This window comes from Chenopodium album, chromosome 4 (genome assembly GCF_948465745.1).
Source record: "Chenopodium album chromosome 4, dcCheAlbu1.1, whole genome shotgun sequence".
NCBI lineage: Eukaryota > Viridiplantae > Streptophyta > Magnoliopsida > Caryophyllales > Amaranthaceae > Chenopodium > Chenopodium album.
The window spans coordinates 21,182,202-21,248,909 of NC_137837.1; the positions used below are offsets into that span (position 1 = coordinate 21,182,202).

At 35.9% G+C, this 66,708-nt stretch overlaps 1 protein-coding gene and 1 pseudogene across 1 annotated transcript; one reads left to right on the plus strand and one right to left on the minus strand.

Annotated features, from left to right (window-relative positions):
- Positions 1-33,470: 33,470 nt before the first annotated feature.
- On the minus strand, positions 33,471-35,319 carry LOC145626819 (putative pentatricopeptide repeat-containing protein At5g40405 pseudogene; annotated as a pseudogene).
- A 1,749-nt stretch (positions 35,320-37,068) lies between these two features.
- Positions 37,069-38,774, plus strand: LOC145626820 (2-(3-amino-3-carboxypropyl)histidine synthase subunit 1-like). Its single transcript, XM_081679285.1, has one exon. The coding sequence runs from the start codon at positions 37,127-37,129 to the stop codon at positions 38,540-38,542; it is 1,416 nt and encodes a 471-aa protein (XP_081535411.1). The 5' UTR covers positions 37,069-37,126; the 3' UTR covers positions 38,543-38,774.
- Positions 38,775-66,708: the final 27,934 nt, after the last annotated feature.

Consider the following 66,708-nt stretch of genomic DNA (forward strand, 5'->3'; position numbering starts at 1 on the left):
ATTTGCTTGGTCATACCAAGATATGCTAGGAATTGACAGGGATATAGCTCAGCATACGATACCACTCATTCCAGGTATGAAGCCTGTCAAACAAAAGCTGCGCCGAATGAAACCAGATGTGGCTCTCAAAATCAAGGAAGAAATCAGGAAGCAATTGGCCGCAGGTTTCATCAGAGTATCCAAGTATCCAGAATGGATAGCAAATGTGGTCCCAGTTCCAAAGAAGGATGGAAGGGTCAGAATGTGTGTTGATTACAGGGATCTCAATAAAGTAAGCCCAAAAGATGGGTTCCCTCTACCTCACATTGACATTCTGGTCGATAATACAGCAAACCATGCACTCCTGTCATTCATGGATGGTTACGCCGAATATAATCAGGTATTGATGGCCGAAGAAGACATGGAGAAAACCACATTCATCACACAGTGGGGTACATATTGCTATACGGTAATGCCATTCGGGTTGAAAAACGCGGGTGCCACCTACCAAAGAGCAGCTACAACATTGTTACATGACATGATGCACAAAGAGGTGGAGGTCTATGTCGATGATATGATCGTCAAGTCTAAGGATCGCCCAGGCCATATTGTTGCACTTCGCAAGTTCTTTGAAAGACTCTGTAAGTACAATATGCGATTAAATCCAGCAAAATGTGCATTTGGAGTCACGTCAGGAAAATTACTTGGATATGTGATCAGTTCCCGAGGGATTGAAATAGATCCTTCAAAAGTAAAAGCGATCATGGCCATGCCACCACCCAAAAATGAGAAGGAGATTCGAGGCTTCATTGGAAGGTTGCAGTATATAAGTAGGTTCATATCAAAGCCCACAACGATATGTGAACCTATATTCAAGAAGCTTAAGAAGAATGTCCCAGTCACATGGGATGATGACTGCCAAAAGGCTTTCGACAAAATCAAAGAGTATTTGGCAAACCCACCTGTGCTAGCACCAGCAATACCTGACTTTCCTCTTCGACTCTACCTTACGGTCACAAGAGAAACGATGGGGGCAATGTTAGCACAAGAGATCGAAAGCAAGGAGAATGCAATCTATTACTTGAGCAAGAAACTCCAAGGATATGAGACGCGATACACGCCACTCGAGAAGTTGTGTCTCGCACTTGTATGGGCCGCACAGAAACTAAGACATTACATGCTCACTCATACGGTGCATGTCGTGTCTAAGATGGATCCTCTCAAATACCTGTTCGAGAAAGCAACACTCAACGGCAGATTATCAAGGTGGATAGTCAATCTGGCTCAATTTGACTTGAGATTTGTGCCACAAAAGGCCAACAAAGGTTCTGCAGTTTCTGACTTCTTAGCAGACTTTCCATTAGAAGAAGCTGAAAAAGAAGAAGATGAGTACGATTTCCCTGACGAAGATTTACTCATGACTAAAGACGATAGTTGGACGCTCTACTTCGATGGAGCTTCAAACCAAAAAGGATGTGGTGTGGGAGTCTTGCTCGTGTCGCCCAATGAAGAACACATCCCAATTTCCATGAAGCTCGACTTTGATGTCACCAACAATGCCGCAGAATATGAAGCATGCATTTTGGGATTAGAAACAGTTGTCGCCTTGGGAATCAAGAAACTCAGAATCTACGATGACTCTTCACTAATCATTAACCAAATCTCTAAGAGATGGAAAGTGAGAAGTGAAAGTCTCGCTACGTATCAAGCTCATTTAGAAACTCTCACGGAGCAACTAGATGAAGTGGAATATACGTACTTGCCAAGAGAAGAAAACCAGTTCGCCGACGCACTAGCTAAGTTAGCATCAATGGTGCGAATTCCAGCTGACACGATCAGAATGCCACTGACCATAGAGAGAAGATATGAACCAGCTTATGTTCATGCACTAGACGATGAACAAGAACCACAGGAAGAAGATGAAGAGCCATGGTATATGGACATCCTTAATTATGTAACAAGAGCAGAATACCCTCCTAATACTGATAAAAGGGCACGCCGCGCTTTGAGGCTCCTGGCCTCACAGTATGTGCTCATCAGGGGAGAACTCCACAAGAGAACCGCAACGGGAAGGAATCTCTTATGTATAGCCAAGAAAGAAGCACATAAAACCATGGAAAACCTTCATGCTGGTATATGTGGAACTCACATGAATGCAAAGATGCTAGTCCAAAAGATCCAACGACAAGGTTACTATTGGACTACTATGGAGAGAGATTGTCACGAGTACGTCAAGAAATGTATGAAGTGTCAAATCTATGCAAACTTACATCATGTTCCACCTTCGCTTCTCTACACGTATACTTCTCCATGGCCTTTCTCCACTTGGGGCATTGACATCATTGGAAAAATCACACCACCAGGACAAGGGGGGCATGAATTCATTCTCGTAGCAATCGACTACTTCACCAAATGGGTCGAGGCAGCCTCATATGCCAAGCTGACGGCAAAACACGTAGCTCAATTCATTGAGAAAAATATTATATGCCGCTATGGGGTACCACATGAGATGATCAGTGACAATGGAACGCATTTCCAAGCCGAATGCGCGGAGTTATTGCAGAAATATCATATCAAACATCACCGATCATCACCCTACAGACCACAAACGAACGGAGCAGTCGAATCGGCCAACAAAAATGTGAAAACCATCATCGAAAAAATGACGGAAAATTATAAGGATTGGCCAAGTAAGCTACATTTCGCCCTTTGGGGTTATCGAACCTCTGTTCGTACATCGACAGGGGCTACCCCTTTCTCTTTAGTCTATGGCGTCGAAGCTGTACAACCAATCGAGCTCGAGATACCTTCTCTCCGAATCGCATTGGAAAGCCAACTAGATGAAGTCGACTGGATTAAAGCAAGATACGACGAACTGGTCTTGCTTGATGAAAAACGCTTGGCAGCTTTGCATCATGTCCAAACCTACCAACAGCGTATGGCACGACATTTTAATAAAAAAGTCAAGACCAGGAATATCAAAGAGGGTGACCTAGTGCTTAAGGCACTTCGTAAAAATGTGTTAGATCCAAGAGGAAAATTCATACCGAACTGGTCAGGCCCGTACATTGTTAAAGCCATCCTGTCTGGCGGAGCGGCACAATTAGTAGACATGGACGGTAACGGCTTCCATAATTTAACCAACTTGGATCAACTCAAGAAATTCTACGCCTAGTCGCATTGGTTCATGACCCAATAGAGCTACGTCTGGCCTGATTCCTTTTTAGGATACGTAGGCAACCCCTCAAGGGGGCCCGGCCACTTTAAAATAAAAATTCTCCCCCTATTGATCTAATATGCGCGTCGGTTCAGCATTGCGTCACGGCAAAAAAAAAAAAAAAAAAAAAAGAAATATGCCGCGACACGGGATATATTCCCGTCTGACGGGAGAAACTCCCGTGTCACGACAACCTCTGAACGGTAAAAAGGACAGGGTGCCTCCCGTGACACGGGATTTGTTCCCGTCTGACGGGAGAATTGTTCCGTGCCACGTCACCCTCGTCCGTAAAAAAAAAAAAAAAAAAAAAAAATGCCGTGACGCGGGAATTTGAACCGTGTCACGGGACCCTTTGACCGTGACCAGGCAGATTTTCAGTTTCCCGTTTTATTTATTGGCGCATTCGTTGCGAATTTATTGTTCGAGTTTTTGTTTTCGTTCTTCCATTGCGTCCGACTCCTTGACTCGGATAATTAATAAAAGTCATTGTAATTTTTATTTTGAAGGCTGAAATAAATGTGCTATTATTAAAATGAATGCGACTACAAGTATTGGCATCATATGCCTTATTTTAAATAAAAATTATAAATAATAAAATGCAAAGCACTATTGATCTAATCCCTCTTCTCTTTAGGAACATCCTTTTCTTTCTCAATTAGGTCGGCCTTCACCATTAGTGTGTCTTTTGTAGCCCGAACCGTCACACCCCTAGTCGAACTTTCACCCCTTTCACCTTTATTGAACTTTTTCGGTTGTTTCTCCCTATACACCATTTTTTCTTTACCCTTTCCTTTCACATAGGTCTTCTTTCTTGGCATCTTAGGAGTCTTAAACTCAATTCCTTGTGTTCTTGGACCTAGGCGATCTTTAAGCGGAGCTTTCTTATCTCCAAGACGACTCTTTACATCAGACTTGCGTGATCCGAATCGTTCCCTCCTACTTCTAGGGTTCAACCATGCCTTGTATGCACTAGATAAGGGAGGAGGAGCTTGGTCACTTGCAGAAACGGTCCACAAAGGTCTTCCAATCCAATAAGCCTCGTACTTGTGAACGTTACTTTCATGCAACGATACTTCACGAGGACTATCGTTATAGCGTGGAATTACTTGTTCAAGTCCATACTGCCGCATCAGTCGAGAGGGACAGTAAAAGGTCAATTTGGAGATACTAGGAACGCGACAATATGGAGTTTCATTCGTGCCGACCATCCTAGTAAGCCTCCACCAAGGCACCACCCAACGAATGGAAAATTCCCTCTTTGCAAAGAAATTTTTCCAATCTTCATACGACATATTCGCAGAGTAATTCTTCTTCCTACGGACTAAGTCGTTGGGGCCATATTTTTCAATATCGTCGGGGGCTTCAAATAATTCCAAACGCTCCATCAACCAAATCTGCAAAAAAAAAAAGAAAAAAAAAAGAAAATTAGTCAAAATAAAAAATGCAGATTCCCGTGACACGGCAGTTTTTAACCGTGTCACGGCAGACCCCAACCGTGACACGGTGCCTGTTTTGTGTCACGGGGGCTATTCGGAGCGTATTTTTACCTGTAATAGTACCAGAGAGCCCTTCCTGATCTTCAAGGCCACGAAATGTTTCTCCAAGGCACGTTGGCATAGGAGATCTTCCGGATTCTACATGCTCAAGTACAGACGCCAGACACGCATGTCCTACCCTACCGTTTGCAAATAGTAGCTTGCTAAACATGCAAAAAATATACGCCCTTCTACGATATACATGATAAGACTCAGAGATAGGGCGATTAAAATATAAGTTAGCAAGTTTTTCTAAGTCTACTTCATTACCACAAACAATTCTATTTAAATCTGGATCTGTTAGATTCAGATGGCGTTCAAAGTCTTGGTAATAATATTCACGTAAGGTAGGCATGGCTATAAGATTCCTAGCAGGAAATCCAAAGATTGCACCAAATTCCTCCGGCAGAGGACATATTTCATCATAATCAAATTTGAAATAGTGCGTTTCTGGACTCCAATAATCTAATGCTGCTCTAAGAAAATCATGTTCAATAGCTACATGTCGCAGGGCTAGCAAACCCCTGACATGAAATAATTCTAACTCTCTTTTTTCAGCCTTAGTCAAAGAATAAGACCAGTCGCGCAATGTATTATCAAAATTCTGAGACATGATTATTGAAATATGAAATTCTAACTTATTTTGTGTTTCGTAATTATGCATATCGTGAATAATCTGGTCTTATTTTATAGCAAAAGCGCTCGAAAATGCCTAGAATTTATCTTTTCATACGCGTAAAATACACCGCGGAATAATACGCGTCCCGTGACACGGGAAATTCCACCGTGTCACGGGAATCTTTGTCGTGACACGGCAGGTTTTGCCGTGTCACGGCACTTTGCGCGCTATATTTTTTCATCTTTTCCGTATCTATCCGGATTTTTTTTTTATTTTCTTATCTTTAACGTTTATTTTTCAGTCTTTTCTGAGCGTTTTATTTCTAATAAAATTCTCACCTTTTTTATTTTTATCTTTATTTTATTTTAAGATTTTATTTCTTTTGTTTTTTATTTTATTTTTATTTTGGGGAAGATATTTTATATTTATTTATTCATCATTTTATTTTTATTTCTTTTCTTTTCTTTTCTTTTGGGGAAAGTAATTTTATTTTGAGTGTCTTTTTGTTTATATTTCTTTTCTTTTGGGGAAGGTCGGTACCCTCCATTACCCCACTTATGTTTTTTCGTCGTGTCATTAATAAGTACACAATCACACACAAAGAGTCTCAAACACACACTAACACACACAATAGTAGATATATAAACTGTAAATAATGTACAAAGAGTCATAATACATAAATGTGTCAAGTGTCATCATAATATGTACAAAAACCCTCGATCAAAAATCTCTAGAATCAGAATCAGTCTCATCTTGACCCTGTGCATGTGGTCCACCCTGTGTGTATGGGAACGGCGAACCGAAGAGTCCCTCGACCATCCAAGTACGGGGAGTAGCGTCCCTACTAGTCCCCGTAGGCCCAGTAGTAGCCACGCTCAAAGCAGGACCCGTCCAGCCAGAGAACGGAGTAGACTGGCCCAAAGATACTGGAATCGTCGGCGAAGGCATCGTCCCATACATCGGAACCGAGAAAAAGCCCGACAGCGGTGGAGGAATCCCGGATAATGGGGCCGAGAATGAACCAGGATCCAAAGGAGACCCAAACTCGGGAACTAGAGGTTGTGAAAATGACGGACGCTGAGAAGACTGACCCTGTTGCCACTGAGCCTCCTGGAATGGCTGAGTAGTCTGAGGCTCTCGCTGAGAACGCCGGTGAGCCTCAAGAGATCGTCTACTACGACCAAGCTCCTCCTCGTCCGAGCCTCTGGGCCTCGAACGCGAGCGGGACCTCCGTCGCTCCTGAAAAACACAAAATCAAAAGGTGTCAATGATGCAAAATAAAACAAATAGTAGAAATGAAAAAAAATAAGTGATACCTCAAGAACGTCGCTAGAGCTCCGACAACTCGCACCACGCCGAAGCTTGATGATGCAATACTTCAGCGCGTCTACCAGCTTCATGATTCCCATCACCTCCGGGCGGTTAGGCTGAGGATAAAACAAAGAAAAATCAGTAATAAACAGCATTAAAAGAGTGGATAATGCGTCGAAGAAAACTCACCGGCTCAAAAACCTCGGGCACTGACTCTTGCGCCTGTCTATAACCCTTCGGCGCGTCGGCAATATGGTCCTCCGTGATACCGATCGGCCCAGGGTAGCGGACAGACTGAGGAGGAATCTGAATCCTCCCCACAGGGTGGATGGTCGTCTGAAAATATGATCGAATAATCAAGTTATTCGACTATTTAAAACAGAGACTAGCAAAGAAGATTCTCGAAAGAAATCATACCTCGGGAAGACGGGGTGGAGGAGCTAGAGAGGGAAACAAATCCCCCGCGTAGTCGCTCTCCATGTGAACGAGCTCCTACCATGGAAGAGTGTAGCGCTCTCCCCTGTTGATCACCTCTCTTATCAAGCGGGAGTCCAGCATCGACTCTGGCGGGGATGAAGGTACCACAAAGCGATCGCCGCTATGCTGACGGACGACTCGCTCCCCCAGATACCAAACTAAGCGCCCAGTACCAACCAAAATGGTACGGTATACTGAAAGACGGAGGGCCTCGGGTAGATCAGTCATCCCGGCCCAAGGACGGTACTGGACATCGATGGGAACCTGGAAACAATAAAAAAATTAGGCGTGAAACAACAGAAACAACATCAGAAGGAAAAAACGCAACAAAGCTAATCCTTACGCCAACAGAAGAGGTGCCTCAGCGTAGTAACCCACGAAGCGCCGGAACAGACTCCACCCGTGACTCTCCTCGGTCACGCCAGCTGGCCCCGACGGGGAAGTCATGGACCACTCCCCGACGCCGGCGAGGAGCCAAGCCTGGGAAGTACTCGTAGAACCATAGCAGTAACAAAAACAATATTCAGCACACGAGTCGAACAAGCTGAAATGAAACAAGAAGTGAAAAAGTCATCACCTCTACGACTCTCCACAGGCCGTAAACGGTGATAGGGGACTCGTCATTCAGCTGACGGCAGCCATGACGTAGAGATAGAAGAAGATCCGCGTACCCTAGACTGGCCCAGCTGTAGGATCCTATCTCGGGGATCCTGGCCAAAGAGGGGAGGTAGCAGAGGAGCACGCGTGAACTCCTGTCGGGAGAGAGGGTCATAGAGATCAGGATCAAGATGAAGATCCGCACCCGCTGCTCGGCCGTCGTATCCTCCATCTCGAAGCCGTGAGCAAGAATTGAAGCCGACTCCGATCGTCCACTCCTAGGACCACCTCGAGACACCGGTCGGGTCCTGATGTGCTGAACAACCGGACCCAACAAATCAGCTACCTCAGCCGATGTCCAAGATAGATCAGACATCTGGCCTACTGCCCGGTCAGTAAAGCGCAGCCCGCTGATCATGCTGAAGTCCAGGGGGGTCACCGTCATCTCCCCCCAAGCAAAGTGAAACGTGTTGATAGTATCCCAGAAATACTCCAACAATGCGCGAACAACCGTCGCACCGCAACCCCGGGGGCTGCGAAACCCTACAACCGCCGCGTAGAAATCGACCAAGCCAGACGACTCCCATAGGGCGCTCGTAGCAGGATCCCTCGTAATGACCTGGTGAAGTCGAGGGATCAAATCACCGGCCCCGGAACCATGCTGGCGAAGTGTGCCATCGACTATGCCGGAGAGTGCGCGGTGAGAGACGTGGTTTTCACGGCAGAAACCCAACTGGTCCGGGGTCCACGGAGGTGGAACCCACCTACCCCTACTCGTAGAAGTCCGAGGCTCGGACTCCAAGACGTCGTCATCCACGCCCTCAGGGACAGTGGGAGTGTCCTCCCGAAAAGCCCGACGCCGGCCGCGGGTAGAAAGGTCGCAATCTCGTCGTCTAGGCATGCTATTATAAAAATCTAAATGTTTAGCATCATTTCCTAAACATTTTTAAGTTGCATATTTATAATAAAAAATAAATATCTAAATGTTTAGCATCATTTCCTAAACATTTTTAAGTTGCATATTTATAATAAAAAATAAATATCTAAATACTTAGCATCATTTCCTAAGCTATTTAGTTGTTTATTGAATTATATGCTAAATTTTATTAAAATCTAAGTGTTTAGCATCATTTCCTAAACATTTTAAATTGCAAAATAAAATCTAAATACTTGGCATCATTTCCTAAGTTATTTAGTTGTTTATTGAATTATATGCTAAATTTTTACCTCAAGGCTAAAAATTGGCAAAATTATGGTATTTAGTTTCTCCACGACAAACTAATACTACAGTTCTCCTAGCCGCATGATACTATGTTCTCCATGACAATATAGTACATATGCAAAATATGAATCAACACATCATTTCACAAGATTCACCACCATTTTTTCACCATTTCAAAACATGAACATTATTTCACAAAGTAGCACCCAAAAATGGTGATTTGCTCAATTCTCCATCAAATCATGCAATTTTTGTCTCAAATTTCTCACAAACACACATGTATACATATACAAGTAAGATCATGGCAAGAATTTCAACATAAAGCTTTAAAATCAAAAACCCCCAAATTGATTTTTTAGGGTTTGTCATGAAATTGTTTATGTGAAGCAAATTCAAAGCAAAAATCAAAGGAAACTTACATGAATGTTTGTAGAGGGTCGAAAATGAGGAGAAGATCGAGAAATTACAGCAAAATGAGTGAAATTCGAACTGCAAAATTCGAAAAAAAATTCCGGCCACCAGCACAGCTGCCGCGACACGGTCAAGACTAACCGTGACACGAAGAAGCAGTCCCGTGTCACGGCGACCTTCAAGGCTGACGGAGCTCCGACGAATTGAGCGGCACCTCCGGGACAGAAACAGAAACAGCGACGGCAGACAGAAGCAGCGCAGAACAGTAGGGAAAAACTACAGCAAAACAAAAAAAAAGGAGAAGGAAAAACCAGACTAACCGTGTCACGGTCGCCGTTACCGTGTCACGACGAGCTTCGACGTCCGGCGGTTAACCTCAAGCGTGGCGCGGCAGTTTTTAGTAAGAAAGGAGCAAAAATGGTGAAGGGTGAAAGCAAGTGTGAAGAAGAAATATGAAATGGTGAAATGGTGAAAGCAAGCATGTGAATTTAAAGACAAAAAAGGACACAAAAAAAAAAAAAAAAAAAAAAGAGAAAAAAATAACCGTTGTTGACTGATTCAAACAGCGAAAAGGAAAAAAAAAAGAAAAATGAAAAAAAAATAGGAGTCCCGTGACACGGGATACTAGTCCCGTCTGACGGGAATCCCTGACCGTGTCACGGGAACCTAATGACGTGGCGCGGCAAAACTGAGCTTGGTCAGGGAATATTCTTGGCTTTTTGACCAGTTTGGCTGACTTTCCGAGTTTATTGGGCGATTATTTTCCGCTACAGTTACGCGGAAAATCCCAACTGATGTTTAAGGGGGGGCTAAAATTACCATTTTACCCCTGGCAAGCGTCAAAGCCTATTTTTCGGCATTTTAAGCATCATCTGCGGCCCACGTTCGGGGATAATCGAACCACCATACACTTATCAATTTTCAGAAATCGTCGGCTTCCCTCAGGCTTGGAAAGCGTTATCGGTGGATTTTTCTTCAAGTATAGAAAACCGCCAAGTCGGCTTTCCTCAGGCTTGGAAAGCGTTATCGGTGGATTTTTCTTCAAGTATAGAAAACCGCCAAGTCGGCTTTCCTCAGGCTTGGAAAGCGTTATCGGTGGATTTTTCTTCAAGTATAGAAAACCGCCAAGTCGGCTTTCCTCAGGTTTGGAAAGCGTTATCGGTGGATTTTTCTTCAGGTATAGAAAACCGCCAAGTCGGCTTTCCTCAGGCTTGGAAAGCATTATCGGTGGATTCTTCTTCAAGTATAGAAAACCGCCAAGTCGGCTTTCCTCAGGCTTGGAAAGCGTTATCGGTGGATTTTTCTTCAAGTATAGAAAACCGCCAAGTCGGCTTTCCTCAGGCTTGGAAAGCGTTATCGGTGGATTTTTCTTCAAGTATAGAAAACCGCCAAGTCGGCTTTCCTCAGGTTTGGAAAGCGTTATCGGTGGATTTTTCTTCAGGTATAGAAAACCGCCAAGTCGGCTTTCCTCAGGCTTAGAAAGCATTATCGGTGGATTTTTCTTCAAGTATAGAAAACCGCCAAGTCGGCTTTCCTCAGGCTTGGAAAGCGTTATCGGTGGATTTTTCTTCAAGTATAGAAAACCGCCAAGTCGGCTTTCCTCGGGTTTGGAAAGCGTTATCGGTGGATTTTTCTTCAAGTATAGAAAACCGCCAAGTCGGCTTTCCTCAGGCTTGGAAAGCGTTATCGGTGGATTTTTCTTCAAGTATAGAAAACCGCCAAGTCGGCTTTCCTCAGGCATGGAAAGCATAATCAGTGGATTTTTTTCTTCAAGTATAGAAAACCACAAAATTCCTTTGTCGGCTTTCCTCAAGTATGGAAGGCATTAGCGGTGGATTTCTTCAAGCATAGAATGACACCAAATTCGTTCGTCGACTTTCCTCATGCATGGAAGGTATTATCCGGTAGCTTTCTTCGGGCTTAGAAAGGTACCAAACTCTTCAGTCGGCTTTCCTCAAGCATGGGAAGCATTTCAACAAATGTCACTCGGTGGATTCCTTCAAGCTTAGGAGGCTGCCAAATTCGTTTATCACCGACATACTGGTGCCAGATAAGTATTCTATCCCTTTACTATTATATCTATAGAACTAACATTTTCTGCAGGTATCGGCGTATATAGAATGATTTAGGATCGCAGAACGTCTTAAATCATTCTCCGTCCCTATCGACTACTTTGACTATCGTTTTCGAAACTGACGTTTCTACAAACTCAGTCAAAGTGGGGGCTTCTGTAGACACCTAAAAATGTCTCCCCAAAACCAAACCCGATGATAAATAACCTTTCACCGCCACTATTGGTCGGGTTTAGTATTTAATCCCGAGAGTGCTTAAAAAATTGTATTTTACTAAATTCATATTTTTGAAAGGTCTATGGATCAGTCTTGGTGTTTGGTAAAAGCATAGTTTTAATTTTAGCCCAAGCTTGTTAATTAATTTTAAACCCAAACCTTTTTATTTTATTATTTTATTATTTATTTTTGGCCCAAACATTTTATTTTATTTTATTATTTTAGTCCGAATAATAAAAGTCAGAAAAAAGCCCGAAATTATCAATCGGCACTTAAAAAGCCGAAAGAAATTAGGGTTAAAAATGAATTTAGACGGAAAAATGGACTGGAACTGACCGTGTCACAGGAACCCTTCCCGTCTGACGGGAGGTCTGCCGTGACACGGGAAGTTCCGTGTCCTTTCCGCGTAAACCCTTAACGCGTTTTCCGTTCCGTTTTCTGAAAATTTCCCGCGTCACTCCAAAACTGACCGTGTCACGGGAATGTGTACCGTCTGACGGTACAGTCTAACCGTGTCACGGTACAGTCTGACCGTGTCACGGGATAATTTTTTAGGGTTTTTATCATTTTAGGGTTCCGTGTGCCCCCTCAGCACAATTCCCTATAAATACTCCCTCATTTCTGATGTACGGGGAGACTAGAATTTTATGATTCTTATTTTCTCTCTTCTATGCTCTCAACCTAAACACTAGCCTACCCTTTTCATTTCAAAATTCCTTCTTCAAGCACTCAAAGGAGTCCATATTTTACTCGAGGTTTTGTCCTTAAGCCAAGGCGTGAAAGGTAGAATCGTTTGAGGGTTTGGCCCCAAAATCAACCTTGTTTTATTTGATTTAATTTAATTGTTGTTTTATTATTTCCTTGAAGTTACTAACTCGTTTATTATTTTGTAGTTGCAAGCAAACAAAATCGAAGTAAGGATCATGCTCTTTTATTATTATTATTATTTTTCTAACGATTTTTATGTTGTTGGAATTATGATTAAATTGGTTTTTATATTAATATTGATTCTATTATTTATTTTGATCACCATGTTGCATGTTAAAGGGAATATGTAATTGAAAATCACGCCTAATAAGATAATTTGGACAACCGGTTTAGGTTCCTTTTAATCTTGTTGTTTAATCAAGTGATCACCAAATTTTTAGAATTATGTGTGCATTAATCTTAAACCAATTTAGTTAAATAATCGTTTGGAGCTAATTGAATTATTGTTTGTATGCCTTTGAGATCACAGGAATGCTTTTCACTATAAGAATCGAGTAGAGGCCAATACGGGCGAATGTGACTCCATGACTCACTTCGTACCATCATCCCCGATCCTCCTTTCGTGGTTCCGAACCATATGGAGTTAGTAATCTCATGGATTATGAATGGGGTGTAACCTTCACGGGTCAATCGTTGTTGCCTTCGTTGTCCCTTATTCGTGGTTGCCTTTTATGATCCGTGAACGGTTTACAAGTTCCTTAAAAACTTGTTGGCGGCTCCCTACTTTATTTGTCCCTAATCGTAATGTCAATTCCCACTTCCTATGAGTGCCAAGCATATTCACCACATGCTTTTAACGTAGGCGCACTTCAAACGACGCCTACAGTTATAAATAAGTTTCAAAACCAATGAATGAAACCAAATTAAGTCATACAACTTGGAACCATTAAGGCCCTTATTCAAAACCCAATAAAAGTAGTAAGTGATTAAATTCAGTGTTCAAATAAATTCAAACCCAAAAGAAATAGTGTCGAATAAAATCGAATTAAAATAAATTCAAACTTGCAAAAGAAATAAAATGCAAACAACCAACTCTCTACTCAAGATCCCACAACCCTGATGAATGTTGCATGTGTAAGAACCTGTGGTAATTCTGCTCCCCAATATTACAAGTGTAAAAATTGGATCGTCACAGGGTCATTGAAAGGCGAAGGCCATGACCAAAGAAAGACACACAAAGCACGCAATCAGCAAAGCTGAGTACATACAAGCTGCAAAATAAATTAAGAAATCCATAACATGCTACTAATAATCAATCATCATGCATCATTAAATTATAGACTCAACACACGACTCAACTATTTATATTACTAAGACTCCATTAATTAATAATAGGTAAATCATTATTTTTATTCATTGGATTACGCAATAGACAAGGTTGTCCAACCCATTCTCCATTTGGAACATCAATAAAAGAAAAACCCCATGCCTCCTTTCGGAAACATCAATAAACATCCAACAACCACGGGCGCGACTTCGTGACCGTAGTTAGTATGAGATCTCACCTAACTCCTAGTTTTGAAAAATATTTGAAATAAGAGACTCGTAGATCAGACGGCCTCGAGAAAAGTACACGGCTAATACCCCATGTACCCCAACCCCTGATTGTCATTACTCCAGAAGTGCACCAATCCAGAGTTATATAGCTCATCCATCTTGCACTTTACGTGATTTACAGGTTTAGACTTGGTGATGACTCATAAACATAACAATACAAACATTCTAAACACAATTTAATCAAACAAGACAAGTTTCCAATTTCAATTCTTGATTTATTAGTGACAAACAACACTTATTATTTAATCCTTTACTACCTCGGTGTATAAACACCTTGAGTGCATAAGGCACCCCAAAACCTTAACCTCGTCTTATAAGACTTAAATCCTTCCTTTACTCATCCTGTTTGCATAATCATGAATGAGTAATAAATTAATCTTTTTACCAATCACATACCTTTGCCTCTAAACGCACCTTGCATAATTAGAGCACAAATAATACTTGCATTATAAAATAGTGCACATCATTTGAAATTCACAATGTATAACCAAACAATTTAACCCAGTCAATCCTATACATGATACTAAGTTCTCGATCCGTCCTTAAACATGCACCTAAAAGAAAGGTTTCGTAACTCGTACGTACCTTGAGCAAACGAATTGGTATGCCACTTTACTAACTAGAAATCACCTTCAATAAACTCCTCTCCTAAGCCAAATAATAGCATCTCAATCAATTCCCAATCAATCAAATTTACAGCAATACTAACTTACTTTAAAACCTTCAAAATCCAAATCAAACAACACTTTAAAACCTTCCCTTTAGTTAAAATTAAAGGCTTATATATAGTTCTTTAAATTTTCTTCATAAAAACCTTAAAATACACTCTTATACATGAAATTACAACAAGTTCAAAGTCTAATAAAAATCTGAAAATTATATAAAACCCCCTAAAAATCTCCCTTTTTAATGGGTGATTGAACCCTCTTTATAAAACATCAAAAGTAGTACTTAGAAACTATTTCCAACACTTAAAACTTCAATAAAAACATATATTTATGCTTAATTAACTTTAAACATAATTAATTTTATTAATCAAACTCAAGGATAATATTTTAAGTATAAAAAAAACTTCGTTAAAATCAAAAACTGCCCGAAAATCATAGTTAGAGGCTGAATTTGACCACGAGAAGGTAGTGAGTCTTTCTTAAAACGTTGTTTCCACATGAAAAACACTACTTTTTCATTAAAATCGAATGAGTTCAGAATCTGATCGGGATTAAAACGGGATTAATATTAACGAACGAAAATCTAAAAATTAAAATACGAATTTACATGTTCAAAATAATCTAGAATTAAGTTAAACTAATCAGTAGTTATAATCACCAAAATTTCAAAACATCATTACTATAAAAGCCCTAAATCAATTGTTCATAAAAACCCTAAAATCATGATTTTCAATAAATTAAAACCCTAGGTTTATAATTCATAAAATATGAAATTTATAACATAAATATAATCTGAAATTTATAATCTTTATACCATTAAAATATAATTTGATACTAAAAATATAATCTTTATACTAAAATCAAAACCCAAAACAATTAAATTAACATTAAGCAAAATAATGAAACAAAGGAGGATGAAAATAAGACTAACCTTTTTGTGTGGGAAATTTTTGGAGATTCATGGGGTATTTATAGAAAGGAATTATTGTAGGGTAAAAAGAAAGATTGGGCCTCATAAAAATAATGGGTCGATTAAGTAAACAAATGGGTTAGGCTTGTGTGATTGGACATAAATTGTCAATTGGTCTTGGCTGCACTCTAGTGCAACCAAGATAGCTACAACAAGTGAGGCCCAAAACGCGCGGCTCAAATAAAAAATGAACATTTAGTTAAAAAATATGAACATGAAAAAAAATTGAATATTTAATAACAAAAAATGAACACGTAAAAAAATGAACATTTAATACTAAAAAGTTTATATGTTATAAGGAAATATCATTTATTAAAAATGAATCTGATTATCATATAATCATAAATTTTCTAGACCACGACCTTAAAAATGAACATTTAGTTAGAAAAATGAACACATAAAAAAAAAAAAAGAATATTCAATAATAAAAATGAACACGTAAAAAAATGAACATTTAGTAATAAAAAGTGAACATGTCAAAAGAAAAAAAAATAAAAAAAATGAACATTTAATATATTAGAAATGAACATTTATCATACAACCATAAAATTGAAATCATATACATCAGAAATTCTCCAACTTAAAGGCAAATTCGTCGTAATATCATATACTTCTTCATCACTTCTTACTTGTTTCTTCACTAATTCAGAGTCTTTGTCTTCTACAAATACAATTAATATGTACTCACTAAAATATAACAAATAATCAAAATTCATAACCATCACAACATATATTCATTATAATTATTTAGAATGTTAAAAACATATAATCATCAATACAGAAGTTAAAAATATAAATAATTATCACTCTATATGTCATATGTGTTCATAATCAATAACAGATATGTTCGTAATGAATGACGAAACATATATATTCATAATAAATTGTTCATAATTTCAACACTAAACGTTCAGATAATTTAACTTTCAACGTATTATATTTTACTTTCAACTTAATAAAAGTGAACATTTAGTATTAAAAAATAAACTTTATAAAATGAACATGTAACAAAAAGTTATGAACATTTAGGATATTAAAATGAACATGATTTTCATAAAGGTTCAAATTCATTGTATAATGATAAAATAAATTGTTGAAATATGTTCATTTTTTATGTATTTAATATTCATTTTCGGTGTACTAAATGCTCATTTTGTAAAAGTTGTTCATTTTTAAATTCCTATGTGTTCATTTTTTTTTTTTACAGAAATTATATTCAAGATCGATTGTAATTATTGAAACTCTAAAAAAATTGAATATACACCTTAAATCTAATCTTGATTCATCATAGAGAAATTAATTATTGATTTGTAACATGATTAGAAATCAAAAGAAAAAAAATCAAAAGAAAAAGAGAGAGAGGGGGGGGGGGGGGGAGAGAGAAAATAACTACAAATTAAGCAATACAATTGATATTCATTAACAATTAAGCAATTTAATTGATATTCATCACAAACTCATAATAATTTCAAACAAGCAAATAATAAATCATCATGCATGGTCAACGAAACCATACAAAATACAATTACAAATTGATAAAATCTAACCTCTATTGTTTTCTTTGACCTTCAACTTTCTCTCTCCTCCATTTTTTTTCTTTCCTCTCTGATAAAGCCAAATGATTGAATATGAAACTCATAGATTTAGAAAGAAAGAAGTATACCCATCAAAACACGAATTAGTAACTCAAAAATTTATATAAAGAAGAAGAAAACTTTAAAGATTGAAGGGAAATGAGGTAAAGAGGAGAGAGAAAATGTTAAATTGAGAAGAAAACTGAAGAGAGAGAAAAATATTAGAGCTAAGGAAGAAGAAAGAGAATCTAATATATATATGTAAAGGAGAGTTTTTTCCCGAGTTTTTAAAGAGCCATGTAGGATTTAATTATCTTAACGCGTCATGTAGGATAATAAATTTTAGTGGTAACCAATGAAATAAGAGATTATTAATTTCTTTTAGAATTAATTAAATCAAATGTCACGTAAGTAAAATTGGCGAATCATATTTTTAAGTTTAAATTAATTAAAAATAAAATATTATCTTTTGATTTTATGAATTTTATCTAAATATGTAACAAATTTTAGCAGATAAATAAAAAAAATATATATTTTAGAAAATTCAAACAAATCGTGCATCGCACGAGCTTCATCTAGTTAAGATATAATAAAGAAAAAAAACGTCTATTCATTTTAATGTACTATATGTTCACATTTAATAGTGTTGCAGCTAGCTTGACTGCACTAGAATGCAGCCAATAATTTGCACTAAATTGTAGAATAAAGGTGCATAAAATAATTTGTTCAAATAATTTTCGACCCAAATTAATAATTTGAAACTTTTGAAATTAAATTATGAAAAATAACAAATAAATATTATAAATAAAATAAATTTTCATTTATAAAATATTTAAAAATACGGGGGATTACATCTGATTTGCAATGAAGGACTTGGTAATAGTGCTATTTTTTTGATATTGCTATTACTAGGGATAAAAATGGTTTATTTTTGTCTCAAAAGAAGTATACATGGAAAAAATTGAAAAAAGCAGGAATAATGACTACCTGCAAGCCTATGCCCACTCCTGTTGACTCCAAAGGCAAATTGAGCACTCAGATGGGTGCTTTATATGATGATACTACGACTTAGCGGCGCCTCTGTGGTGCTCTGCAGTACTCCACCTTCACCCTACCAGATATTTCATATGCGTTGAAACACATACTACGATATATTCAAGGTACGACAGATTTTGGTTTACATTTATATAAGTCATATGTAATGCCTCGTATCTTTATGTATTTTTATAAAGTATTTAAGTATTAACAAAATGTATTGTTAAGGGCTCAAGTATTTTAATTAAATATTTTAAAGGGTTAAAGTATTTTAAATATAAGGTTTTATAAAAGTAAAATATATTTTGGGTCAAACGTTTATTAATTATTGGGCAATGTAAATTATTCCTACATACGCTTATTGGAATAACCCATTCCAAAACCCATAACTTAAGCCCTATCCCATAACTTAAGCCCATTTTTTTATAAGCCCAAATTTAACCCTACACTCTCTACTCTATAAATAACCCATGAATCCCCAAAAATTTCCCACACAAAAAGGTTAGTCTTATTTTCTTTCTCCTTTGTTTTATTAATTTGTGTAATTATAACTATTGATTTATGGGTTTTGATTGTTTGAAATTAATTTAATTAGTATCAAATTGTATTTTTATGATTAAACTTTATAATGTCAGATTTTATAAATGTCATAATTTTCAGATTTTGTAAATTTTATAACCTAGGGTTTTTATTATTATTGAAAATCATGATTTTAGGGTTTTTATGAACAATTGATTTAGGGCTTTTATAGTAATGATGTTTTGAAATTTTGGTGATTATAACTACTGATTAGTTTAACTTAATTCCAGATTATTTTGAACACGTAAATTCGTGTTTTAATATTTAGATTTCCGTTTGTTAATATTAATCCCGTATTAATCCCGATCAGGTTCTGAATTCATTCGATTTTGATAAAAAAAAAGTAGTGTTTTCTATGTGAAAACAACGTTCTAAGAAAGACTAACTACCTTTGGTAATGAGCACCACCATCTCGTGGCCAAATTCAGCCTCTAAATATGATTTTCGGGCAGTTTTTTTATTTTTAACGAAGTTTTTTTATTTTATTTTTTTTATGCTTTAAATTTTATCCTTGAGTTTAAAAGGGTAAGAGATAATTTAATGTTTCTATGGATAATTTAAGTATAAAGATGTATTTTGATGAAGTTTTAAAAGGGTTTTTGATTAGTTTAAAATGTTGGAATTTAATTTAAAGTAGTATAATTGTGATTTTAATAAAACGGTGTGATTACCCATTAAAAAGGAGTTTAATTAGGGGTTTTTAAATAATTTTCAGATTATTTTAAGTAGTCTAAAGTAAATTTAAGTTGCTGGAAATTGTGTATACAAGGAGAATTAATATAGTATTATTGTCCTATATGTAGGAGACTTGATCCGGGAATTGTTGTAGTGTAATCGGCTACTTTAAGGGCTTAATTGAGGTACGTTCGCGTACTTGGCCTATTTTGATGATGTAGTATCATGCTAGGCTTGATTTAAATTAATCCCAAGTAGTATCATGCTAAGATTATGATTGGAAATTGTAGATTATTGATATTGGTGATTAAATTGGAAAGCATGATTTATTTGTGATGGATTATGGAATGAAAAATTATATTTTGGCGTGTTTGTATGAACCACACTTTTATTTATGACATGTTGGAATGCATATTTAATTAAACTAAATGTTTAATTTGGCTTGAAATATTGAAAAGGAATTTTATTATGGTTAATATAATTTTTATTGATGCTATAAGCATGAGAAATGAGCTATATAAGTGTCTATGTACACGAGGAATAAATTATATTTTGATGCCTCAGTGCACTTAAGGTGTTTCTAACACCGAGGGATAGGATTTGTGGCGCTTTATGCGTTTAAGGTGTCTTTGACACTGAGGTAGATTTAAAAATGGTTTAACATTAAATATTATGTGGTCACTAATTATTCAATAATTAAATTGGTATGTTTGATTGTTTGAATAATTATCATTGATTGAATTATTATGGTTTAAGAGTCATCACCAAGTTTAATAATATGTAAATAACGTAAAGTGAAAGAGATTACGCACCAAAATTATTGGAACGTATATACCTTGAGTATGAACATATGGGGGAGTTATGGGGTTTTATATTTAACCATAACTTCTACTTGAGTACAGGACACTGTACATTCCTTTTATTTATTATTATGCGCAAGAATTCCGCCACCTATGTGTGGTTTTGATACTGACACGGTTAGATCCCGTGTCAGTAACCTCAATTATTTGGGGGAGGTAGAGTTGGAAACCTATTCGATGCGTAATCAATGCTAAATAAAATATTTAATGTCTAGTTGAAAGGTTTTGTTGAATGTTGTGTGTGCTTGTAAAACAGGTGCATTGAGGTAAGTGTGTCTTGATAGGTGAAATCATGTTAGTGTGTTTAAATACGTTTATGTACTCAGGTTTGCTGATTGTGTGTGTTTGTGTGTTTGTTGACCTTGTCTTTACTTTGACCCTACGACGACCCATTTCTAATGGCGAGTAGTGGGGACAAGTAGAGAGGAGTTTTTTCAGGTGATGAAGCATATTCATGATGGACATGAATGAAGAGCGAATCATGCTAGATTCTATTAGTTTATGATGTGTTTAATGTTTTGATTATTTTATATTATGGATATTCATGAGACTAACGCAAAGGTTTTTCATATTTAATTAGTTTTAATAAGGGCCTACAATGGTTCCAAGTTGTAAGTTGATTTTATTTTACTTCATTTGCCTTGGGTTTGACTTTACTTTAATTTCGTTTGGTTGACTTTTTAAGTTGACTGGTTTTGAATGTTTTTAAAGATAGTCTTTCGCTGTGTGTCTTTGATAATTGGCTTAGCCGTTTTCACGGTGGCGGTAATATCTTAGATATTCCTATTTAAAGTTTTAAACAGGGCAAAACATGTATTTTTTTAAGAAAGGAATTTCTAGGGTGTTACATCATATGTTTCTTCTATTCTGACGTACATGGATGTCAATTGGGGCGGGTGTCCGAACAGTCGCCGTTCTACATCAGAATACTGTGTTTTTCTTGGTGATGATCTGATCTCTTGGTCTTTAAACGCTAGCCTACTTTGTCTAAGTCTAGTGCTAAAGCAGAGTACAGAGGCGTTGCACATGTCTTTTCTGAATCCTGCTGGGTTCGTAATCTGTTGCATGAGCTTCGATTGCCCATTTCTAAAGTGACATTGGTTTATTGAGACAATGTTAGTGCCATTTACCTCTCTAGTAATCCGGTACAACATCAACACACTAAACATATTGAGATGGACATACACTTTGTTCGTGAGAAAGTTTAACGGGGCGAAGTTCGTGTTCTACATGTGCTTTCCTGATACCAAATTGCAGACATTTTCACAAAAGATCCGCCTAATGTTTTATTTGATGATTTTCAGGACAATCTCAGCGTTCGCAATCCTTCAGTTTCGACTGCGGGGATGTGTTAGATTATGTAAATAATCTAGTGTATATTTAGTATGTATAATATATTACTATTGTACTCTTAACCCTAACCATAGTACACTCTTGTATTATATAATGATGTTTAATCAATGAGAAAGGCACAACAAATATTCTTATATTCTGATAGTGACTAGTTTTGGCACTAGATTGACATGCTTCTTTACTCTAATAGATCAACTAGGGCTTCCCTCGGGTACAATGTCTACCAATTGCGTGAACAACGGGGTAAAAAATTATGATTAGAGAAACCAACTTTAATCACCATCTTTAACACTCTCCAAAAAGTCTTAACGCGTACCCAACAAAAACTCAATAACAAATTACAAAACTCATTCCCAAATTTCTTCATCACCGCAAAAACAAATTCCCCCAAATCTCCAATTTTCTCTCTCCTCTCATCTCCTTCAATGGCGTCATCGTCGGTGACCTCCATTTTCTCTCTCCTCCTGATCTCCTCAATCCTCTCGGCCGTCTCAGCCCGACCCGGCCTCCCTTTCCACCCCTGCAACACCCTCATCGTTTCCACCTACTCCTTCTCTTTCCTCCCTCAAAACCCTAACTCCGACATCCCCAACAACCCCCATTTCATCGTCGTCTCCGCCGATCTCCGCCCTCTCCTCCGCCACCACCAACTCCGCCCCCGTCGTTTCATGCCCTTTTCCGTCGTCGACAAAACCCAGAAGCCCGAATTCAGACCCGAACAACCCATCAATGAAAGACCCGAATTCCTGCCTCTTGGGTTCAGTTCTTTGAGGGAAAGAACCAAGGATATTCTCAGTGTTGTTGCTTCGCTTCTCTTTGGTGCTGCTTGTGGTGCTCTTACTGCTGGAACCATGTACTTGATTTGGTCCTTGTTCAATCATGGACATGGGTCTTACCGTTCTTTGGATGGGTTTAACAGCGATAGCGATGACGATAACGATGATGATGATATCTTTAATCCTAAGAAACCTGGGTATGTTGCTATTCCTGCTTCCCCTGTTAAGGGTGTTGATTCTGCCCCTGTCCCTGTCGTTGCTGTTGCCGCCCCGGTTCCCGCTCCTGCTAAGGAGTCTGCGTGATGTGGGTAATCAGACATTTCTTTGTTTCGTGTTTTTTTCGGGTTATTAGTTGTAATGTAATTTGATGAATGGATGAAATTAAAGGTTGATGAATGTATAAGTATAACAACCTGGTTGGATTTTTATTCACTGTTAATGATATCTTCACTGATAACGATGATGATGATGATGATGGCTACGTTATTATATATATAGAAGTATAATTACTGTGAATTTATGGTTTATTTATGGTATATCTTGACAAATTGATAGTAAATTGAATTTTGATGATTGATTGTGAAGCTGTTTAATGTTCTAAATTTGATGTAATGGCTTTGTGATGGATGGTGTTAGTGTGTTAGCATCCCAGGAAATAATGTGTAGTAGTTGTTGATTTTTCGAGCCTGCATAATGGAAGGTTAAAGATTGGTGATTTGGGTGAGCTTGATTTTTGTGAATTTTGAATGAGAAGGGGAATGCGGTGGTAGCTGAATTTGTGAGACCGTGTTTTTACTTGATTGTTGAATATTTATAATATACTTTGGTATTTTTTGTGTTATTTAGAGTTGCTAAGTGTCTAAATAAATTGTTGTTTCGACTATCTGAATGTATGTGGTAGGCTTTTCAATCAATCAATCAATCAATCAAAGCCTTAATCCCAAAAGTGGGGTCGGCTAACATGAACCAAATTTGATTATTCCGTGTAGTCATCAACATAAATCTTTCTCCTCCATCCCTTACGATCCAAAACTTCATCCTCACGTAAATCCATGCACTTCATATCCTTCCTCACTCCTTCCAACCAAGTCATCTTTGGTCTCCCTCTTCCTCGTTTAATCCCTCCATGGTCCCACTCTTCCACTCTTCGCACCGGTGCACCCTCGGGTCTCCGTCTTACATGTCCAAACCAACGCAGACGATTTTCCCTTAGTTTATCTACAATGCCCGCCACACCTACTTTCTTGCGAATAACCTCATTTCTGATTCTATCTCTTAAAGTGTTTCCACACATCCACCTTAACATGCGCATTTCCGTAACCTCCATCTTTTTAATATGCTCTTTCTTAGAAGCCCAACATTCTGTACCATAGAGCAACACTGGTCGTATGGCAGTCCTGTAGAATTTTCCCTTCAACTTTAAGGGAATGCTGCGGTCGCATAACACTCCCGTGGCCGCTCTCCATTTAAGCCACCCTGACTTAATCCTGTGGGTCACGTCTTGATCAATGTCACCATTCTTCTGGATGATCGACCCTAGGTACTTAAAACATTCACTCATGGTCAAATCCTTTCCATCCAAACTCACCACTTCATTGCGTGTCCCCCTCTGAGTGCCAAAACGACATACCAAATATTCAGTCTTACTCCGACTTAGCTTAAACCCTCTAGATTCCAACCTTTGCCTCCATTGCTCCAACTTGACATTAACCCCATCCTTAGTCTCATCCACCAAAACGATATCATCTGCGAACAGCATACACCATGGAACCTCATCTTGAATTGGTCTAGTTAATTCATCTAGAACCGTTGCAAAAAGAAAAGGGCTTAATGCAGACCCTTGATGCAATCCGATTGTAATAGGGAAATCTTTTGTCAACCCTCCGCATGTCCTCACATTTGTTGACACATCCCGATACATATCCTTAACTAGGTCTACATACCTTCGTGGGATACCTTTCTTCAACATTGCCCACCAAAGTATCTCTCTTGGCACCTTGTCATATGCCTTCTCTAAATCAATAAAGACCATATGAAGATCTTTCTTCTTTACCCTATAAAACTCCATCATTTGTCTTATCAAATGGATTGCCTCCATAGTAGATCTCCCAGGCATAAAACCAAATTGGTTATCTGAAATGCTTGTGCATGCCCTCAACCTTTGTTCAATCACCCTTTCCCACAACTTCATAGTATGGCTCATAAGCTTAATTCCTCGATAGTTAGAACAATCTTGAGCGTCTCCTTTGTTTTTATAAACCGGGACCAAGGTGCTCTTCCTCCAATCTTGTGGGATCCTTGTAGCCGTCCATATCTTGTTGAAAAGGTTTGTTAACCAATCAATACCAATCTTACCCAAACACCTCCACACCTCTATCGGTACCCCATCAGGGCCAACCGCCTTCTTAGGTTTCATCTTCCTCAGTGCAATATCCACCTCTACTCTCCTAATCCTTCGCACATACTCCATGTTGATTTCTTCATCACTCATAGAGGTATCTCCTATCACAACTCCATTACTTCCATTAAATAATTCATCGAAGTACCCCTTCCACCTGTCCTTGATGCCCTCCTCTTGCACTAGGACCATTTGGTTCTTATCTTTGACACACTTCACCATGCCAATATCCTTCCTTGCCTCTTGTCTTCTCTTTGCCATCTTATAAATGATCCTTTCTCCCTCCTTGGAATCAAGCTTTTCATAAACCTCCTGATATGCCTTTTCTTTTGCTTGGCGAACAGCTGCCTTTGCCTTGCTCTTAGCCTCCTTATACGCTGCAAAGGTTTCATCACTCCTACATTTTCCTAAGGCTTGATAGCATTCCCTTTTTTGCTTAATTACTGCTTTCACCTCTTCATTCCACCACGAAGTATCTCTCTGTACCGAAGTTCTTCCCCTTACTTCCCCTAAGACCTCTTTGGCCACTCTTAGGAAACAGTTCTTCATTCGTAACCAAGTCATGTCCGGATCCACCTCTCCATCCCAATCCGCTTCTTCAATTACCTTTTCTGTAAAAACCTTAGCTTTTGCATCCCTTAGGGTCCACCATCTTATCCTTGGTTCTTCTTGTCTAACTTTTTTCTTCGCCTTCTCTTTCAGACGAATAGTCATTACCAATAGCCGGTGTTGGGTGACCACACTCTCCCCTGGGATAACCTTACAGTTTATGCAACTTTGTCTATCTATGCTCCTTGTGAGCAGGAAGTCTATTTGAGTTGCATTTGCTCCATTCCGAAAAGTTATCAAGTGTGAATCCCTCTTCTTAAACCAAGTATTAGCCAAAATTAAATCATATGATTGGGCAAAATCCATAATAGCTTCACCACCGGCGTCCCTCTGCCCATACCCAAAGCCTCCATGGACACTCTCATAGCCATCTCGGCTCGCCCCAACGTGCCCATTTAGATCCCCTCCAATATATAACTTCTCTGAGTGGTGGACACCCTGCACCACCTCGTCTAGGTCCTCCCAAAATTGTCGTTTCTCTTCTGCATCTAAACCCACTTGGGGAGCATAAGCACTGATAACATTCACAATCTCCTTGCCACATAGCAACTTCAGCCTTATCAACCTATCGTTCTTCCGATAGACCTCGATCACCTCTTTTGCCAACCTCTCATCGAGAACCACACCAACTCCGTTCCTAGCTCCACCATTCCTTGTTCTGTGGCTCGTTTCTTGCCCAACATACCATACCTTATACCCCAAAACCAAGCCTCGAGCTCCTTCTCCTGTCCATCTTGTCTCTTGGAGGCACATGATGTTCACGCGTCGTCTTTTCATTACTTCTACCAATTCTGCTGATTTTCCCGTAAGAGACCCCACATTCCAAGAACCAATCCGCAAACTAAATTCTTTTCTCCCACGCTCCCTCCTGATCCCAACTCCAAGCCCTTGATTATTTGACACCACAATTGGGCAATATGGCGCGTCGCTTCTGGGCGACGACCTAGCAACCCTTACATACTTATCACTGCACCCGGGTCTGGGAAGTGCAGCGCGTCGCTCAGTAGGGAACGCCCCAATGGCACGCCCTTGCTCATTTGACACCACACTCGGGCAATGTGGCGCGTCGCTTCTGGGCGACGACCTAGCAACCCTTGCATACTTATCACTACACCCGGGTCTAGGAAGTGCAGCGCGTCGCTGAGTAGGGAACGCCCCCACGAAAATATCTGTTTGGCTCATGTCATGGGATGTGACGAAGTTTTATACTGGCTGTCACTGGCCTACCGTAACCCTCCTCCTTTATCCAGGCTTGGGACTGGCAGCGGGAAACCCACTGGCGGAGTTTGGTAGGCTTTTCGTTTGTTGAAAATCTTCTAAGATGTTTGGTTTGTTGGGAAGCTAATGCTGTTGAATCTTGCAATTTTTTCATGAATTACTAGTAATTTAGTGTTGTATTTTTTTTAATAGCACAGCTAGTGTTATTATATCATTTTTTTCATCTCGATTTGCGGTTCAAGAGGACTTGGAAATCTGGGATGGGGGGATTTGCACTCTCTATAAACTGCGACATTTGTTGCTTTACAAGCTGGCTGTTTCACTGTTTTTTACTAGCCTTCTTGGTTTAGGACCTAGACCAAACAAGACATCTAATTTTGATTTCTAAGAATGAAGTTTATTGTATGAAGTTTTCATTTACCCTTGGCAAATTTGTAAAAAAAAAAAAACCTTTTAAATGCATCATTTTGCGAAAAAAAACCTTTTAAAAGCTTTTTGGCAAAAGAAAACCCGATTTTTAATATTTTAGCAAAATAAAACCCGATTGTGAAATTTTTTTGTTGAAGAAAACCTAATGTCTCTAATTCACTCAATTAAGCTCTAATTTCTTCTAATTATCATCTAATTCTCACTTAACCATCTATTAATTAACTTAATTTATAATAAAAACAAAAACAAAAACAAAAACAAAAACCACCACCAGCCAGCCACTCCCTCCCTCCCTCTCCCTCTCCCATGGCAGCAATCCCCTCTCCCCAATCGAGCCACCGCCTGCAACCCTCCCTCTCCCAGCGACCCTCCTCGACCGACCTTCCCCACTGCAACCCTCCCCCTCCCTAAACCCTAAAACCGAGCAATTAATGGGTGTTTCCGGTCTGGTGGCACACTTCTTCTCCCTCTTCCTTTTCTCTACTTGACTCACACACTCTCTCTCTCTCTTTCTCGCCGTCGCCGCTGCGTCGCTGAAATCTCTGAGGGGGGCTGCTGATTTTCTCATTGTTGTTTAAGGGGGAAAGTGAATGGTCGGGGTTAGGGTTTAGAGAAGGGGGGAGGTGAATGGTTGGGGTTTAGGGAAGTGGGGAGCTGAGGTGAATGGTTAGGGTTTAGGGAAGGGGGAGAGTTGCAGCGGGGGAAAGAGACAGATGCTGGCCGGCGGTTCAGGGCGGTGGCTCAGTTGGGGGGAGGGGGGCTGCTGCCAAGGTGGCTGGTTGGTGGAGTGGTTGTAGGGATCGTGGTTTTTATTTTTATTTTTGTTTATAAATTAATTTAATTATAAAATGGCTAAGTGAGAGTTTATGGGTAATTAGGAAAAAATTAGAGCTTAATTAAGTGAATTAGAGGCACAGGTTGTCTTCAACAAAAAAAATTAACTTCGGTTTTTTTTTTACAAAAAAGCTTTTAAAAGGTTTTTTTTCGCAAAATGGTGCATTTAAAAGGTTTTTTTTTTACAAATTTGCCTTTACCCTTCTAACAATCATGTTAATACTTGATATGACTTGAGCACTTGACACGGCATATGAGAATTGATTTATGTTGACATCTTTGACAGTGATGATTGTCCAGCATTGTGCCTTTTGCCCTTTTTATGAGATAGTGTCAATTAGCACACTTGTTTCTTAATGTCTTTCCCTCCCTATACCAAACACCATTTATCTAGCTCCATAATCTTGTTTCACCTATTCTATTCTTAGATACCTTGATGAACACCCACAGGAATGAACTGGTTGTATCAATGTTTCCACACTGTTTTTTCCTTCTGTCTTAACCCTGTAGACTCCTTACTTCCTTAGTTATTACATAAGTTGTTTGCTCCATTTCTTCCTCTCATCTGTTTGGCATCTTTTTCATTTGTGAAAATAATGTCTTTAGGGTTTCATGGGAAGGATTATGCTGGTGTGATTCGACTAGTCGGAATGTGTGCACTGTCACTCTAGAATCTTAATGTGGCCAGAAGCAAGAGCCGTACACAGAGTATCTGTAAAGTGGCAAGGTGTAGTGTGTTGTGCTACTTGTTCAGGTTTTGGTTTTCAAATTTGTAAAGATGTGAGTATTGTAGAATACTAAACAGATTATCAAGTTATTGCTATTCATTCTGTCGGTGTTACCTATATTGTGGACCAGCTGAGATTTGTCATTGTTTCTTAAATGATAATCATGTGAAATTTGAGAATTTGTCAAATCTAGTTGCACTAAGACATTGCCTGTGGGGTTCTTGGTCTACCTGTGAGCCACTGGGAAAAACATATATGGGTGCTGTGCCTTGTTAACTAGTCCTTGAGAACCTCTTGGATAATCGTCCTGTGTATCATTTGCTGGATTTACTCTATTTTAACTCGTGCTTTTCTGTGCTGATGCTAAATCTGGAACACTGTTGACTCTGCTGTTAATTGATAACTTTAGGTCTTACTCGTAACTCTCAACATGTCATTCACGGCATATTAGAATTATTTGAAATTTTTTTATGATTATCTATATACATTTTTTTGAAATATTGAACTTGATAAAGGAGAAGGTCTAGATGGGTTGCTGGTTTGGTTGGTGACAGTGTACAGTGTAATTACTTGCACAATTTTATGTGAGGACTTAGTTTAAGCTCACTACTTTGAGTGTTTTGGTTCAGAAGATAATGGTAGATATCAGAGCGTTATTATTGGATGCCATTGGAGAATTATGACTTTTGCGGATGGGATTTAGGTTGGTTATGAATTATGATCACTTTATGCCTTTATGTAGGTGTATACACCTCTTTGCTTCTAGAATAAGTTGGGGTACAGTGTTTTGAGTCTTCATCTAAATTGATTACTCGATACTGTCGTACATAACATAGAAGACATTCCGATTTGACGATTACAGTGTTTAGATTTAAGGAAATGGAGGGGAAGGAAGGGAAGGGAAGATATGGAGTGTCTTTTATTTGGATAACAAATGAGAAAGGAAAGGAAAAGAAATGGAGATATTAAAGTAATAAATGCATCGATCTTTCCAACCATGGAGAAATTCAGAAGGAAAACTCATCGTCTTTCCCTATTCTCTCCCTTTCCTTCCCTTACCCTCCCTCCCCTTCTTTTCCTTCCCCTTTATCCAAATATATTGTTAAGGTTTTGGCTTGATTTAAAAAATCTAGCACATGTACCATGGTATATATAGTTCACGGAAGTGCTATTCGGAAAACTTTCAATCACAACTACAATTAAAATAGGAGGTCTGCGAGTTGTGTGAAAGAAATTTATTTTTATGGTGATTGTATTCTGTTATTAGGCTGAACAGCCTAGTGTTTTGTGGTTGTGATTAGCCTACCTTAAGTATCACATTGTAATGGTGCTTCTGCTCGACAAAAGTACATTAAGTCAAGTCTATTTCCCCTCCTTTTTTGACAAAAGCCAAAGTTAGATTGGAAAAAAAAATGAACATAATTTTCTCTCCACAGAATAATAGAATATAAAGTCACATACTGTATATTATCTTTGGACGTGAAGGAAAAGTTGTTAGTACATTTTTAAAATTGGAATTGTCTTTGATTGGATTTCCTTATTATGATTGAATCAAGACTCTTTTTCTTCTTCAACTTTTAAAATTATTTTTGTAATTGAAAACTAAAGTCCTACAAAGTACAAACTACATCAATAAACCCCATAAAGCTACTGCTACAAGATCATTGGTTATTCACACTCATTTTACCAAGTTTAACACAAGGTAAATTGAAACAAGGACAACGAGTTCTTGCTTTGATGGCAACGAGAGTAAAGAAGGTTGCGAGTTGTTCCTTGTGTCGAGCCTTTGCGCCTTAGGTTGCTACTTGCTAGGTCTACACCATACAATCCACTAACTATGTGCATGTTGAATCTTTCTAAAGATTATATAAAGGCACGACCCTTGTGTGCCATTGTATTGTATTTGCCTACCTTAATCTTTGTCACGGGCCAATTTAAACGTGAGTAGTTGGGCTTGGGCATGAAACCATCTTCATCCTTTTGTTGGCACTTAGCATAGAACTTTGCAATAAGAACCCAAAGTATATACGGTTGGGGACATTGTGAAGATATGAAGTTATGAACAATCTTCATGGCTAGATTGTTTTACCAAGAATTGCGAACTTAATTGGCCAATTGCTCCCCTTCTATCTTCAAGACTTAGATGGATAAGAAACTTCTGGAACCCAAGGAATAATTGGAAATACAATCATATAGAGCAACAAGCTTCCTCGACATTTTTGGTCCTTTTACAAGATGCATATACAAGTCGTTTGTCATCTGTGAATGAGAGTTTGAAGATTGGGAATCAAGAAATTATAGAAATAGGATCAATGCCCATTTTTGGTTGGTGTTGGGATTATATTGTAAATCAATAACAAACTTATAGAACTACCATTATTATTTATTGATATACTCCTTTAACATTCATTAAGGGTTTTTATTTTGGCCTAATTTAATCCCCTTTTCCTAATATCACCTTCCCCCAAGTATATCCTTGAGAATAGAAGACAAATATTCCTAAGCTCATTTCCAAATTTTAATCTCAATTCCCACAAACAAACATGAGATTGTGAACACTTGAAATTAATTTTCTCAGCCAAACAATATGGAAACTAATCGTAAACGAATTAACTCTTTGGTTTGACACTATTCATACGGAGTATAGTAAGTAGAGGACTTAGCACCTTATTAGCAGGGGCGGATCTAGGGGGGGTTCAAGGGGTTCATTGAACCCACAGATTTTTCGGAAAAAAATTATAAGTTTTAATTTTTTTTTTTATAAAAAAAAAAAGAAAAAAAGGGTTAAAACTAATTTATGTGAGATAAATAATCAAATGTTAAAGCCTGGCACATTGGTAAGGGAGTGATTGTTAGAGCATTGAATCTCCTCCTTAGCTCTTGGGTTCGATTCCTGCTGCCCTCATTTTATGTTTTTATTTATTTTTTGATATTTTTTTTCCGAGTTCTTCTGTTCTTTATGAGTTTGTGAGACCTCTTATTCCTCTACTCCTCTTAATTCTTAAATCTTTATTTAATGGTTAATCTCATTTTATGTTTTTATCTTTCTTTTTTGTAATTTTTTTCCGAGTTCTTCCGTTCTTCGTGAGTTTGTGAGACCTTTTATTCCTCTACTCCTCTTAATTCTTAAATCTTTATTTAATGGTTAATTTTATTAAAATTAGTGATAATTAGTTAATTACATACTGATTTTTTTAATTGGTTTTGATATATTGTTGAATACTTGAATTGTTGACAAATTGAATTGTAGAAACTTAGAATTTAAAATTTTTACTTGGTCTTTTAATTGATAATTAGAAGAAGTTACATTGTTAAATTTGTGTTTATTGGGGGCTTGAGATTTTTTATTTTTATTTTTATGTGTAATATTGATTTTTTGCAATAGAAATATAGATTTATAGAAGTAGTAATGTATTAGCACGCTTTAATTTCAAACTATGAAAACTCGAAAAATGCTTTTGTAGGGTTTTTTTTTTTTTTTTTTTTTTTTGTAAAATCCATCCATTTGTAATTAAAAAAAAATGAACTTATGTATTGAATATTTAGTTAATATATGATCATCATTTTTTTAAAAATTCCGAACCCACAGTTCGGAATTCCTGGATACGCCACTGCTTATTAGTAATTTTTTTTTTAAGTGTTGGTGTGATTCCTAACATAATACATAGTACATACGTAGTATTAGAAAAGTTTATGCGCCTAACACTATGTTGAGACAGAGAGTAACGAATTTTGGTTTCATGTTTTTTCAATACTATTATACGCGAAATATTTATTATTTATGTTTTTTTCCAAGTAAATAAAGAATTATTACTTGTATACAATACTTCATTACTTCATACTTGTATATTGTTTCAAAGTGGTACTTAATTGTAAAAGTTATGACAAAATTGCGATATTTCAATTTTTGGTACAAAATTGTATCAACGAAGTCCTAATGCATACTTGGTAGGGGACTAGACTTTTTTTTTTTTTTTTTTTTTTTTTTTGACAAAGGTAGGGGACTAGACTAATAATGCCAGAACATAGCTAAAATTGTGAAATTGTAACAATTAATTGTTGCAAAAAGTACAAAACCCATGTACAAAGCATGGAATTTAAGTCAGATTTAGAAGCTTACAAGAATGACAATTTGACATAGACCAACGATATTTGTGAAATGTCGACAACCACAAATGGACGATCATATAGTTGACGTCCTATCATGGCTTAAAGCAAAGAAACCATTAAATAATTAAGTGAAAGACATATTAAATTGTTCAGCCAAAAAAAGAAGAAAGATTAGACTGCTTGAATGTGAGAGGAGTCAATTTCAGGATTTCTGCTGCATTATTCTCTTAGAGGCGTAAAGTGTTTGCATATTTTGTACTCCATGTGCCATTAGAGTAGATGATAATGGCGTATGTAATACATTTTGGTATCGAGGCCGTGTTTAGGACAAATGAGGACGGACAAGGGAGGAGGAGGATAGGTATACAGAGGAAAATGTAACATTCAATCTTCAACTAAGGAAGTAAACTACAGGAAGTTCTAAATAAAGTTATACCGTATGAGTTAAACACACAAGCTTTTGTTCGGAGCAAATATAACATGGATTGTGAAGATGAGCTTATAGTACTCCGGAAATCATCTTTGTAATTTGTACTGCACATGTATAGTGCCTATGTTATTTGGATGTAGAGGTGAGCTTTGTTGGTTAGAGTCTCAACTCTCACAAACCAAACCTAACTTAGTAGATTGATTAGGCAATGGTACATCTAAGAGCCCACTGGCCACTGCGCATATAGACTATCAAGCACATACCCTACAGCATAACTTAGGAGTCTTAGAGACCAAATCCTAATTTTGCTCCAATTGCTCCTTAATTAGCAAGATAAAAAGATGGTTATTTCATGCTTAAATGAATCAACTAACTGTATCCGCGGTTGCCTCTGTTAATTTGCTGAGGATGGTGGAACTGATAGATTTTTCTTATATCACCATAAAACCGAAACTTTCATTAGAAATATGTAATTTCAGGTGCAAGAGCCAAGAGCAATATTATGATCTAGCAAGAAGGATCGCAAGTGCTTGTCCATTCGAAGCAAAGACAACATTACATCCTCCATTTTCTTGTGATACCTATGCCCAGCACCAAATTCAGAAACAATGCCATCCACTTCAATTAAGCTGCATCCTGGCACCTTTCTCACCATCTTCTCTTGCATCTGTTCCCGTACATGCATAACTCCATCCCACTTCTTCGCAGAGGCATAAATATTTGAAAGAAGTGTGTGAACCCCACTATAGTCGAGACCTTGCTCCATTAACTGTTTCATGATTTCTTCCCCCAACTCAACATCACCATATTCTCGGCAAGCATTGAGTAGTGCACCCAAAACATAAGAATCAGGCTTCACTGACATCTTTCTCACTAGCTGTGCTGCCTCTTGTAGCATACCTGATCTTGCTAGAAGGTCAATCAAACAACCATAGTGCTCAACTCCCGGTTCAATTCCATACCGGTCTTTCATGCTTTCGAATATCTGCAATCCCTTGTCTACCAAACCCATTCTACTACATGCAGCTAGGACACAAATGAATGTAACCCCATTAGGATTAACCCCTTCGCGCTGCATCCTATTGAACAACTCAATTGCCCTCTCACTCTGCCCATGATTTGACAATGCTGAAATCAAAGAAGTGAAAGCAAACACATCCTTAGATGGCATGTCCTCAAACACACGATTAGCCATTTCAATGCACCCACATTTCGCGCACATATCAACCAACGCCGTGCCTAATTTCACATCCAATTCCATTTTATTTCTATCCACATACGCATGTATCCACCTCCCTTGATCAAAAGCTCCAAGACCCGCACATGCCGTAAGTGCCCCAACCAAGGAAGAATGATTAGGCCTAAATCCTTCCATCTGCATATCATTAAAGACTTCCAGAGCCTCTTCAAAGAACCCCATTTGAGCATACCCAGTGATCATCGCACTCCAAGAAACCACATTTCTCTCAGGCATTTCATCAAACATCTTTCGTGCATCCCCAATTCGACCAACTTTAACATACCCATTAATCACAGCAGTCCATGTAACAACATCCTTAATTACACTCACATCAAACAATTTACGAGATGAATCAATCGCATTACACATAGCATACAAATGAATCAACCCATTTTGCACAAAATCATAATTCTCCCAACCCAATTTGATACTCTGAGCATGAAGCATTATTCCAAAAGGCAAATCACAAAGATCATTAGTAGCTTTAATAACAAATGAAAATGTATAATTATTGGGAAAAGAACCAGAAGAAATCATGTTCTTGTATAAAGAAATCGCTTTGATTGGTTCATGATTATCAATGAAAAATTTGATCAAAGAGTTCCACATGTAATTGGAGCGATTAGGTGAGAAAATGAGGAGTTTATAAGCATTAGAGAGGTGTGTAGGGTAGTTTGTGAAAGCCGACACGAGCTTTCCGACAGCGTATGTGTCGGAAAGCGTGCCGGAAGTGATGAGATGGGATTGGATTTGGTTGAGATGAGGGATGGTAAGGCATTGGTCGTTGTCTAGGAGGGAAAGGATGAACTTGCTTGATTTTAAATGATGGGTTTTGGAGCCAAAAAATGTCATTGGTAAAAGTTCCCTAGCAATGTTCTAAGATGTATGATTGGCATGATATAGTACACTAATTATAAGAAGAAAGTTTATTTACTTGGAGGGCATAATGTTATTTTAATGTTGTGGACTATATCATGTAGAATGGCTTAAGGTGATCAAAATAAGTTTGATTATCCTAGAATTTTTAGTATTAGAGACTTAGAGTAGGGGTACAAATTGCTAATTGAGTTATACAAGTGTTGTTTTCTCAATTGGAAAGGTGTATATTATGGCGTGAGGAGGGGGGACGGGAAAATGAAACTAGGGTAGAAATTTAATATTAATGATAGACAATTGTGTTCGGTTGGAGTAGCGATGGTAGAACTACTCGCCATAAGTGAAGTACTAGTAAGTAGTCATACTCTTGGGGAAGAAATAATGAATATCAAAATTTAAGAGTTGGAAATATCAAACATATGATCAAACTTTGAAATACATGCTTGAAAATCCAGCCTACTATAAGACAATGGCCACATTAGTATATAAGTCAGCGCTTTAGCGATACAGTGGTATATAATTTAGTATAAAGGTTAAAAGGTTATAACGAATAGGTATAAAAATTAAACAAATTGCGACTTTTAACCTTAATCTTGTTGTTTTCATTCAATGAACTCTTTGTAAAAAAAAAAAATTTTAAAAAAAAAATTGCTCCCTTTATACAAATGTTTAAATATAATTTTTATTTTAAATATTTAATCTTTCTACGCAAATTTTAGAAATATATTTGCTCCCTTTTCTTTTAATTTACTACCTATAAGCCAATTTCAAATTATTTTTGGAGACGTTATAATATCTTAAGTAGTTTTTTTTTTTTTTTTCTCTCTCTCTCTCGATTTTGGTTGCTCATAGTTTTTTAGTTAATATTTGTTGATAATTAGAGTTGGGCAACATGTCGTGCCTAATGTTGGCTCGTGCCGTGTCGGGCTACCTTTTGGCACACCCCAGCCCACAGCACAGGCCACGTGCCAGACACCATGCCGTCCATTATTTTTTTAACAACTTTTGAAATGGATATACTATTTAAATAATTTTATTAATTTATGTTTATGTTTTTTATTAATATTATTGTTCTTTTTGTTATTGTTATTTTTATTATTATAGTTCTTTATTATTATTTATGTTATTTTATGGTCGTGCCGTGCTGGCGGGCCAAACTACCATGTCGCCCGCGGGTTCGTGCCGGTTTCTTAAAATCGTGTTCACGGCACGGCCCACTTTTCGGTGACCGTGACGTGTCGTGCCGCTGGTAGGCTCGTGCCATGCGGGGCCAATCTCGTGCCGCCTCGCGGACGACACTGCCCATGCCCACCTCTAATGATAATCTTAGGTGGGTATGGAGAAAAGAAGTATTTGGCCTTAAATGAGTAATAGACAAAAAATTATATTACAAAACAACACAATTTTTTGTGTAACTGTGTGACCGATTGACACACACCAAAATACTTACCGAATTACCTCCGACCGACTGCCCAAGTAACCTTTGGCATGTCCGTATAAGTACCCTTTAATCAATCGAGTAACTCTTGACCATGAAACCATAATTGAGTATCTCTTAATCAAATAACCTCAGTCACATGATTTTTTTTTTTCTTTTTCAATAGGGTCTTTTTAGGATTCCAAATCCTTGCACGGTGCTAACTGCTAAGGTAAGAAATTACTTTGTAAGAATTACCCAAGTTGTTGGTAGTTTGTGCCCGCAGAAATGACTGCAAAGTGCAAACTTATAAACAGTTCACCATCTCCCTACCAACGCCAAAACTAAACCTCAAACCAACCAAAAATGGAGAAAAACTCCGACACCCCACCACCGGAAAACCACCAACCAATACCACCTTCCGCCATAACCGCAACCCAGAAAACCACCCCAAAACCCCAACCAAAACGCTTCATTCGCAACCAAATCCCATCCTCAATCCTCAACAATCCCTCCTTAAACGCCGCAATCTCTCTCCTCCCCTCCAATTACAACTTTGAAATCCACAAATCTGTCCATCGAATCCTCTCTCTCTCCTCCCCTTCACCGCGCATCGCGCTCCAACTCCCCGAAGGGTTGCTCATGTACTCCCTCTCTCTCTCCGACATCTTCCGCACCTTCGCTTCTGCTTCCGACGTCTTCGTCCTTGCTGACGTTACTTACGGCGCTTGTTGCGTCGACGACCTTTCTGCTGCTGCGCTTGGCGCTGATCTCCTCATTCATTACGGTCATAGTTGTCTTGTTCCGGTGGATAATACGGTAATCCCTTGTTTGTATGTTTTTGTTGAAATTGGGATTGATGTTTCGAAACTTGTTAAGACGATTGAATTGAATGAATTGGGTAGTAGGAATTTGGCTGTTGCTGGGACTATTCAGTTTGCTGGTGCAATTAGGGGGGTTAAGGTTGAGCTTGAAAGATTAGGGTTTAGGGTTTTGGTTCCGCAATCGAAACCCTTGTCTGCTGGGGAGGTTTTGGGGTGTACTGCACCTAAGGTTTCAATGAAGGATTTTGGGGGTGTTGGGGTTGGTGGGGATGATGGGGATTTGGTGATTGTGTTTGTTGCTGATGGGAGGTTTCATTTAGAGGCGTTTATGATTGCGAATCCCGGGGTTAAGGCGTTTCGATATGATCCGTATTTGGGGAGGTTGTTTTTGGAGGAGTATGATCATAAAGGGATGAAGGATTCGAGAATGAGGGCGGTTTTGAAGGCGAAAGAGGCTAAGAATTGGGGAGTTGTGTTGGGGACACTTGGGAGGCAGGGGAACCCGAAGAGTCTTGAGAGGTTGGAGAGGAAGATGGAGGAGAAAGGGATGTCGTGGACTGTTGTTTTAATGTCGGAAATATCACCTTCTAGGATTGAGTTGTTTGAGGATTCGATTGATGCTTGGATTCAAATTGCTTGTCCCCGATTATCGATTGATTGGGGTGAGGCATTCCATAGGCCTTTGTTGAATCCGTTTGAGGCTGAGATTGCGCTTGGCTTGATTCGTGGTTGGTGGGAAAGAGATGATAGCATTGTTGGTGTTGATTGTGGGAGAAATGGGGGGAGTTGTGGTTGTGATAATGAAAATAACAAAGGTGGGGTTGATCATGGAGGTGATTATCCTATGGATTACTATGCTCAGGATGGAGGAGATTGGAATTCAAGTTACATGAAGGGGAAAAATCGCCCTACTAGAAGAAATCTTCGATCAAATGTTGCTGATGGGAGTGTCTCCTGATTTATTATGTTTATATACCGTGTGCATTTGTCTCATTATTTTGCGGCTTCTAGAGACCATCCTTCAAGCAGAAGGCTAGGCAATTTTGCAGTCCAAGTGGAAGAGCCAACATGACTTGTAATACTCTTTCCTCTTGTCTATGTTCGTTTATGTGGATTTTCTTGTTCTTAACTGATTGAATGTATGATATTCGTTTACAAGAAATGAAAGAGATATCACTTACTTTTTCTTATTTCTTTCCTTTGTTTACTTTTTTTTTTTTTTTGATCGATTATGTGATATTCACAGACAAAGATACTTATTACTGCTATGATTGATATGGAAAACACAACAATACTGTGTACTTCTAGGCTTTATTGTGGACAAATGGAATTACCAATATGGATGTAGATAGACTTAGTTGTAAATGAATCTGGTAACCTAAATTATAAAACTCAAAAAGAATTGAGGATTAGGGATGGAGGTAGGGGAAGGAAGGTAAATAGTGAGATGGAGATATAGGATGGATGATAGAATTTGGTGAAACAAAGAGCAGGAAGAAAAATAGAACAAGAGAGAGAGAGAGAGAGAGAGTATGCAAAAGAAGAGTGGCATACACAGAAATAACTGACTAGAACTTTTGGGTTTTTGTATACCATACATTGGTCTCTATCCTTGGAAATTTTTGCTTTTCATATGAAGTCAAGGGAAGGATTGATTTGCTTGGGTAGCTTGATATGCTTTCTGATAAACTGATACCTACTGTAAAAAGCTGTAATAGGAAGAACAGTAATGAAAGATTTATCCTAAGTAAATGGAACCGATGATTTTTGCGCTCACATTTACCATATTAATAGACTGAGGAAAGATAATCTGAAGTAATCAGAAGGCTTGCTAGAAGCATTTTGGAGGTAGCATTAAATGTCTTATGAATTTATTGAATTTACCAGACAACTAAGCGTGTAATGGCACTATCTTTATAGCTGTCAAAGTGGCAAGAAATACTTTGTGTTATGTTTGTGCTGCCTTGCATACATAGTCACAAGTATGCATAGTATCTTTCTTATGTTGTGCTCTATATGAGGCAAATTTTCAAATTTGAATACTTTAAAGGAATCTGTTAGCAACATTGATTAGAGGTGATGAATTGTTGGTGTTGGGTATAAAAAGGAAGTCTTGTTAAAGAAATTTGTATATTATTAAGTGATAGCTAAGCAAGGAAATAAATTGAATGATGAGAACAAAATTGAAACTTTTGTCACACTTGATAAGTTAAATAGCGTATGAAAAAGTAGCATGGATAATGGACGGGAAGAGATTTTATGAGTAATAACATGTTATAAGTAGGAATAGGTGGTGTAACCAACTTACTAATGGCTTAAATAGGCGAAGATGTGTAATTGAATTTTGGAAAGCAGTGTAGAGCTTTTCCTCTGATTGTATGTGGTCATGTGGCCAATGGAATAGAGTTCATTATCGAAGACCCCTGTTGCTAGAGTAAATTGGTCCTCTAGAAATTATTGTGGTCCATTAAGATGAATTAGCTATGGGGTTCTTTGGAATCAGAATATGTACAAAGCTGGTTTGTCAGAGGTGAAAATCATGAGAACTGAAGTTGGAGAAGTTTGAAAAAGCTTGGTTAGAGCTTGAAATTTTGTCATCGTGTCTATGTTACTTGAGCTCTAAAAAGCTGAACAATACCCTTCAGGTCTTATAAGTTTGGATCAGCTTTGAAAAGTTTGAATGAGGGATACTTAGGTCACATATGTTTAGATAAGGTTGTATGATTTTGAATAAATTCATACAGTACAAAGTAAAGGTCTTTTAAAGAGCTTGAAATTTTATAATCTTGTCTATATTACTTAAGCTCTAAAAAGCTGAACGAAGGCTTCAGGTCTTATAAGTTTGGATCAGCTTCATTAAGTTTAAATGAGGGATAGCTCACATATGTTTGGATAAGGTTGTATGATTTTGAATAAATTCATACAGTACAAAGTAAAGGTCTTTTAAAGTAAAGTACGAATAAGGTCTACTTTGTTAGCATTTGGGTTGGTATGTTTAGATAAATTCAAATTAGGTCTATCAAGTTTAGCTCAGGAGTCAGGACCCTGTATGGGGTTTTCTGGTGAAAGAGCATATAGTTGAGCAATGAAGTTCGTGTTCTGGTTTCAGACTCTGGTTTTTCTATGGAAGTAATGGGGCGATGTTACTCCAAATTGAAGTGTCTGTGTCCATAATTATGTCATAATGTCAAATATCGGACAAAAATTGAAGAGTTTGGTTGTTCGAGCAGCATAGTCTAGGCAGCTGCTTGAGTGGATGATAGGTAATCTTGTGCTGCAGTTAGATACTGATTGGTGTGAAATATCATGGTAAAAATCCTGTTCCATTTTCTGGCTGAGGCTTGTTCAAACTTTTATCTCATATGATGGCAACTAATATTCATTTGCTTAGGTACTTAGATGGAAACAGCTATAGGGGAATATACCCTGAACAGAAGATTGCTACTGGTCTAATTTTTGTGTTGTCAAAATAGTAAAATTGATCTGTTCTTTACTACTTGTGTAGCTGTCTCTAGTCAGATACAGAATCAGGTGGATTGAATCTGTATTAGGTGGGCCATGGGCAATCAGTTGAGCTGTCAACAATGTGGGGCCCATCGAAAGGCCTTGACCCGGCCGGGCATACTAAGACAGGTCCTACTCGGGCTTACCATTTATGTGAAATATAGGTCGGTTTACTCGTGGAAGCTGTTATACCTTCTGTCCTGCTATCTATAATGTATCAGCGAGGGTTTCCGGCGAACCCTTTCTACTAGATGTCTTGCTTGGTTGTATAGACGATTAGTCATTTTCTGGATTGATTTACAAGCAAACGAATAGGTTGAGTGGCCTGTTGCTGTCATGTAGCAGAAGCTTTGCTCAAAACTTACTATGGAAAAAATAGTTGGATCATAAACTTGCATGTGCTTATCCGAATCTTTTTCTATTTTAGGCTGAAACATAACATGATCTACTGTAGTTTCACTTTTTTCTTCCCTCGGATTTGTTGGGTATAAGATCTTTTGGTTTTAGTGATAGACTTACATGGGGTATGGCTGGTAAAATGGACCATACCATGAACTTTTTACTTTTTTCATCAATGAATGGTGATCATTTGGTAATTTGGTTCACTCGTTGTGATGGTTTGCAGTTCAGTACGGTTTTAGACTCTGATTCGTTAGTTGTTTTTGCGTTAGGATGGTCTCCTAAAATCAAACTTTAAGTGGTACAGACTCTAGAGAGTATTCCGGAACAAAATACTTTATCCTTATAAACAGGTGAAATTCAGTGTTCACCTCTGCTGGTGTATTTATGTTCAGAAAACTTGAGACTCTTGAAAATTAGCTAGCTATATAAATGTACAATTTATTTTTTTTATTTTTTATTTTTTTGTTGAGCTTTAATTTGCCTTAAGTACCTGCGACAAATCAAACAATTATAATCTTTGGTTCTCTTCAGAATTCAGAAATTATGACTTTCAAAGGACAATAACTGCACTTGCCAATTTGCTAATCACTGTGGAGGTGGCAAATGAGTGGCGTAGGTCAGATTAAGGGCATGTTCTCTTGTGTTGAAATTCAGTTCAGCTCAGTTCAGTTTAGTTCAATTCAATTCAGTTCAGCTCATCTCCTAATTTCCTTCTCTTATAAAATATTCAGTTCAGTTCAGCTCAATTCAGCTGAGTTCAGTTCAGTTCAGCCGAGAGTTCAATGAGAACAGGCCCTAAGTACGGGTCAACTTCTTGGGTTTATATTGAAGTAGAAGTAGCTTATTATGATAAATCAATGATTATCGCTTATCTTAGTTTTTTTAATCAGGTCCAGTTATGTTCGAGTCAAAACCGTGTACTGTCAAATGGGGTTAAGTTTGGGTGATGAAAATCTTGCCAGATCTAACTAGTGCAGTAGGTACAGAGTGGCTGGTGAGATTGTCATGTATCAGAGTACCTGATATCCCAAATTAAAGACACCAACAAGATTTGGAGATGGCCAATTACTTATTTCTTGCTAAGGAGAAAAGGCAGATCCTGAGGATAAGCCATGAAGACATCAACTGTGGACGTGTGGTGTTCCGTACCTTATAAAATCACTGCTATTTTTATGTCCTACTCATGTCCATAATGTCAATCAACCTCCTCCTGACAGAGATGTACATTGGTCAAGGGTATTCTCGTCAATTTTATTATGGATTGGAATTTGGAAACCTACGTCGAGTCCTGTAACAAAAGAAATACAGTATTATTGAGTATAATACTATACTTTAGAGATACTCGTCTTATTAAAACTTACCTAAACTTACTGTTATTTTAATTTTAATTTTTTATTTTATTTTTATTTTACGAGTATTTTAGATTATTACAAACATGGTAAACCAATGAGTCGGTTAATATATAAGGGTCATTCCGAAGGGTCAATATATAACATGACCCCAAAATCTCTCAAAAATGGGATCAAAAAGCAGTTACGTGAAGAACACAATTCAATCAAAGAAATCTAGAAAATGCAAAAAACTTTATATGTTGAGAAATCAGAAAGACGAAAATGGGTGCCCCTAGGACTGAGTAGGGGAAAATAATGGTGGTGTAATTGGTAGCAGTAGTTTGTCAGAGCATGTAACACATCTTTGTCATGGAATCTCCTTTTACTTGAATGAAAACGACTGTTTAGAGTGCAATTATAACTCATGCCTATTTTTCTTTCCTTTATTATTATTATTATTTTTTTTGAATAATACTCATGACTTTTTTTTTTTTGTTTCTAATAATAATGTACCTCTTCTGATTTAAATTAAATGCATTACTTTGATAAATAAATTTACAAATATACATAGTAGTACATATGTTTACCGATAATTTATAATTATTAATATATTATCTTCATTATTTATTAGTTACAATAAATAAATATTTTATATCTCATAAATAATCTCTATTTGATGTAAATAATATAGTATAAAAAGATTAAGATGTTGATATATGCATAAAAATGAACCTAAAATGCCTTATATATTGATATTTGTAAAAACAAAATGGTTAAATTAGACAACTGATGCATTAATATGTTTTTTTTTTTTTTTTTTTTTTTTTTTTTATACAATCGGTGCATTAATATTGAAACACAGAGACTATAATAATTTAGGACATATAAGAATAATTCGAAAAAAAAAAAAAGGAAAATAAAGGAGAGGAAAAAAGTGAAGCCGTGTGGTACTGTATTGGCAGGTACAGGTTATTCGAGTGGGCACTTGAAGAAAAGAAAGGAAAGAAACCCCAAAAGCCAATAAATATAGGGCCAATGTAGGCCATTTAGTCATTAATAGTAGATATTATCAACCTTTGAGGGTCCTTCTTTCAACACTCTTTTCTTTCTCATCTCATTAATATTTTGATAGTTACAAATAATGCAATCTCTTTTTTCTTTTTCTTTTTTTTTTGGCCTTTTAAAAATATACTTAAACATTATTGTTACATGTTACACGAACTTGATGACTCGAAACAATCTAACATCGTCTTGAATTGCATGAAATTAGTTGGTTCTAAGTTGTTGAAACAAATTTGTGTGAATGGATTAAATTAAACAATCTATATATATAACCGAGTTTGGCACAACTGATTGATTTAGCAACCTGAAAATGACTCAAACTAGATTCAAATTACACGCTTGTCACTCACGGCAAAAACGAGTCATAATTGATTACAAGACCGAAAAATCATTATTATTATTATGGGAGTATAACCATGTACTAATTGACAATTCAAACTCGAAATAAACCCAAAACCAGCACAAATCAATTTATACATATAAATCATTAGATCATTTTAATATGACTCAAGACCGAACTTAATTCTGATTCATCGTAATAATACTATAAACTATTATATCCTTAATCATTTTATCTTGTTATCCAATGGGTATTTCATCATCCTTTAAATTTCTCTCTCTATCTTTCTATTTATGTGTCTTTTAAGGTATAATTTTCTTTTGCACCAGGGCAGTAACAGTGGTCCTAAATCATGTATAGAAAGGCAACCTTTGAACTTTGAGACATTCTCTGTCGGAGGAAGCATCATACATCAGTCCATCCAACTGTATGTTTCAGCATGCTTCCTTGGGGACACAAAAGCTTCCCAATAACAACTTACATAATTTTTATTTTATTTTTTTGGCACTACTTACTCTCTATTCATTAATCATATATAATCATGCATATTTATATACTTAATTTGTAACATATTATATTATATAGTTTTATACCATATATTTATATAACCTTTAATTATTACATGACTTCATTTGACATAACATAACCTAGTCTTTTCTTCTTCTTCTGTCTAATAATTTTATCATGCTAAAACCTTTTTTCTTATATTATTATTAGGATTTCTTCTCATCTTTTGGCTTGTAATATAAATCATTTATTCGTTGACATTTCTTCATTATTAATTTTTTACTAAATTTGGACAGTATGATTGGTTTAAAATGATGGGGTTTCAACTTAATTGTCATTGTTTTAAACCAGGAGATTTTCTGGTACTAACTGTAGGGCATCAAGTATGTTTAAGATTAATCATTTCGGCGGTTCGATCTTGAGTTTGTTTGTTTTTAGGGTTTGAGGATGATCTCAGAAAAAAAAAGAAGAAGATGAGATAGTATATATATGATGAATACTATATAAATGCAGGTGTAATAATAATTCATAATATATCATGTTTCCTAAAACCTGGTTTATGAAGTGGAAGGTGTAATAATTTTGTGGTTCATTAATTATCTGATCTTTAACTTTAGTAATCAATCATTAATATTGTCCTTGTGTTGTTTAACATTGTTAAGCATAATTTATTAAGGAGTGACTAAACATCATTATCAATTTGGATCTTAATGAAGCATGTTGATTGGTGCTTTCATTCTCTTATTCTTTCTTGTTTCTTGTGGCTTTGTTTGGCTTTTTTTTTTTCTTTTTTTTTTTTTTTTTTTTTTTAGTAGCTTTTGTGGGTCCAATACTTAACCTGGAGAGATGGAATTTTAGTGATCAAGATCCGTCTGTTGTTCTCCAACAGCCACCCCTTAACCTTTAAGACACATCAAATATTGCAATTTTGGATATCGGATTTTTTTTTTTTATTTATTTATTTATTTATTTTTTATATCGGATATATGATTAAAATTCATTTTAGATTAATCCGTGTTAAGTTTTTTAGATACTTAACAATTCAATTGAAATCTAGTATCGTGAAAACTATAATATTCGTCTGTCTATTTAAATTTGCCTTTTTCTTTTAATGTCATTTTTATAAAGAGTTAGATTCAAACATTTTACTCTCACGTTCACTATATTTGGACGCACAAGAGTATTTTACATGGTTGATGTTTACCCATACCCTACCATATAGGGGGTGTTGATGGTAGGCTAGAATATAGCACCTAATTTCTACTTGATGGGTTAATGTTGACTTAGATGGAACTATGAAAAGAAGTCATGTGGTTAGGAGCTCATCATCTCTTGATCCCACCATACTAGCTAGGGATTACATACGCATGAGGGGGTAAGCTCTGAGGTTAGGCTGAGTGGTTAGATCAATTTCTTGATTTAAAAAAACTAGTCTTAAATTCCTACAAGTATATACTATTTCAAGGATGATAACCTTAAGTATTGTTACTTTTTTCCCCTAAAATAGAATTCCAATGTAGTCATATGACTCTTGACTACTACAATTTTTTTTTAAAGTGGGCAACTAATATTTTTTAATTTTGATTTTTTGGTTTAATGGTTATTTTGATTATTAATGAATAGAAAATTTATATAAAAAATCAAAAAAATTAAAAATTAATTTATGGAAATTAATAATATATTTAAAATAATTAAAAAAAATATTTTTGAATTAAAATTACTAATTAAATATAAATAAAAAACAAAAAAAAAACAAAAAAAAAACAAATAGTCCTAGACATCCATTGTAAAAAATTGTGGTAGTAAAAAGTCATATGATTACATTAGAATTTTCTCCTTAATATCAATGAAAGTGAAGACTTAAAAAGTCTCTCTTATACAATAACCCCTTTATATTATATAATTTTCTTCATTTGTTGTCACGTTTTTATGCATGTATGTATTAGATATGAATATGGATTCTAAACTATGATTAGAGATATTATTTTTTCTAGAAGTACTAATAAATTGGTTTTTTTAAGTGTAAAATATTACTACCTATCTCCAAGTCCTTGACAAATCTGTTTTAGTGTCTAAACATACACTGTTTTAGTGTTTGAACAAAACATGCAACTAACCTTTGAATGTATATATATTGATGATGTGGAATGAGAAATAATGAATGAATGAGAGCGCCATACATGGCACCTACACTTTTTAGAGAACTTTAATTTATTTAATATTGTATAGATATAAATATAGATATACGAAGACGTGGATATGAATATATATAGATTATAAACTAGAGGGGAAAAAAAATTATGGTGCATTTATAAAAATACAGATAGTGTCCCTAAATATAACCCTTGTTTGGGTTAATAAATGTAATTAAATACATGGTAGGATTATAAATTGGAGGGAAAAAATGAAGTTTTTTTTTTAATATTTTTTTTTATTTTTTTTTTTGGTGCATTAATAAAAATATGAATAGTATTATCCCTAAATACAATCCCTGTTTAGGTTAATAAATATAAAAACAAAGTAGGAGTATAATTTTTTCATGTGTCGGTCATGTTTATATGCATGTACACGATGTTAGACAGTATTCATACAAGAATATATATAGATTCTAAACTGTAACCAAAGATTTGACTAGGCAAGGATGTAATTGTTTACATAAGCACCAACAAATTGGTTTGCCAAATGTACAATTTGTTGTCTATCTTAAAGTCTGCGACACGTCAGTTTTAGTGTCTAATTAAATATAATTTACGTAAACACTCACCACACATTCCCAGGAGCAGAAAATACGCAATTAACTTTTGGGTGTAAATTGGTAATTTGAAATGAAAAATAATTAATGATGAACAGTGTCATGTAGCGTGTAAACTTCTTTAGAAAGCTTTTTTCTAATATAGAATTATAAATGTAGAAATAATTTTGAACATAGATTACAAATTAAACTAGAGAAAGACTAAATAAAAGAAAGAAAAAATGTATATGGTATATATGTATTGTGGCATTTCTAAATACAACCCTAGTTTGGGTTTAAAAATGCAAAAACATTATCGGAGTTTAATTTTTTCATATGTCTACCACGTTTCTATGCATGTATATGTCAGATTTGAAAATGGATTCTAAACTATGACGAATGATTTTACTAGATAGAGATAATTGTATACGGAAGCACAAACAAATTGGTTTGCCAAATGTTAAATTTGATGCAACCTATCTTAAAGTCCGCGACATGTAAATTTTAGAGTTACTTAGCACACATTTCTAAGGGCCTGTTCCGATTGACTGAACTGAACTGAACTGAACTTATTAATTAGTGATTTTTAACTACGGATTAGTGATCTTTGATTATTTATTGATTATTTATTACTATACATATGTGAATATACAAATGTACATATTATTATTATTATTATTATTATTATTATTATTATTATTATTATTATTATTAATAATAATAATAATAATAATAATAATAATAATAATAATATTATTATTATTATTATTATTATTATTATTATTATTATTAATTATTGATTATTATTATTATTATTATTATTATTATTTATTGATGATGATTATTATTATTTATTGATTATTATTATTAGTATTATTATTTCAATTATTATTGTTATTATTATTATTATTATTATTATTATTATTATTATTATTATTTATTGATGATTATTATTATTATTATTATTTATTACTTATTGATTATTATTATTATTATTATTATTGTTATTATTATTATTATTATTGTTAATATTATTATTGTTGTTGTTGTTGTTGTCGTTGTAATAAGAGCTTAAAAGAATGAAATTTGGATTTATATCATTAGCAATATCATTAGACGTAAATTAAGAGCTGAACTGAACTGAACTGAACTGAACTGAACTGAACTGAACTGAGCTGAACTGAACTGAACTGAACTGAACTGAATTTCAACGGAAGAGAACAGGCCCTAAGAGCACAAAACATGCGGTTAACCTTTGAGTGTAAATTAATGGTATGGATTGAGAAATAATATATGATGGAGAACGCCACGTGGCACCTAAACATTCTTTGAAAAGCTTTAATAGTAATAGTACGTAATAGTAGTAGTAGTAGTAGTAGTAATAATAATAATAATAATAATAATAATAATAATAATAATAATAATAATAATAATAATAATAATAATAATAATAACAATAACAATAACAATAACAATAACAATAACAATAACAATAACAATAACAATAACAATAACAATAACAATAACAATAACAATAAGAAGAAGAAGAAGAAGAAGTGTTTGCGGGGATTTTTTATTTTTTTTTTTACTAATGTTTGCAGGCTTGATATTTAGATGACGACACTATTATTGGTGACACCTTGGTGGTAGCTAGGAAAGGTTATGGAGTTGATCTTGGCGGAGGGATGTCGTCTCGGCCTTCATTTTTGTTTTTTACGACTAATGTTTGCAGGCTTGATATTTAGATGACGGCACTATTATTGGTGACACCTTGGTGGTAGCTAGGAAAGGTTATGGAGTTGATCTTGGCGGAGGGACGTCGTCTCGGCCTTCATGTAAACGTTGAGAAAACAGAAGTTTTCTAGCCCCTTGGAGGAAACTTGTAGTTGTTATGTAGGTGTCTTTCCTCTAGATATTTCTCGTCCTGTGCACGGTGTTAAGTTGCTTGGTGGTCCTATCAGTGCGGATTCCTCTTTCTGTGGTGAGCTTGTTTCGCAGAGTGTCGAAGACTATTTCAGAATATTGAATGGAGGCGGAAGAATGTTTTTCAGGGCTCTCAACCCTAAAAAGATCTACTTCTCATTGATATATACACACCTTGATCACTACCAAACAAAAATACAGCTCATGGCTATTGTCAAGACCAGAAACAGACAAAAACAACTCACACCCGCACTAAGTATAGCTGTACAAATACTATACATATATACATATTTCTACAACCCCCCCCCCCCCCTTCAAGTTGGACTTGGGACAATGTAGCAAGCCTCAACTTGGAAGATATGAACCAATTTTGATGTGCAGGGTGAGATTTGGTGAGTAAGTCTGCCAATTGAAGAGAAGATTTAACATGACAAGTTGTAATTGAACCATCTTCAATGTTATCTCGAATATAATAGCAATCTAATTTAAGATGCTTTGTTCTGTCATGGAGTGTTGGATGAAGTGCAATATATTCTGCTGATTTATTATCACAAAATAAGGTGACAGGAAGAGGAAAATCCTATCCCAAATCTTTAAATGAAACGACGATCCATGCTATTTCACTTGTGGTCTATGACATGCTTTGGAACTCTATATACTTCACAAGATGATTTTGAGACTACTCTTTGCTTCTTCGTTTTCTAGGAAACCAAAGCACCTCCCAAGAATACATAGAAACCGGTCAAAGGTCGTCCATTGAAAGCACAACTTCCCGAGTCTACATCACTATATGTTGACAATAAATGACCAGTATTACTAAGATTAAACAATCCTAGATAAACTGTTCCTTTGATGTATTTCAAAACATGCAGAGCAGCTTGCATATGTGGTTTTCTAGGACAACTCAAGCATTGAATCATCAGTTGCTGAACTGAGAAAGACAAATCAGGCTTAGATAAATTCAAAAATAGCAATCTTTCCACAAATCTTCTACAACTTTCTGGATCTTCAATTAATTCTCTTGTTTGTGTTGATAACTTCACTCCCTTTGGAAAGGGAAATGTACATGGCGTGCATACATCCATTCCACTATCTCTCACAATATCCAGAGCATATTTTCTTTGATTGATCATTGTACCCTTATCTCAATTCCCAAGAAATATCTCAATTCCCAAGAAATATCTCAAGAAGCCCAAATTCTTTAATGTTAAGGCACTATCCAACTTCCTTTTTATAGAAGCAAATGTTTCTTCATCATCTCCAATGATGATTAAATCATCAACATGCACCAAGATGATACAAGTCATATCATTCATAGTCCTTACAAACATAGATCGAGTAATATCTTCTACACTGTTTGGAACCATTTTCTACCAAAAATGACTAGAGCTCAATATTCCATTGCCTTGAAGCTTGCTTTAAACCATACCAACTTTTCCTTAACTTGCAAACTTTATCCCTTGATCCATTCTTGTATCCTTCTAGAATTCTCAAGTATACTTCTTCATCTAAGTATCCATGTAAAAATGCATTATTTACATCCAACGGATGTAAATTCCAGTTTCTTGCAGTTGCCAAAACAATTATGATTCTCACACTTGCAAACTTAGCCACTAGTGAAAAAGTAGCCTTATAATCCTTTCCTTTCACTTGTCTATCCCCTCTTGTTACTGTAGGGAATAAATTTCAAGCGTTAAACCCCTAGCTTGAACCCCACTGTGATCATACACTAAAGTACGGTGGCGTCCAAAGGGAAAGAAGATAGAGCAAAAGAGTCGCCAACAAGTTTTTAAGGAACTTGTAAACCGTTCATAGGATGAAGGTTACACCCCTTAACGATCCAAGAGATCGTCAACTCCATAAGGTCTAGAACCAAATAAGGGTTCGGGGATGAAGGTACAAATCCAACCTAAAAGAGATTGAACCTGCCCTAATAATAGGCCTCTACTTTATTCTGATCGTATTCATGTGCGCTTTCTGATTAACATGCAATCAATATAATTAACCCTAAACCTGTTTAATCTATGTTGGTTGAATATTAATGCACAAATAAACTATTATTGGCGATCACTTGAATTATAATCACATTAACCCTAAACAAGATTATTAAATATCTTATTAAGCGTGATTACAAGTTCAAATTCCCTTTAAACATGCATAAAAGGCGTGATCAAGCAATAACAATAAATATAATATGTATCAAGCAACATAATAAATAATCATCAATCATAAAAATAATTATCATAACAATCATAATCATAAAATTATAATAATAATCATAATCAAAAATAATAATAATAATAATAATGATCATCACAATAACAATTATAATAAATATTATAATCATAAAATCATAATCATAGCAATCATAATTAATAATAATTATAATAATCATAATAATAATTATAATAATATTCATGTTAATATTAAAGCATAATAAAAATAGCAAGATCCTAGGCATGATACTAACAAGATTAATAACAAACTCTAGCATGTCATTAAGCAATAAAAATCAAATCTTTAACCCCTAACATGATACTAATAATCATAAATATTAGGAAGAAAATAGGAAGCATCGTAACAATCATAATAAGCATATTTGATATTATAATTACCCTAGACATGATACTAGGAACATCATAATAACAATATAAACATGATTTCTACATCATAACACCAATTAAAACCATTAAAGTACTTACTTTAATGCCTCGTACCTCTTTCTAATAACAAAATACACACGTTAGTAACTTCAAGGAAAATAATAAACAAAACAATTAAATTAAATAATTGAAAGAGAGATTTGGGACCAAACCCTCAGAAATTAAACCTTTCACGTCTAGGGCGAAGGCAACTTCGAATATGGATAGGTGTATCTAAGTCCTGCAAATGCGGAATTTTGTATTTGAGAAAAGTCTAGTTTAGAAAAAGAGAGAGAGAGAGAATAATCAAGAAAATCTTGATGAGAGTTGGTGAATGAAAACGGAGTTTTTACGACGTTATTTATAGAGAAATCGGCCAAAAAGATAAAATATCAAAACAGAGCACTTGGCGCACGTAAAACGAGATTGGCGCACCTAAAACAGAGCTGGCGCCAGCACCAGCTTATTGGCGCCAGGCGCCAATGGTTAGCACCAGGCGCCGGCGCCAGGTCTGGTTCCAGGCACTGATTTCAGAAATTCACGCGTTTTTGTTTTTATCATATCTTTTGATCCGGAAGTCCAAATAAGGCATATAATATGTCGTTGCAAATCTCTTAAAGTCTACTTTCCAACCAAATTAGAATCAGATTAAAATATTTTGTAGATAAAAAGATATGGCCAAAATAGTGGAAGGGTGTCAGTTTTGGATAAAGTTTCATGTCTCATTCATATCTTTTTCGTTATAACTCGGATTTAATATTATAATATATCATTGGAAAGATAATTTCAAAATATATCCAACAATATAAAATTTGGATAAATATTATGAGACACGAAAATAAAATCTGAATATATTCCACTTCGTACAAAACAAGGATTCTTAAAAGGAGTAGTTTTATTCAATTTCAAACTCTTTAAAACATAATTATCAATCCTAACTCCATTAGGATTTAAAAGAACCTTATAGAGTATTCTAAAAGACTATAATCAATCCTAATAGCTTTAGGAATGATAATTAATAATAGGCCCTCCTCTAGATCATTGGGCCGCATATAAAAACCAAATCGGGCCCAATTTAGTATTTTGGCCACTACACCATTATTGGATCCTTATCATGGACCAACCAAACTGGATTGACTATTTTCTTAAAATAAGTTTTCAAAAACAGAGAGAAGAGAAAAGAATTAAAAACTATCCGCAACACTAGACTTTCCACACTTTCGCTTCATTCGATTATGATTCGATGCGAAAGGTGCTCATCACTGGGTTTGGTTTTGGGGAGACACATTTGGGTGTCTACAGTTACCAACCTTGCCGGCCTTCAATCTCACAATATTCCCATTTGGATCCAGTTTTACAGCATAAACCCACATGATGTCAACAACTTTCTTTACTTATGGTAAATTAACTAATTCCCATATTCCATTGCTATCTATTGCCTGTAACTCTTTTTGCATTGCCTTCACCCATCTTGTATCCTTTGAAGCTTCTCGGTATGTAGTAAGTTGATCTATCTTCATTACATTATTGAGAGAAACATGTGCTAAATTCACATCCCTTTGATCAATCTCTTAATTAATATCCTTGATGCAGCCTTTTGTCATATTCAAAGCCGCTATGGATCTTCTCAATGCCTCTTGCTGCATGTTCTGTTCTTGATCATTCTCATCATTCTGCTCTTAATGAGTTATTTCTTCACTTATATCTTCACTTAGTGTTTTAACATCTTGTTCTAATACTTCTTGTGTCACCTCATTCACATCTTCCACTTGGTTTTCTTCCTCTCTTAGTGGAATTTCTTGTAAAATATCATCAAGCATCTCATCTGATGTCTCAAAATTCAAAGTAATAATTCTAGGATTTTCATCATATTCCTTGTCATTTTGCTTATAAGGAAAAATATTTTCTTTAAACATTACATCTTGAGATACAAATATTTGCTTTGATTCCAAATCAAATACTTTGTATCCCTTTAGGTCACTAGGATATCCAATCAGCACACATCTGGTTCCTTTAGATACATACTTATCCCCTATTCTATGCCTGTAACCAGCATGACATAAACATCTTATAACTTTCAGATGCTCATACTTTGTTATTCTTTTCATTAATATTTCAAAAGGTACTTCCCAATTCAACATTGCACTAACAAATTGATGATGTGAGTTGCTGCAAGCACACATTCACCCCACATATTCTTGCGTAGACTAGCATGTATTCTCATTGCCTTTGTTGTCTATATGAGAGGCCTATGCTTCCTTTCAACCTCTCTATCTGTTGTGGACTCCCTGCCACACTTCTTTGGTGTAAAATACCTTTTTCTTTCATTATTATGGAACATTCTAACTGAAATATTTTAGTCATGTTGTCACTTCTAATCACTTTAATAGAGGTATTATAATTATTCTGTACATATTTAATGAAAATTTGTACCACCTGTTTAACCTGTTCCTTATTTAACATAAAAAAATTCCAGGTCACTCTTGAATGATCATCCAAGATAGTGAGAAAATAACTTGCTTCTGTTAAATTTTTAGTTTGATATGGACCCCATAAATCCATATGAACCAAATCCAAAATAGAATCTGCTATTGAAGAACTTGGATTGAAAGGTAATTTGTGAGGTTTTGCCAAATAACATGTATTACAAAAATATTTAGAAGCTCCATTACAGTCACAAATACTCAAATTTCTCATCTTAGATAAGGAAGTATGTCCTAATTTGGTATGTAATAAGTCTAAATTTTCTCTAGGCTTACTACTCAAAATTTTCTTCTTACACCCATTGACTCCCTAGAGCCTTTTAACCTGGTATAGAAACTCCATTAACAATGACTTTATTCTGCTCCTCCCTTGCTCTATCTTTTTGTTCTTCAGTTGCCTTACACTTCTTGTCCAGCTTCAGCTTGTAAAGTCCTCCACTCTTCTCTCCATATCCAACTACTTCTCTACTAGAAGGATCCTGAAAAAGACACCCACGGTTAGTGAATATCATTTTCAACTTCATTTGTTCCATTAATTTACTCATGTATAGTAAATTATTCTTGAACTTGACGACGGGAAAACTAGGTCATTGTCCTGACTAATCTTCCTATGGCCAAACAAAATTTGTAAACAATAAACTTAACCAAAATACTAGTATAATGGCAAGCTAAGTGGTCAAACCACTAAGAATGGAAGGTAGATGTTATAGCCCTATGTCAAGCTACTTCGAAAAGGGTTGAATGGTTTGGTTTAAGCTAGAACTAAGCAACACGACAAATCAAATACAAGATATCAATATCACAAACACTAGGGAATTAGGATCCACATACACTTACAATAGACGTGCTAATTGGATAGGAGAATGATCAATCAAACATTGCAAGGGAAAATAGTAATTGCAGTCAAGAGGACTCGATAGGCTATTTCCTAGGCGTCAAACTAGTGGTATCTACGAATGACTAGCTAGAAACATCACAAATCAAGCTCACTCGATAAATGTAACCCCTAAATCAATATGTCATGTAATAGGAGAATCACAATGCACTCTAGCATGAAAAACAAGGTTGATCACTCCTTACAAATCAAGCACATGCATAATTCTATCAACCAATTTAATCACAACATCAAATCAATCAAAGTCCACCAATTAGCTGGTATCTATCATTTGTGCATGCTTCACCAAATCCCTAGCAATGAAACTACTCCCTACACACTGTACGAATGAAGAACAAATACACTATTAATCATAATTTCAAGCAAACCAAACAACATAGCATGAATCTAAAGCAAACGAGTAATATAAATGAATTAAAGGAATAAATTCTAACTAATAGTCATTGATTGAAGGAAATCCACACCAAATTGTAGCAAATGTTGAAGAACAAATCAAATCCAAGACTTCCTCTCTCTAGAATCTAAGAGCTAAAGTTTCCCAAATTGAACCTCTCTCTTAATATCTCACTCCCCTCTAAAAATAGAAGGAAAATCTATATATAATAAACTTAATAAGGAGAATTTAGTTTAACGTCCAATAAAAACCCGTACGGGCGCGCCCTCACTCCGGATTGTGCGGCCACGAAGAAAATGGTACGGAAAGGGGAACAGGGGTATCGCGCCCGCACACAAGAGGTGCGCACCCGCGCCATGGGAGCAGGGGATCCTCCTCGTGCGCTCGTCGATAAAACCCGTGCGCTCCTCTTGATGATCATTAGGCGTGTCAGTCTCGAATCGTGCCCACGGTGGGTTCAACACTACTCTTTAATGCTAGCGCAGCATGAGAGCGCAACCTTGAAGACTTGGAGTTAGCACACCTCGACTTGTAAGCTACAAATTAAAGGAGTGATGAACTTGCATCTTGAGCTTCATAAGACCCGAGGAAGAGCCATGAAGATCCCTGGACACCACCTCTCTCTTGAAAACAAAGAAAACCAAACAAATAAAAGAGAAAAGGCAATATAAACTAAGAAAATACAAGAAAATGGGAAAACAACTAAGAATGAACAAATTAGAGAAATATAGGCTAAAACTAGAGAGAAAGACATAAAAAAGAGCTATAAAAGCGACTAAAATACATCCCAAATGAAACCAAATGAGTGCCATATCATAAAATGACACTCATTAGAACTAAGGTACACAGTATATGTAGCACATTTCGAAGTATTATATGTTCACTTAACTTCACAATTCCCATTTCTTTCACATTTCTTATTGTTCCATCTGAAATTCCAACACTAACATGTTTTCTTATTGTTCTTTTTCACAAAACAAGTATTATCACTGGCCATGTGATCAGATTCCCATGAATCTTTCAACCAACAACTTCTATCTACATTCTCATAAAATGCACAAGCATTTGAGGTAGAAACAGTACTTGCACAATTGCTCATGCTCACTGCATTACATGAACTGCTTCCTTGACCTTGCTGCTTCTGACTCATAGCCTACATCACCTGTTACACCACAACATTCACCATCTCAAAGTCTGGCTTCTCACTATTGATTGTCCTTGTTTAGATGATTCAAGAGGATCATCTTCAACATATTGTGTTGTACCAGACTGTAGGCGTCGCTCGAAGTGCGCCTACGTTAAAGCATGTGGTGAATATGCTTGGCACTCTTAGGAAGTGGGAATTGACATTACGATTAGGGACAAAGTAAAGTAGGGAGCCGCCAACAAGTTTTTAAGGAACTTGTAAACCGTTCACGGATCATAAAAGGCAACCACGAATAAGGGACAACGATAGGCAACAACGATTGACCCGTGAAGGTTACACCCCATTCATAATCCATGAGATTACTAACTCCATATGGTTCGGAACCACGAAAGGAGGATCGGGGATGATGGTACGAAGTGAATCATGGATTCACATTCGCCCGTATTGGCCTCTACTCGATTCTTATAGTGAAAAGTGATTCCTGCGATCTCAAAGGCATACAAACAAAAATTCAATTTGCTCCAAACTATTATTAGGCTAAATTGGTTTAATATTAATGCAACACATTATTCTAAAATATTTGTGATCACTTGAATTAAATAACAAGATTAAAAAGAAACCTAAACCGGTTGTCCAAATTATCTTATTAGGCGTGATTTTCAATTACATATTCCCTTTAAACATGTAATATAGTGATCAATAAATAATGATAGAATAACATCAATATTGGAAGCAATTTAACAATAATTCTAACAATACAAAATCATTAGGAAAATAATAGAAATAAAAGGAACGTAATTCTTACTTTGATTCTGTTTGTTTGCAACTACAAAATAATAAATGAGTTAGTAACTTTAAGGAAATAATAATAAAACAATAATTAAATTAAGTTAAGTAGAGTTGATTTGGGGCCAAACCCTCAAACAGATCTACCTTTCACGCCTTGGCTTAAGGACAGAACCACGAGTAAAGTATGGACTCCTTGGAGTACTTGAAGAAGAAATTTTGAAAGAAGAAGGGTAGGCTAGTGTTTAGGCTAAAGCATAGAAGAGAGAAAAACGGAGAATCAATTGATGCCCCGTACATCAGAAATGAGGGGGTATTTATAGAAAAAATGTGCTGAGGGAACACACGGAACCCTAAAATGATAAAAAAAAAACCCTAAAAATGTATCCCGTGACACGGCAAAGTGTACCGTGACACGGGAAATCCCACCGTCAGACGGGAAATATTCTCGTAACACGGTGCACATTTTGTGTGACGCGGGAAATATTTAGTGAACGGGGGAGAAAACGCGTTAAGGGTTTACGCGGAAAGGACACGGAAATTCCCGTGTCACAGCAGGTTTCCCGTGTCACGGGGAACCCCACCGTCAGACGGGAAAGTTTCCCGTGACACGGTGGACTGTTGCCGTGACGCGGGAATTTTCAGTCCGCTTTTCCATCTAAATTCATTTTTAACCCTAATTTCGTTCAGCATTTTAAGTGTCGATTGATAATTTCGGACCATTTTATGATTTTATTATTATTTGGGCTAAAATAAATAAAAAGTTTGGGCCAAAATAAATAATAAAACAGTACAATAAAAAAAAAGGTTTAGGCTAACATTAAACAATATGTTTGGGCTGAAATTAAAACTATGCTTTGACCAAACATCAAAACTAATCCATGGACTATTCAAAAATTGAATATAATCAAATACGATTTTTTAAGCACTCTCGGGATTAAATACTGAACCCGACCAATAGTGGCGGTGAAAGGTTGTTCATCATCGGGTTTGGTTTTGGGGAGACATTTTTAGGTGTCTACACAGACACATTTGCAGCATACTTCACACCTTTTCCTTTAGGATTATTCTTAAACCAATCTGGATATCCGTAAATCTTAAAGCACCCGTCTATTATATGTCCCTTCATCTTGCAATTTTCACACCACTTCTTCTCTTTTTCTTCCTTAGTTTCTCTTCTCTGGTTCCACTCTAGCTGATAATTATTCCTCTATCCCTGATAGTTACTATTCTGTCTATTCATATGCATCGATCTAGCAGCAAGTAAAGCATTCGCTTATAGGCCTATTGTAATCCCCCGTATTTTTAAATATTTTATAAATAAAATTTTATTTTATTTACAATATTTATTTGTATTTTTCCGGAATTTAATTTCAAAAGTTTCAAAAATTATTAATTTGGGTCGGAAATTATTTTGGTACAAATTATTTATGCACTTACATTCTTTAATTTATATCCAAACAAGCAAAGTCTAGTTCATTATTATTCACTTAATTGGCCCATTAATTTCATGAGGCTCAATCTTCCTACTTACCCTACGCCTCTCTCTCCTATAAATACCTTATACATCCCCAAAATTTTTCCCACACATAAAGGTTAGTAAATTCTCTTCTCTTTATTTTATTTCTTTATTTTTCCTTTATTTTTCTTTTCTTTTTCCTTTTTCTTTCTTTTTCCTCTTTACGTGAGTTTTCACTCACTACTGCCCATCACTGCCGCCTAGAAGTCCGGTGCACCACCTGTCGCCAGAGAACTTCGGTCAGCCGATCACCAGCCCGGCCACCACGTGGTGGCCTTCCTTCCTTTCCTCTTTCTTTTCTTTTGTTAAATTAATTAAAGTTTTAATGTTTATTGAGTTTTTGTTCTTAAATTGTTATTATTATGATATGATTATGTATATGAATTGTAAAAGATTACATATTAATGAATTATACTATGTTTAATTTAGTGACTAAAATTTCCGATTTATTTAATTTAGAAAATAAGGGTTTAAAACTTGATTTTCATGGTTTTAGGGCTTAAAAACGTATTAGTCAAGTTATTTAAATATATAGTGATTATATTATGTTAAAATTGTATTTTTTATGAATAAAACCAATTTTCAGATTTGTTAAAGTTTTAATTTTGGGTTTTATTTGAGGTAATTTCATCAATTCATGATTTTAGTTTCTACAAATTATTGTTGGGCTATTTTGTAAGTTTGAAGCATTGAATTTTGAAGAATAGTTTCAAGATTAAATTTTTAGATTTTTGTTTATTATTTTGAAGCCTCTAATAACATTAAATTGGTGAATTTTTGGGTTTAAAGCCTACTAACTTAATATACTACGTATAATGTTGGTAGCTTCAAAGATTATTATAATTTTAAGATTTCATGTATAGAATAAATTTTCAAATTTTTATAAAGTTTTAAACTTGTTGCAATTTTATGTATAAAGGTGTATTTTAAGGTTTTTGTAAAGGAAATCTAAGGAATTATATGTAAGCTTTTGATTCTAATTAAAGGGAGGTTTTAAAGTGGTGTTTAATTGGATTTTGAAGGTTTTAAAGTAAGTTAGTATTGCTGTAAATATGGTTGTTTGGGTATTGATTGAGGTTTTGTTGTTTAGTTTAGGAAAGGAGTTTATAGAAGGTGATTTCAGCTAGTAAAGTGGCATACCAATTAATTCGTTTATTCAAGATACGTATAAGATATGAAACCTTGCCTTTAGATGCATGTTTAGGGATGTATTGAGAACTTAGTATCATGTACAGAGAAGACTGGATTAATTGTTTGGTTATACATTGTGATTTCCGTATGTTGTGTATTATTCTACTTTGCAAGTATTATTTATGCATTAATTTTGCAAGATGCATTTAGAGGCAAAGGTATGTGAATTGATGGAATGATTTATTCATTACTCGTTCATGATTATTGAAACAGAATGAGTAAAGGAAGGATTTAAGTCTTATAAGAGAAGGTTTTGGGGTGCTTTATGCACTCAAGGTGTTTATACACTGAGGTAGTTAAAGGAATCATTAATAAATATTGATTGTCAATAATAAATTAAGAATTGAATTGGAAACTTGGTTTACTTGATTGAATTGATATTGGATTGATTGTATTGTTTGCATACGAGTCATCACCAAGTCTAAACCTGTAAATCACGTAAACAGCAAGATGGATGTGCAATAAAACTCTGGAGTAGTGCACATCTGGAGTAATGACAATCAGGGGTTGGGGTACACGAGGTATTAGCCGTGCACTTTTCTAGAGGTTGTTTGATCTACGAGTCTCTTATATAAATACTTTTCAAAAACTAGGAGTTAGATGAGATATCATACTAGCTACAGTCACGGAGTCGCGCCCGTGGTCGTTGGATGTTTTATTGATGTTTCCGAAAGAGGCATGGGGTTTTTCTTTTATCGATGTTTCAAATGGATTGGAGCATGGGATGGACAACCTTGTTTATTGCTTAATCCGAAGAATAAAATAAAAGGATTTAACTATTATTAGTGATGATTGAATAAAAGGATTTAACTATTATTAGCGTTGAGTCTATAATTTAATTGTGTGCGATGATTGAATATTAGTAGCATGATAGGGAATTCTTATTATATTTCGTAGCTTGTATGTACTCAGCGTTGCTGATTACGTGCTTTTGCGTGTCTTTCTTTGGTCATGGCCTTCGCCCTTCAATGACCCTGTGACGAACCAATTTTTACACTTGTAATATTGGGGAGCAGACTAATCACAGGTATTGCATAGTGGGGACTTGCAACAAGTGATGGGGTTTTGAGTGGAGTGTTGGTTATCGTTCACATTTTATTTCATTTATCAAGATTGGATTTATTTAAACTCTGATTTGATGACTTAATACTTTTGTTAGGCTTCGAATAAGGGCCTTGATGGTTCCAACTTGTAAGATTTAAATTTGGTTTTGTTCGTTGGTTTGAATTTATTTTGAGCAGATTTATTTTTCCGCTGCAAAATTTTAAAATAGCCTTAACGTTTGAACACGTGGCGGTAGCACACTAGTAATTCTTTTGGATTTTGTTCAGGATATGTACAGATTTAAAGAGAGAATTATTGGGGTGTTACACCTATCTTATCCATTCTTGATGTTTCTTTCTGTTTTCGACTTGTAATACCATCTAATGTGTCGTATTAACACTCGACAATGTATCCATACCTATAATGTTCTTCTTCTAGTTGTCATACCCTACATTCAAGCCCATCAGAAAATCCATGACCTTATTCTTCTCTTCTCTCTCCATCAACTTTTGAATAACACCATGAGTGCATTTATTGAAAATGCCACATGTACACTCAGGCATTCCTTCCAGACTACTAAGCTGATCCCATCCAGCCTTAAGCTTTCCAAAGTATTCCGAGACACTCAAATTGTTTTGTTTCTATCCATTCAGTTCTTTCCTAAGCATATAGATTTGGGGTGCATTTGACTGCCCAAATCTCTCTACTATTTAGTCCAAAACACTCTAGCTGAGTTTACTATCATAATTTGTTTAGCTATTTGAGGTGTTACACTAGCAGATTACCAACATCTAATCATACAATCGTTTCTTATCCATCTACTATAATCATCAGAAGAAAAATTCGGTTTAGTTGAATTACCCTCAATGAATCCCAGCTTATTCATTGCCCCCATAGCCATTTTAACACTTCTGCTCCAGTTGACATAGTTCTTTCCACTGAAGACAATTGTTTCCCATGGTGTGTTCGAGTAATCTGAGCTTCCTATATAATAAGGATCACCATAAGGAACAACTTGTTTTCCTTCCATTATGAAAGTAAAATTTCTGGTTTAAAGATTAAAACTTTGAAAGATCAAAGATTGAATCTTTGATGTTCGGTTCAGTGTTTAGTTAAAGATTTGAGCTTTCTAGTTCAGAAAGATTCAGATTTGTTTAATCTCACAACCTAATGAGCTATGATACCATGAAGAAAATCAGAGTATGAGTTTGTTGTTTGTTCAGCAAGAATATTGCAAAATATTGAATGGAGGCGGATTTTTTTTTTCGAGGCTCTCAACCCTAAAAGGATCTGTTTCTCATTGATATATACACGCCTTGATCACTACCAAACAAAAATATAGCTCATGGCTGATGTCAAGGCTAGAAACAGACAAAAACAATCCTAAACCTGCACTAAGTATAGTTGTACAAATACTATACATATATGCACATTTCTACAAAGACCATTGTGCTAATGGATGATGTTTCTAAGCTCGATGATCCCTAATGTGATTTGTTACTTCTTCGTGCGTGTACTGGGATTTCAAAACTCTACTTTGCCATGCGCACTTGTCTGCCTTGCCTTTTTGAAGTGGCCTAGATTTCTTTTGATGTGGCCTTTCGGGCTTCTTTGGAACGCATTGTAACTACTTTGGGGCCTGGTTTTGGTGATTGGAAATGGAGACTTGCCACCTTGCCTTTTTCTTATGGAGGACTGACTTTCTATTCAGCGGTGATCGATGTTAGACACTATTCTTTCCTTGCGTCGCGTTTGCAGTCTTCTGGTCTTCAGGCTACGCTTCTTCGCAATTCTGGTATTGTTAGTATAAGACCGGCCTTTGATGGTGATCTTAGTCTTTTTAATAGGACTGTGGTGACTGACCTTATGAGTAACCCTAGTGAGATCGCTGCCCCCAAACTCATGAAGAAATCGGCAGATATATATTTCACGAAGGTTAATTAGTACATTTACGGAATCCACTTTCTCCTTATCTCCACGTCAGGTTGCCTTATGGAAGTCCCAAAAAGGGGATCACACTTCGCCCTGGTTGCGATCCGTCCCAATATCAGGTTTAGGTCAGAATATGAATGGTAAGACTTATCATTGTGTTCTTTGCTACCGGTTAAGTGTTTCTTTGTTCTCCGTTTTGACACCATGTTCTGCTTACTCAAAGGTTTTTGATGGGGATATTTATGGGGATTATGCAGTGTCTTGTGCTGGGATGGTGGGTATTAAACATCGGCACAACGTTGTTCGTGATACTCTTGTTGATATTTGTCATCGATTTGGGATTTATGCAAGAAAGGAGGTTAACATTGGATTGACTGGAGGAATGAAGGGGCTCTTTGACCAGCAGATGTGTTACTTTATTCTTAGGACAGAGGCCTTAATATATGTGATGATTTGACGAGGTCTTCTCCTTTCACACAATCTGGGTTGTCTAACTTCGTTCCTGGTCATGTTGTGTCAGTTGTGGCTCAACGGAAGCTGGATAAGTATGGGGCACGTTTGCAGGGCTATTGGCTATGGTTTTCTTCCTTTCTTCTTTTCTTCATTGGAGGAATTAGAGAAGGATGTTGTTGCGTTGATGAAGCGGGTTCAGGAATTATCTAGGACTCAGGATATTGGTGGTTGTGTAGCTGCTCACATGTTTAACAGGATCGGATTTACTATAGCTAGAGGGGTGGGGGCCAGATTGTCGGCTCTTCACTAATTTCTTGTAAATCAATTGATTTTATAGGTTTTTGCATTGTTATTTTTCTATAATAATAATAATAATAATAATAATAATAATTAGGATATATTTGTTATTAAGATACAACCCATGTTTAGGTCAACAAATGCAAACAATTATAGGAGTATAACTTATTCATGCGAATACCATACTTTTTTGCATGTATATGTCAGACATAAATATCAGTATTACTAACAGTAATAACCAATGTACATTACATACTAATTGACAGTTTGACACTTCAAACTCAGATTAATAAAAAATCAACGTGGTTTGACATGTACAGTCATATGACTCATAATCATTTGAGCATGACCTAAAGTCGAACCTAATTTTGATTCATCGCAAATAATACTACAAAATCTCTTTAATTTTAAGTGTAATCTCTTTATTGGATCTTATTATTTATCCAATAACTCTTTCATCGTCAGTATTATTTTTTTTTTTTTTTTCATGTATATGCCAGACATAAATATGGGTCTAAATGATGACTGCACGTTTGACTAGAAATATAACTACTTACAGAAACTACGTACCAACAATAAGGTTTACCAAATGTAAAAAAATTTCACCTATCTCAAAGTCTCAAACACGTTAGTTTAGTGTATGTGACATTGTATAATTACTCACCACACATTTCCGATAGTACAAAACAAGCAACTAACTAAACCTTTGAATACACATTGGTGATTTGGAATGAAAAATAATTGATGATAGAGAGCGCCACATGGCAGTTAAAATTTCTTTAAAAAGTTTTTTTAATACTCCCTCGATTTTCTTTTATTTGCATCAGTTTGACCGGCACATTTGCCGAGACGCAATTTTGACCATTAATATCTTTAATTGTTAATTAGTAAATATTATAACAAAGTTATATTATGAACTCAGACATTATGACGAATCTAATGATATATTATATATATATATATATAACATTTATTTAATTTATAGAGGTGAAAAAATCAAGTCAACCATGGTATGTGAATGGTGCAAAAATCAAAGTGATGCATTCAAAAAAACCCGGAGAGAGTACATAATAATAAAATATTAATATATAGATATAGATGTAGACATGAATATAGATATCGATTACAAACTACATAAAGACTATACCAAGATAACAATTTTTGTATGGAGAAATTATAAGTATAGATATGAATTGTGTCACCCCTAAATACATCCCCTATTTAGGTCAATAAATGCAACAACATTATAAGATTTTTTTCATGTGTATGTCACTTTTTAAGTATGTATGTGTTAGATATGAATATGGGTTCTAAAGTATATGGTTGAAGATTGACTGGAGATATAACTGTTCAAAGAATTGCCAACAAATTGATTTGCCAAGTGTTAAATTTGGTTGCCTATCTCAAAATTTTCGACACATATATATGCATCGGTTTTAGAATCTGATGAGCAAATCCACGTTTCATACATACTTACCACACATTTCTAAAAGCACAATACATGCAACTAACCTTTTATTGTAACCAGTGTGTACGTGGCCCGAGTAATGCATCGGGTTTTACTTTGAATGTCAATAAATATTATTTGAGCTATAAAATATATATAAACTATAAATTTTAAAAGAAATTGAAGAATAACAACTAATGAAACTAAAATAGTTGTTCTCAAGTTGATGTTTTATACTCCCTCCGTTTTTAAATACTTGCTCCATTTCACCATGCGCGGAATTTTAGAATAAATTGGAGAAAGTAATAAAATATGGAGGTAGTGGAGTAGGTGGAAGAATAAAAAATTGTAACAAATAAAAGTTGTGGAGGGAATTAGAGGATTGAGAATATGAAATTAATATAATATGACTTGTGTTGAGTCCACTAAGTGAAAAAAATGAATTAAATATTGTAAAAGCTTTCCAAATAAGGAAATAGAGCAAGTATTTAAAATTGGCCGAAAAAGGAAAGTGGAGCAAATATTTTAAAACGGAGGGAGTACAAAGTATTTAGTATATTTTAATTAAAATAAAATATAATTAAAAGGTAGCAAAGATGATAAGAAATTTATTACGGAGTAATTCATATTTTAATTTATGTTCACCAAAAAAATAAAAAATAATTTATCGGCATTGAGTTCAAACCTTGTGATAAACATTTTTTGTCATTTACATGAGAAAGGAGTTACGGTGAGGTAGTGTCGTATTTCTAATACATGTGAAGGGTGTCACATTCTGTTTTAAAAGCACTTTGGGTTTTTCTAAGCTATGCCCCCTAAGTTATTGAAAATCTAAGTTGTACCCATGCCTTTTCAAAGTTATAAGCTGTGCCCTCCACTTCACGATATTTTATTAACAATACCCTTTGACAGCCATATTCGTTAACAAAAGTTAAGTTATTTTTATCGACAATGGTGTCTTGGCGTTATTTATTTGACACGTGTCCCATTCTAATTGGTTTAACACTTTAAAAAAATTTAAAAATCAGAAAATAAAATAATAAAAAAGGTTAATGTTAACGTTAAAGGTTATTGTTAATAAAAATTAGAGAGGT

Coding starts and splice junctions, on each gene's coding strand:
- LOC145626820 (XM_081679285.1), top strand. CDS start 37,127: ATGGAGAAAAACTCCGACACCCCACCACCGGAAAACCACCAACCAATA.